The following is a 60,948-nucleotide window of genomic DNA, read 5'->3' on the forward strand; positions in this document are numbered from 1 at the left end:
TTATTTATGTTTGTTTGAAGTTAAATTTTTGTATTGGGCTGTCTAAAGTAACACAATTTATTCTTTGCTTCAAATGCTCCAGTGAAATATGTGGCAATCGCTACCAAGCAGGGTATTTACTTGACATCTACTTTGCAGGGCCTTGCCAATTATGTTCTCTTTGATATTAGATCTACGAAGTTTTGCTAACGATGTAAGTTGAAACTGAAATACTGTAGTGTGGTTAGACCAAATTCAGTTGCTACTCACTAAAACCTTAACAGCCTGTTTCATCCTCATTAGGATCATCAGAAGGTAACGACCGTAACTTGTTACATAAATGATCTTCAGTTTGCTTTAATTGATGAGTAACATTTTATAGTTAACTTCTTGTATTTTCTCCAGTACATTTCACTAAGGAGACATGCAACAGCACTGGAATAGATAAAACATTAAAGCAATTTATGTCTTTCTGGGTTTACTATTGTTATTATAAACATATTTACGTATATATTTACGTAAATATACATACATATTTACGTAAATATACATATTTACGTATATATTTACGAATATACTAATTTCAAAAATAAATTGTAGCAAATGCAAACAAAGTGCTCAATGCAGGTAGCAGAGCTAATATAATTATAGAAATTCTAAACAGGCGAAGTCATGCGCTACCTAAAATTTCATCGTAGGTGAACTAGCAATCATCAGCCGCAACTATTTCTATTTGAATAAGTATTGCGTCTGATGGTTAGGCCACCCAGCATGAAACCTTAGGTAGCCCATGACTAAGCCAGTTTAGATTTTTTATGTATATAATTACAAACATATACACTATCACAGTGCCTATGTTTGTAAATGAATGAAACAAATAACGTTAAACAACGACATTTTTTTAACATGAATTAGTGTTCTCCATTTAAAGTTGATTTTGAATTCAGGTTGATAAGGAAATTCTCAAGGATGGAAAAGGAAAAAAAGGAGATATGCTGGAGAAAGCTGCAGATACTATCATGAGCTGCTTCAGAGTATGTGGGAGTGATGGGTAGGTTAGTAGTTTCTTAGGGTGGAGTAAAAGCGCCCTGGTGCATGTATGGTTGCACTGACCACCAGTGACCAACTGCAGTTTTCTATAGTCTTCACTTAAATATCAATGTAAAAATTTGCGTCTGTTACACTGTTGTACAATATTTCAGCTGTGTTTAAATCAGTATTAAATAAAGTTGATTTATAAACGGCATTTGATACGGTAAACTACCTATCAAAGGTAATAGTTGCTGTCTTGTCTGTGTGTTGTGCGTTGTATAAAAACATTCCCGAACCACTTTATACTGTCCGCTGTTGTCAAGTGGTGTATCTATATCACGATCGTAAAGACGCTGGTTGGATGATGGATGCCAGATCATACTTTAGATTAATTGAGTTATTGTCTTGATTCCTTGGAAGAATGCAAAGGATATCTTATGCATACATCTGAAAAAAATTAAGAAGTTTCACAACAAGTTGAACAAGATTTATTCTCTTGAACTCAATGAAGAAAAGTCCAATGGCAATTGCTTGCGCCCAAGACTGTGGACGAAAAAAAAAAACTTGAACGACAAAAGAAAACGAATAAAAGTACTGAAATACCTGAATATCTGTGCAGATTTTTGTGCAAACAAATGGAAAAGTCATTCTACGTTTTAGGTTGGCACTTCTGTTTGCATCGGGTGCCTGGACTTAAAAACGCTGCATCGGGTGCAGCAGCTTTGCAACAGACGAAGATCTTCAATTTTTAGAATGTGGTCTTTAAAGAAAACACTATTTTTATTATTCAACTAAATAAAAAATTCTACCCAAACAAAGGCAAGATGATGTTGCAACCCAATGTATAATGATTTTGAGGGATAGCAGAAATCTTTAAGGACAACGAAACGCTTTTCAAGGATCAGAACCAATTTAATAGCAACTTTAGAGACGTCTGGCAGCTCTAGACTCGTCACCTATCGAGAGTATGCGGTTGTGTCTTTTTGGCAAGACACTTGACGGCACACTTGAAGGTGAACGCAAAGATTGGCTTCATTTCCTTCCCGTGCAATCTTCCACCACCGATGATTAGCCCAGACACGATCTCAATTGCAAAACTGTCTTTTGAAACTTTCTTATTTTTTCACAGTCGCTCATCAATTGAAGTGTCTAAGAAATGGGGGATGTTGTTTCTTGTCAATCAGTTGTTCAAAATATACTTCAGGTAATTTTTCTAAAAAATCGTTGTGTGATCATTCTATCCATGGACTTCTAAATAGTAGCACCTGGACTGGACACGCAGTGACCAACATGTGGCCAAACAGTTGGTACAACAGTTGGCCAACAGTGGGCCAACAGGGTTAGTTACTTGGCTGTTGGCCAACTGTTGTACCAACTGTTTGGCCACATGTTGGTCACTGCGTGTCCAGTCCAGGTGCTACTATTTAGAAGTCCATGATTCTATCCATAATGATTGCTTACCTTACATACAATTAATTATTTAAGATTGACAACCGCAATAGCTATGCAACCGTTTTGAACGTTCCATGTCAACTAAAGTATTTTATACTCCAGAAAAATGATGCAGCAGTTGCAACTAATTGCTAAAGTATATCTGAAAAGTAAGGGACGTGCATGAAGTAATATTATATTCCGTTATGACATGCTGCACCAAACCTCACCGCACTTGAGCAGAATTTAAATCAGAGACGAACTGCACTTTGTGCGCTACCCGCATCGACCTAAGCAGTCTTTGGGTGTTAATCATGTAGCTTTCCATAGGAAGCCATGACTTGATTTCAGGTTTGCATTTACTAACTGAGTTGTCATGTTATCAGAATAGGGAAGCTCCATCTGTGCAAGCCGCTCATCAGAGCCATCGAAAGTAGCTCCATCAAGGACAAGTTCACCCTTGCACAAAGAGTCACCTACAAGTATGTGGCGTTGTTTGTCGTATTGTGTTATAATGGCTATGTCTGTTTGACATTTCTTTGTGTTATGAGTGAACATACGACGCTTTCATGTGAAGCATATCATGTCTTGGATAACGATTGGATAAATGTTAAAGAGGTTTTCTTTTAGGTTTTATGTTGGAAGAAAGGCGATGTTCGACAGTAACTTCGGAATGGGTGAGTAGCCACTAGCCAGTCATCATCATCCATTCGGGCGTACCCGGACGGCGGACGCCATTGACGTAGTTTTTCCAAACAGCTCATGCGTATGCACTCGAATGTCTTATTCTAACTGATGAATAAAGTTTTTTGCCTGTCGACCCATTTTCTACTGTAATGCCATAGTTTGGTTCTTAAAGAAGAATATTGCCAATTTCCTATTGACTTCCCAGGCAGTGACCACTGACCTGCCAGCTGGTAATCTCCGTCTTCTAATTGTCTCCGTAACAGGTGGCAGGTCACTGTAGAAGTTTTTAGTAATGTTTAGTAGGTGAAGTAGCTTCCAGCTAATGTTGAGTGGCCAGTAATGGATTTGCTATTTGTGAATGTAACTGGCATGACCTTGTGGTATGAATGTCTGTCTGGTGATCGAAACGTTCGAGATTCGACACCCACCGGCCAGTCCGGCAGCGTATAAGTTTTTTTGGCAAGGTATAAAACTGTCCTTCCATTTGACTTAATACAAAATATTCAGTAAAACGTGAATACAACACAAAACCTCAACTCTACTGCATTGCAAACTGTAACTCTTCATACTAACCTTGGTTTATAATGGATATTGGTTTCAGCTGAGGAGTACCTTTCATTCGCATTCAAGCACTGCCATTCCAGGTGCAAAAAGAACTTACGATTAATTCTAATTTACTTAATTCCTGTTAAAATGCTGCTGGGCCACATGCCTCCGATGGATGCCTTGCAAAGACACCGTCTCAGTCAATTTGCTGACATCGTCAAAGCTGTTACGTGAGTGCCATCAGATGTCATTTTGGTGGAAGTAAATTTTATTAGTTTATGAAACATTTATTTTAAATGAAATATTGTGGATTTAAAAAAAATGCACTTTACGTTTTGGAAGCAGCAAAGGACCAAAGTATTCCCTTTACTTTGTTCAGTATTCCATGACACTTAGCAGCTTACTGACTAGTACAGTGAGACCTTAACCGAGACGTTTCACTAAACATTGGGGTAGCTTTCATTCGAGACGTTTCACTAAACATTAGTACAGTGAGACCTTAACCGAGACGTTTCACTAAACATTGGGGTAGCTTTCATTCGAGACGTTTCACTAAACATTAGTACAGTGAGACCTTAACCGAGACGTTTCACTAAACATTGGGGACGTTTCACTAAACATTAGTACAGTGAGACCTTAACCGAGACGTTTCACTAAACATTGGGGACGTTTCATTCGAGACGTTTCACTAAACATTAGTACAGTGAGACCTTAACCGAGACGTTTCACTAAACATTGGGGACGTTTCATTCGAGACGTTTCACTAAACATTAGTACAGTGAGACCTTAACCGAGACGTTTCACTAAACCAGTTGCGAAATCTTCCATAACGTTGAACTCGATACTCAGTAGGCTATCAGATGCAGAAATTGTTTTTTCCGTATCGTAAAAAGATTTTATTTGCAGGACTGGCCAGGTGCAGCTCCTGAACGACGCGCTGCTCAAACACGAAGGCTTCTTCATCCGCACTGGCGTCTACTTGATTCTAGAAAAACTGCGTGCCATCACTTACCGAACGTTATTCAAGCGTGTCAGTCACGTGATGAAAACTCATCAAATTCCTCTTAAATCATTTCAATTAGCTTTGCAAGCGCAAGGGGTAAGTTCAACACATCGCGCAACGAATTGATTTGCTTCGTTCACTGAGTCAGGCGGTAAACCAACTGAGCTATCGGGGTAGTTCCTTGGAAGAAACCTTAATAACTTCCTAGAAGCTGTGGAAAAAAACTTGTGAGGAGGTTTTTCATTTTTGGCTGTGTCTCACGTTCGAATTTACAAAGTGAGTAAAAAGATGAATTCTTTCATACTCCTTTGCGTTGACAAGTGGTGTATTTGGACCCGGAATTATTTTAACAGTCTTAAGACTTCTTAGAATGGCTCTAGTTATATTGCAACCATTTGTTTAAAGAGCTTTAGCCAAAGTCGCAACATATGCAGACTAATCAAGTACGATATACAGTATGTTAATTTTCGTGTTGCAGCCCACTTATTAATCCTTCTATTTTCCAGATTCAAGAGATAGATATGGACGAGACTGAGTGCATTGTGGCTGGGTTAATATACGCCGGAAATATCAGAGGTTACATTTCCCATCAACACAAAAAATTGGTTGTGAGCAAAGTCAACGCATTTCCACCAGTGGCTGCTGCAGCATCGTAGCAAGAGTTCCGTCCATGATGATGAGACACAGTTGTCGACTACCATTCGATTGGTCCGAAGTAGTTTCGAGCCCATGTGGCTTTGTTCGAAGAGGCGATATATTTCTTTCCGATTAGCTGCGCCGTGAGCTACTCTGTCATGTTGTTTACTTACTGCCAATAAAAAAGCACCGTGTTTCTACGTCTGTTTGAACTAACAGAATCGTTGAAGTGAGTTCTTACTTCCGCAGCTTACCGGAAAACTGTGAATTTCAACCTGTAGGATAGACCAGTGTTTTTCAACCTTTTTTGAGCCACGGAACACTTTATGCATTAAAAATAATCTGACGGAACACTAAACGAAATTTTATAATGATACAATTTTTCTGGCTTTTTTTTATTTAATAAAACATGCCTAAGGAGTTAAACAACAGCCAGATTTTCAAAATCTGGCTTCAAAAAAGCCAATCGCCAGCTGTCACTTTCATGCCTCACTAATTCTCTTGTCTCAACGTACAATGCAATTCGCTACCTACTATCATCTAGCACTAGTGTTATGTAAGAGTTTTACATAATTGCGCTATCAGTCACTACTGCAGCACGTACACTGGACAATGGTGGGCTTATATTATTTGCAGATAATAATTTGTTTTCAAAAATTTTTTTTAGACCATTTAAGTGAAATTGGATAATTTCCCACGGCACACTAGTGTGCCGCAGGACAGTGGTTGAAAAACACTGGGATAGACAACACCCAGTTTGAGTCTTTTATCCAGACTTTATATAAAAGACGTTGGTGAAGTCTGAAATGAGATGGCTTTGGCATGTTGAGCGCAGCACCAGCTGGATCTCAAGGTCAGATGCGTCAACAATGCAGAACAGCGGGGTCAAGGTAGACCAAAACTTTTTTGGGAAGTACTCGTGAAACGTTGACTAAATAACAGGCCATCTACAAGCAGCTAGTGCCCAGCTTAGTCACTTCTACATGTCAATATTTATGTCGCAGAAGATACCGTAGTGCAAGTTTATTCGGAATGCGTTTTTTTGTGTGCTACACTCCCAGATTGTGGAAAGTATCTTCTCATAAGCTCGCAAGGGGTTGTGTGGAAAGGACTTCAGGAGTGTGGAAATTTATGTTCTTCCTCTCTTTGGAGCATAAATTTCAGTTTTGTGGTAAGAATAAAGAAGTGCTAACGAAGACATATTATGCTCGATTGATAAAAGTGGTAGACTGACGTAATACGACTTTAGTGCCAAAAACTTCTATGCCTTTTCCAGCCTCCTGTTAAACTTATCACTGGCCTAACAATTATACTATAAATAATATTGTTGACATCCATGCTCGCAGAACTTACAATTCGTGCACGAAAACTCGTTTAGGCCTAAATGTATTTGTTTTGCTTTGGTGTACAAAAGAACATTTAGAACAATGAACACAAAGAGAGTAAAAGAAAGTTTATTACAACCAACCCAACAGCAAGAGTTTGATGGTTTTCCGTTAACAAAAATTGCATTCAATCAAATCTTTGTTAGTAAACTTTTATTACGGTGCCGTGCTCTTCTGTAGAAAAATGGCTGAAACAGCGTTACTTCCATAAAACAAACCATTGTAAAAAAATTGCGATCATTTAATGAAATAATAAAGCGTAAGTTAGAAACTCTGCAAACTTTTGAAGAGGCCTCCAGCTTAAATTTTTATACTCTGACTTCAAATACTACATGACGCCATTTCCTTCATTCATATTTTAACGCTAAATGTGACGCTTTCACCAACGCAATGGTTGTCACCGCTGAAAGTGCGCATATCAACAATCTTTCAGCAGCCCTTACAGTGCATGTGATGCAAGTCACAAGGTGAAACTATACAGAGTTTTTTTTTTACAAATCATAAAGGTTTTGCACATAGTAGATACCAATGAGAAAGTCCAATTTAAATTTAGACAATTTATCAAACAATCTGGTGTCTAATCCAAATGCACGGTAGGATTGATGCAACATGCCATCGGCTGTGAATTAAAGAAAATGGAAAAGAAAAACTGACATTTATGAACAAAACAGCTTAAATTTAAGCAGAAAAATGTATCAGCTAAACATACAATTTACAGTACGAAGAAATATATAAACAATGAGCGATAAATTGTCAATTTATTTTTTCCTGTTTCCTGCCATTATCATAGCAATCCGAATGAATATATTAACTGCATCCATATAAATACTCATGCTGGCATTGACAGGATCGTATGGTTTCATTGCATAAGCAGGGTGTGGGACAGCTTCAGCATTGTGCACAATGCGCTGAGTATCATGCAGCAAAAAGGCGCCAAACAAAATCAATCCACCATATATGGCAATGGAGTACAAACCCATCCCAAGACCAGTAGTTGGTGGGAAAAAAGCAGTGCCAATGCTGGAGACAAACACAACGCCCAGCCCAGCAGCTAGTGGCCCGGTCATGTTGAGAAACTTGTCGCTTGGGGCACAAACAGCCAATGTTGACAGTCCTCCTACAATACCAGCAGTGTACCAAGCAGCACGGACCATCAGTGGCCCACCAAGTATAGTTAACGGTGCAATCACAGCACCTACAACACCAGTATGAACAAGCCAAGCTATTTGTTTTGCTCCAAAACCAGGCTTATATTCAATTCCTCTGCAAACCATCGAGCTTCCAATCAAAGCTCCAATGGACAAAACCATCGCCATGATGCCATTTGTTGATACAATGCGCATCAAAGTGGGGTTCCGTGAAATAGCTACTGCACTTCCAGCTGTTGCAATAAGAGATCCTCCAAAGTACATGTACGTATCACGAATACGATCTTTCACATATTGCGGCCATAACACTGCTTTATCTACTGTGCCAGACTCTGTTGATAAGCCAAGACCATAATAACAAAGTCCTCCTAAAGCAAAAGCTGATGCACCAGCAACTGAAGCTCTTCCAATGCCAATCGATGTGATGCCGGTCCCAACCTGAGTGCTTGTTTCAGCTTCACTTACCCTGGGTCTAGCTCGGCCAGCCCGGGCTGAGTTTTGAACCGATGTTGATAACTTGCTGTGAGAAATTTTTCCAGTAAATTGATTGGTTTGTGAGTTTTTAAAAATAAATTTTAGATTGTTTGATGGAACTTTAGCTGCCCATCCTTTCATGCAAAGTTGTGTGGTTGGCAACAATCTAGCCAACATCTTGACAAGTAATTTACAGATTAAGTTTAAACCTGAAAAAACAAAGATCACATAAAAACTACAACACTAAACTTGAAAGACAAAAATTTGTATTAAAATGCCAACCACAACATGGTTACAGTAGGTATACTGAAAGATGTCATGAGACTTTGATAGCAAACTCATACAGATTGCATTTTTAGCTTAGAGCATTGGCGAATGGCGAAATCCTTTATTAATGTGTTCGACAATTGATTTCATAGATTGGGTAAATCGTTGAACTGTTTTTAACTGACAAGTGGTGATTCAATAAACTGGAAGTTACATAACTTATAATTAGGGTGGTTTTTTTGCAACCTAAAAAATTCAAAAAAGTAACTTTAGTTTTGCAAAGAAGTAACCAAAAAGTAACTTTATTTAACGAAAACAAGAAAGCGAAAGAAAAAGCAGCAATTCAATATGAAAAAACATTTAAATTAGCTTCAATTTGTGCTCAAGATATATAATCGCCTAATAAATATTTGATGTTGTAAGTACCAAGGTGCTTTTTCATCATTCTGATATACATAACGCATTTGCTGTTAATTAGGTTAACAGCTAGTTTCATAACTAATAACTCTAACCATCAATAACATCTGATAACATATATAAACTTTTAGAAGACATATTAGTGGGAGCAGAAAATGAAAAAATACGGTCATATATATATACATGAAAAATACGTACACAATAGTCACTTAATACATAACACCATAAGATGATTTCAAGGTAAATTTCAATGGATCACTGCTCCAGTGGTTGTCAATCCTTGCCTTGAATGCATTCAAGCTTAATTGAATGCATTCAAATATAGTTGCACATTCAAATCGCACATATTATGTAAACCTAATGTTTTACAATCTCTGGCAGAAAGTTGTTGTCAATCAAACACTTTAGCTGTTGCAGGGAAAACAAGTGGTTAAATACTTTAATACAATTTGTTTCATCGAAAAAAATTACTTTACGAGTTTTCGAGAATACATGGGATACGAACAAGCATGGGCTCATGCAAACCTAAAATAGTAAAAGATATATTAAAAGTCCTACATAGAATGCAAATTCATTTCTACAGTAGCAACGAAAGATACATCAATAAGGGAATTAGGCAAAAAAGTATGCAAAATAAAGTGACTTAACAAATGAAAAGTAACCTAAAAACACAAAAAGTGACTTTTGGTAACTTTATAACTTCTTAAATGTTGACCTCACAACTATGAAATTTTGGTTCTACATTTCTTTTGTTAATTGGTACAACTAAAAAAAGTATATAACTTTAGTAACAAAAAATCGCCCTACTTATAATTAAAAACACAGCTGCAAAGCTTGGGTCTGGGCCATCGGTTAGAACCTGAAACATCCAAAGCTACTAGAGACTAGAGTCACACTCTTTGCCAGTGATCATACAACCTACAGCAAGTGATCTACTTGGTAGGGTCCACACATAAAGCAAACATAATCCAAAATACTGGGGTGAAAAGCTTGCTTCTTTACAACATCAATCAACACGATTGTAAAACTGAGCTACGAGAACTGAATGAGTAACAATCGCTAACAAGCAACAATTCTTAGCATTCACGAATTACGAAACTTCTGGAAATGTTGATTTTTGCTGAAGTAAATAATCCGCGTTGCCAACTAGTATTTTAAAAATAGGTTGACGATGTTTGGGTATCAGTCGATTAATTATCTTATTCTGCGGGGATCATTTGGGTATGATTATCTCAAACAAATTTTGCATGCATAATATTGCATTGACATTTTAAAAACATTCCGGCTTGATTTCAAAGTTTTTTTGCCAACGTGTATTCAAACAGTAACATTCGAAAACACCAAGATTTTCGTTGTAGGGTTGTGCGATTGTTGCTGAACTAAACTGCAGCTCTTCTTCGGATCTGGAAGTCAACGTATTTTAAGGGGCAAAGGTGACCATATATTGAAGAAAAAAAGCAAAAGAAACACAAGCTGTAAAGTAAAAAAAGAGTGTGGTTATTTTCCTTTATGCTTATTCTTCTTTTCCCAAAATGTTAGTTTCTTACTTCATTCTCTCGTTTATGTTAACCACATTCTTTTAAAGTGCTTCTGACAGGAAAATAAATTTGCTAAATTTACCTAAGATACCAAAGAGATGACACTAACAAACTTCTCTGACCAGCAAATCGTAAAAAATATCAACAGGCTACTAAGTTACACGCTTGCAAACTTTCGTTCACTTTCGGCAAATCTGGCACTCATTCAATTGCGAAAATAAAAACGGCAACCTCGCTGTGACGTCACCATGGGTGGGAAGAATACAATCTTTCTCTGTGGTGAGTTGGTAAGGTATGGTACGACTGCTCCAAAACGTCAATGTGTGGGGCTCTATTGGTCTAAAGCATGTGCAAAATGAGAATTACCGAAATGAAAAAGTCAACTTATTATTACTATCAGGTTTAGATCAAATAGATTGAGTCATGGCCTACTAGAACACGGCCAAATATGTTGCTATTTGAGGAAATTTCTAAGAGTCTGAATTGTTACAATCATAGCTATGACAAACCTATCATCTTCCCATTTCCAAAAGTAAGTAAAATGAGCAATATTTGCATCTAGACATATTTTTGGCTTGTTTTTCCGGAGATTAGATATGTATGTTAAGCACAACTTATGCAATAATAACGTAAAATATGTAAAAATTTTCCAGCTACATTCTGGAGGTAGTCTCATCATACAGTCGTTAGGTTTTTTGTCTTGCAGGATTTTTTGCCAATAGCCACATTTTACTTGCAAAATTAAACTTGGTGGAAAACAAAACGAACTAAAATGTAAATTAGCACATCAAATGAAGCGCTTACAACATAGAATTCACAAAAAATCCTTGATATTTTAAATGGAACAAGCAATTTCACCATAAGCGACACACCAAACGATGCTACCTCCAGGTTGCAGTTGGAAAATCTTACATATTTTACATTGTTATTGCATAAGTTGTGCTTAACATACATACCTAATCTCCGGTTAAATAAGCCAAACATATGTCTAGGTACAAATATTGCTTATTTTACTTACTTCTGGAAATGGTAAGATGACAGGTTTGTCATAGCTATAATTGTAACAATTCAGACTCTTAGAAATTTCCTCAAATAGCAACATATTTGGCCGTGTTCTAGTAGGCCGTGATTGAGTTTATTTTTATCAAACAGCATCTCAATTCAATTGAAATTGCAGTTTTTCTAAACTCTTGTAGGGCTACAATTTGGATAATTTTTTATTTGTCCTAATCTGGCTATAGCCATTTGCAGTGTAACAGCAGTATCTCACAGACAGTAGCCTACCCTTAATTTATGGTTGAGGTAGTCTAATGCCTGGAAAAAAAATTGCTGTTTATGTGACAGAGTCAGTGACAAAGACGTGTCCTTTCTTTTCATGCTTTCAAACAAAACAAGGTGCTGAGAAAAAAATAGTCAAAGTTTTCTTCAAGTCTTCGAAAGTGGGATGGACCATACAAAACTAGTCGTAGGCTATATGTTCTCTTCACTTCAATGGAGATGATTTTGTTAACACCACCAACCCGATTTGGATCTTCTCAGCACTGAGTGGCGTGCTGGGAACTGTAGGTGGTGCGTTTGCCACAAGTGCGAGTCTATGTCCCAGCCCAATGAATGTGTATGTTGCCATGAAGTGCCACAGACGAAAGCACTTTTGAAGAAAGACGCATCTAGCTGTGTTATCAATTTGACCGATTTTGAGGCACACTTACATCCTGCAGTTCTGAGGACTTTTTTTATGAGGAGCAGGAAGAACTCGAGAAATATCAATAAACCGAAAGGAGAAAATGGAGACCTATTGAAAGAGTAAGGATGCTACATTAGGCTAAAAATAGGCCTACCTTAAACGCTAAAGAATGCACACTAAACAAATTGATTTTATTTCCTTGCAGGCAGCATCGGTAATTAGTCGCTTACAGGCATGTATTGGAGTGGATACTACAAGGTGGTGCTCTCGGAAGCAACAATCGGATTGTGCTGCCATCATGCATTGTTTGGTATCGGTAATTAGTCGCTTACAGGCATGTATTGGAGTGGATACTACAAGGTGGTGCTCTCGGAAGCAACAATCGGATTGTGCTGCTATCATGCATTGTTTGGCGAATCCGAAACAATTTTCAAGTCCAGATGGCCGTTACACCGGATTTCAATGGCCAACTGAAGGCACATTATGAGAGAGAGAGAGAGAACTTTTATTTATTGATGAATAGTGATGAATGATGAAGAATTAAATATGAATGATGATTCGTACGATTTCTTCATTTTTCACTTCAAGTATATTTTAGGTTTTGTAGGAACGTATCCAGTACAGTTTTATTAAACTGCAAAAAACAATAAATCTTCGAAAAAAGCAACCGCTTGTACCAACTCCGACCAAATTCTGATCCACTAATTACATCTAGAAAGCGTTTGTTTTATTCGTCGCTAACGACGCCCACCCAGGATGACGTAACACCACCAAAGTCGTCGCAGAGCAGTGAAATATGGAGTTTCGCCTGTGGTGGCGCTGCGGAACTGTCGTTTTGTATAAATTTCGCCCTAACCGGTCGAGCTTCGAGGTTAAGATTAAAAAGTTCGCTAAGCATAATTCTGCGCTAGGAAATGCTTAGAAAAGTTACTATACTTGGGTCCAACCTGTCAGGGGCACTTTAAGCCTCACAATTTCAAGATCAAGCGGAGCTGGTTCGACTCCCGGAGTGTTCTTTTGAGCAACGTAGCCTATTTAAAATTTTTAAAGCAAAGATTAAAGCTGGTGAATGAATAGCCTGGCCCACAAATCAGAAAGATCTTATTGCAGTGCAAAGAATTTTTCACAAAATTACGAAAAAAGGATACGGTACCGAAAACTTAATTTGAAGCAACTTTGGTGCTGCAATTGGTCAGTTTTAGAAAAAACAGCTTACTGGTAACTTTTCAACTGTCTTGCCATAAAAGTAAGCTTATTCTTTAAGTATGCTCTACGTAGTCTTGCTAAGTGTTTTCTGTTGCTGACTGTAGCGTAGCCTACCAGCTGCACTACAAAGCTTTCTGCAATTTCAAAAAGAACTGCATGTTTAACGCGCTACAAACTACCGCCCTAGTAGTGTCTTGAGAATAAGATAATTACTACAAGCCTTCGTAGCCATTCTTTAGATATCCCAGATATGAAGGCTTAGCCTACTCTAAGGAACAGGACAAACCATTCCACAGAGATATAGGCTATAGGATTTTGAACATCGTTACTAAGAAAAGTCAAAAGTGTGATGTGCTCATGATATGTGCTCAATAGGCCTACGAAGGGCTAATCCATAAAAGTAGCATAGCCTACAGCAGGGGTGTGCAACCTTTATTACAGGAGGGCCAGATATAAATAACTGAGTGAAACCGCGGGCCGCACGTTTATTTAACATATGATTTCTAGTATTTGCAGGCACAAAAACGTAGTTTTTTTGTTATTCATGTTATTCTTATGGCATTATTAGGGGTTATCTCCTTGCAGAAATAATAAGCTAAGACGCATAAATTTCCGAAGAAAACAGCTATTCAAATTTATGTCACACCGTCTTTAAACGAGTTCAGTACGTAAGAAGTTTGCAGTTGGCTTCTTTTCCCGACGGCTTTTTCCAAATTTACTTTAATGAAAGTGCTCGCAACTCGAAGTCCATTTTCCAAGTGTTCGTCTGTCTGAACCGATCGATAGGGAGATTTCATGACGCCCATTTTAGAAAATTGTTAAAAATTTATAAAAATTATTAATCATTAAAAAATTGTTCGCACATCAGTTATACGTTGAGCCAAAAAGTGCCATTTTTGAAGCAATGGATTTTTTTCAAATGTGGTAAGTCATCTTGGTTGAGATGTTTTAGGTGAAAATCGCCAAGATTCATTTCTAAATACTTTGCTTTCACATCCGTTTTCTCTTGAAGATCAGTCAGTTCAAGTTGGGTATCAGCTGGTGCTTTGTCAATGTCTGTGTCGAATGGCGAAGAGAATATACCAAACAAATATTCATGAGATTTGAAGACCTTAAACCGAGCCAAAAATTCATACAACAATTTTTCAAATTTAATTTTCTTCTCAGGATACATTTCATAGTCTCTCAAAGCTGGAAAGTAGAAAACATTTCTTATCTGTATGTGAGCTTTCCAAAGTCGTAATTTGTTCATAAAGCCTTTTATGTGACCATACATTTTTACGTTCCAAATGATTAAACACAATGGATTAGCGGTTGCCGCTGGGAGATTTCTAAAATGGTTAACAGAAGGTGCGAAATCTATAATAATCCACTCCACAATGAATTGTTCACACGTACCAGACTAAACTAAATTATAAACACGTTTTGCGGGCCGCACACAATTCAAAATGGGCACATCTTTGCGGGCCACACAATTTTTCTTCGCGGGCCGCATTTGGCCCGCGGGCCGCACGTTGCACACCCCTGGCCTACAGTATTTTCGAAAATCTAGAAAATCACATATTTTTAATTGATTTAAATACTTTTGCTTAGTGTAACCTATAATAGCGCTGTTTTAAATTGTTAACTCCATTCACAAGTTGAAACTTGGTCCTAAATTGTCTTTAAAGGAACAAAAATTAGCAAAAAAATTAGGTAGAACATCATAAGAGCATCGATAGAACAGAAGGAACATAACAGAACATCACATAAAGGAACAAAAAATGGGAAAAAATAAGGTAGAACAATAAATTTGAATTGTCAGATCACGCATTTTCACACTAAATCTGAATTTTGAAAAATTCATTCTCGCTTTCACAAAAGCAAAGTTTAAAAAAATCATGCTAGTTTTTATCCATTTCTAGACGTAATCAATCAGGAAATGACACTTAGATGCCAGAAGCAAATTTGTGGTATTTAATGTAGGCTTACCGTTTGTGGTGACTCAAATTTGATAAATACTTCTACAGGAAGCACGTTCTTTGCGCTCTAGTTTGGTTACTTTTTATTTTGAACCTGATAAAATCTGTGGTGGTAGCATCGTCTGAAAACGTTGACTCAATGTAGAAGGAACCATGTTTGCTAGCTGTGAAGTTAACCCGTCAGATGTTTATCAAACATAAGCGAAACAATAAACCATAAATCGTATATATTTTAGATTGATTTAAAGTACTGTATGTTTAAGTTTTAAACCTTTGCTAACGATGCATCGACGTAAAAGCAACAGATTGTGTTGGCATGTCACTTAGCCTATTGTTTGTTGTGAAAAGTCAATTTTTTTCTCACGAAGAATACTCCGGTTTTCCGGTGCTGTAGGAGAAAGCTAACTTCAATATTCAGACACAAAACGCAAAGTTGTTGAGAACTTTGCTACAAGTCTACAAGTCGAAGGTCTGGGCTTGAAACCATAGTGCTAGCCAGGTCTCAAGCAGAAAAAAGTAGGCATCAACTTGTTTCCAATTTTTGGCTATCAGTGGCGGAGAAAGTTGAAGCAACAGCAAATATGAACTCCATGTAGGCTAAATAAGATTGTCTAATGGAGTCCGCCATGGAAAGGTGTTAAGTCCACATCTCTTTACTATTTACACGAACAAATTGTCTCAAAATGTAAACAAGGTGCAGGCTGAATGTTAAGCTGGCAATGTTTGTGTAAATAGCATAAGGTTTGCAGATGACTTATGTTTTTTGCTATAATTTAGATTTTAGAATATAATTTTTGAGTTGTTATTTTCAATCTTACATTTTAAACTTTTTCGGGACTCACACTTCTTGCTTAAATGTGAGAAAAGTTTCTTTGTTGAGTCGTTCAATGGGCTACAGTACTAATTCTTTATCTGAAAACAGGACATTTTTAAACTGTAGCCTATCAGCGCGCCATAGTTCAGATGATTTTTTTCTGCATGACTTTGTATTAGCATGATGCTACCATTGCATTAAATAAAAAATAAAAGTTAAACATTCACTTTTAAGAATAAATTATAAACTTATAGCCCATCAAGCCAACCAACACAATGATTCAAGTAGGCTACCGATAATCAATTTAAGTAGGGTACCAATATAAGTACCGGATTTAAGTTTCATCAACCATGTTTTACAGCGGCAGCCACTTAGCCTACTTTTATCATAATTTTACAGCCGGCGAAATTATCCATAGTAGCAAAATAATATACAAACATGACAAAACATGCAAAAAACCAGGCAGGGTAAACAAAAGTATCAAGATTAAGAGTAATCAAAGGGATCAAGATAAAAAGTATTTTGATAATGCTTAAAATATTCAGATCTGTAAAACCAATCAGAATTCACCATTTGGCCTCTTCCTCGAACGATTCTATAATCTCTAAGCCACCAAATGGAGCGGAACGTCTGAGGGTCGAATGCACCAACAGTGATTAAACTGTATTTAACTTAATCTTGAATTAAACTATAATTAAGTGAGACTTTCGTATGCACCATGATAAATAGCCAGTTTAATCATGGCTATTTCAACCATGATTAAACTGTGATTAACTAGGCAAGTTAAGTAGTCAAGTAATACAAGTAAAGTAATACAGCTCCAGAGTAGGTTTAAAGCTTGATTAACTTACCAGCAAAGGTTTCTAGTACTGGTATTATATTAGTTCTTGGTAATTGCTACATCAGGCTGCACCTTTTGAACTATGGAATAGGGTGGCTCGTTTTTGAACTGTTTTTTTTTAATTCTCTCGGGGTAGTGGGGAAATGGTGCCAATGAGTGAGAAAACGCTCATGACAAAATTTGAGATTCGTAAAAAATTGTCTTCAGCCTCCTCATGGGGCCCAAAAATCAAAAAATGGGGTCAAAAACGCATTTTTTTTAAAATTATTTTTAGTTTGGGTAGATACAATATTGTTTAGATATATCTAATTGGCCTAAGAAAAAAATTGGAGTCATTTGAACTATTCCTTCAGCTTCCTCACAGCTTCTGAAAAATTTCATTTTGCTGAAAATTTCGCATTTTTGTTTGTGGTTACGTAACTACAAACTTCGTCAGTGACGTAAATGCAAATAAAAGACGTCACTTTTTTCACCAAATTAACCCAATTTCATTAACAAATGACGCAACAGCTCAGAACAGGTCTATAAAAAGAAATACAATGACATTTTATAGCTGGAAAAATGTCTAACGTAATTATGTATCACTGTTGGTGCATTCGACCCTGAGTGTCCTGGATGATAAAACTAAAGACTGGCAAATCTCTAGCAGCCTTACAGTGTAGCCCGGGAACATCCTAGGCCTAAATATGGGCTGGTAAAAAGATAGACCCTCGACCCCAGTGCCGAATTAAGGGGGGGCGGACTGGGCTGAAGCCCAGGGCCCCCACTTTTGGGGGCCCCACCTCAAAGAAAAAAATCTACTAATTTTTTTAGTTGCACAGCTGGAGATTACTGCTTTAATTCGTATCTCAAACAAGCAAGGGCGGCTCACCCATATGTGCTGCGGTGCTGCAGCACCCCTGCCCAGCCCCAGTTATTCAATTTTTCTTCGTTTTTTTAACAAAAAACATATTTATTTGATACTTTTATATCCGAAAATGGTACGGATTACGGGTCAAAGTTATGATAACGCTGCCAATATGAGTGGCAAGTATAACGGTCTTCAAGCTCTTCTGCGCGAGAAATGTAGTGTAGCTCATTATGTCCCTTGCACAGCACATTCACTTAATTTAATCGGTAGCCTAAATGTCCTATAGAAACATGCCGTTCTGCGCTGAGCTTTTTGAATTGCTGCAAAGCCTTTATTCATGGCTCGTCTACTCATCGTTGGCAAGTCCATCGAAAATTCCTAGATGGTTTGCCTGTTTTGAAGACATTATCTGATACAAAATGGTCAGTTAGATATGATGCAGTTCTTCTTCTTCTATCGAGTTTTCTAAAGTTCGTTGATACACCACAGATTGACACATTTTTCCGCAACGGAGTTATACACTGACAGGTCCCACGTACTGCACCGGGTGGCAAGCCGAGGGCAAACAAGAAGGTGATCCGCTGCATAGGCGTAGCCAGGGGGGGGGAAAGGGGCCAAGCCCCTCCCCAAATTTTCCAAGTTTGGATTCCGAAGTTGAGCCCTTTGTTGAAAATATAATAAAGTTTGTAGGAATTGTTTTGTTTTAGACAAGGACTTGTTTTAGACACACAGAAAGACACCAATAAATTTTGCAAATCGTAAATCGCGCAAAATTTACGCGATTTACGTTTCTTTGAACTAATTTGTGGAAGCAATTTCAGAATGGCTTACTCTGTTGGGTTTTTGTGTAGTTATTGAGTTTTTGTGTGGCTGAGTTTTTAGTGTTCTCTAATTTTAGCCGCAGTTTTTGCCCGTTTGTGTGTAGCCTACCAATGTAAAGCGTCTGTGTCATACGCACTGATGCAATGAATTTCCATGACATTGATCAGTGTCATACGCAATGGCGGGTGAAAACACCATGACACAAATGAGTGTCATACACGCTTAATTAGTTAATAAGTTAATAGCTGTTTATCTGCTAATAAATTTCATACAAATATTACCCTAAAAGTGTTTTCAGAAAGCGCTATAATCCATTATTTGAGTGTAATTTTTCAAAAAATTTCCGGGGGAGCATGCCCCCGGACCCCCTAGAATACGCGTGCCTTCGGCACGCTCTAACCCCCCTACCACTTTTATTGCTTCAACCCACCAGGATGCGCCACTGTAGGCCTACATCAAGTGGCCATAGCTTTAAATCAAATACTTTGTTGTTCTCTTCAATTCATCAAATATTTGGCCCCCAAATTTATTTTTCTGGCTACGCCACTGGTCCGCTATTTGGGGCTCGATGCCACAGATACATGCAACTGGACCCCGTGTCGTAGCCTCATTCCACCATTAATTTTCAGTGAAAAATGTCACTTGATAAGGGATCAAAATTCCAGCTAACTATTTCAAATGTGATAATTTTTTTCTGTTCAACCTTATATTTACTTAGCCTACCCTACAAATTTCCAGCATCAAATCACTAAATTTTGTTTGACGTTCAATGTGTTTGCTTGAACTTAAAATGTATCACTCTCAAAATCAAGAAGGTAACACAATCACTACAGAAAAAGAAGGTGAGGCTGAGGGCGGATTGCCAACTAACAGTCGTACCGGTAAGTCGTTGGACGCCTTGAACATTGTCCACCATTTTTATTTCAGACAGTGGCGTTGCTAGAGGGGCGGACCGCCCAGGGCGGGCAGCACTTTTAGACTACGACGTCTGGGGGGGGCACTTTTAGACTACGATTTCTGATTTTGATTATAATCTGATAAAAAACGCATGTCATTTTCACATGCTTTTACTTAAAGGGGCGGCAAAATCTGAATCCGCCCCGGGCGGCACATTCCCTAGCTACGCCACTGGTTTCAGAGCTTCAATGCTGTTTTTCTTATTTCAAATATAATGTGCATCCTAACATATGTTGCAACATTTTACTTAAACCAGAGTGGGCTATGTAGTGCGAACTTGCAACTACGCCATAACCTAACGTTATTACTTGTCATTAATGTTATGTAGCCTAAGGACACACTAATTGATTGCAAGGCTGCAGAGTCAGACGAAAAATATATGTCTCCCACTTTTTATCGGTTTAAAAAGGACTCCGGCTTTAGTGTTGCTAGATTTTTGAAGGTTGTCAGATTTTTTTACTTTTTGTCCTTTTCATTTTCTTTTAACCTACACTTTCAGCGCAGCCCAGGGCCCCATAAACCCTTAATCCGGCCCTGCTCGGCCTCAGAAGCTCATACGACGAACAAGACTTCAGACTTAACCGTCACGACTCACGATCCTGATTACAATGGAGTCGTGAAATTTCATAAGGTTTCAGTCACAGATTTTCCAACTTTTGTGACATCTTCTACAATAGTAGCAACACGATGTTCGCCAGTCCAAGATATTTTACACATTACATAAAATTTAAAAATACTTGCACTAACTTTTTTAGCCTATTCAATAAATCTAAAGACACCAATGGCAAGTCATTACCTACACATTAACTGTTACTGCTTTGCTACAGTAGGCTAACTATTTCAAATGTGATAATTTTTTTCTGTTCAACCTTATATTTACTTAGCCTACCCTACAAATTTCCAGCATCAAATCACTAAATTTTGTTTGACGTTCAATGTGTTTGCTTGAACTTAAAATGTATCACTCTCAAAATCAAGAAGGTAACACAATCACTACAGAAAAAGAAGGTGAGGCTGAGGGCGGATTGCCAACTAACAGTCGTACCGGTAAGTCGTTGGACGCCTTGAACATTGTCCACCATTTTTATTTCAGACAGTGGCGTTGCTAGAGGGGCGGACCGCCCAGGGCGGGCAGCACTTTTAGACTACGACGTCTGGGGGGGGCACTTTTAGACTACGATTTCTGATTTTGATTATAATCTGATAAAAAACGCATGTCATTTTCACATGCTTTTACTTAAAGGGGCGGCAAAATCTGAATCCGCCCCGGGCGGCACATTCCCTAGCTACGCCACTGGTTTCAGAGCTTCAATGCTGTTTTTCTTATTTCAAATATAATGTGCATCCTAACATATGTTGCAACATTTTACTTAAACCAGAGTGGGCTATGTAGTGCGAACTTGCAACTACGCCATAACCTAACGTTATTACTTGTCATTAATGTTATGTAGCCTAAGGACACACTAATTGATTGCAAGGCTGCAGAGTCAGACGAAAAATATATGTCTCCCACTTTTTATCGGTTTAAAAAGGACTCCGGCTTTAGTGTTGCTAGATTTTTGAAGGTTGTCAGATTTTTTTACTTTTTGTCCTTTTTATTTTCTTTTAATTTAATTTCACTTACGTTGTGATGGAAATTGGAACAGTGTCTTTCACAAAAACTGACAAGATTAAACACTTCTCATTTCTGGTAAAGTTTTAGAGTGCAATATGAAGAAAGAAAAAATATTTTGAAATAAGATTATTGTTTTTATAAGATTATTAAAAACAACAATTCTATCGTTCATCATTTTGGATCAAGCCGACTCTAGACAAGCCAAAATCCCACCAACTCCACAGCCCTAATTAACTGGCAAGTTATTGTTTGCTTTATTTTTTGTTTTCTTACAGATCAAACTCAGGTTAATATTTTCAACGTCCATCACCATCATCAGCATATTAGTCAACATCTGGTGCAACAAGACAACCGGCAATATTCAACAGATACCGCCGGTGGCTCAACACAAAGTGATAGGCCTGCTGCATCTCAATATAAAGGTTGTATCTTTTTCTCTAAATTCGCTAATTGATAAAAAATCACCGGCCTCGATACAGTAAAACTTTTTAGCATAAAGAAAAAATGTTTTCAAGTTTGTGTAAAGATTTGACCAATGGCTGCTGCGTAAATTTTTTGAAGAGACTTTTTTATTTATATTTTTAACAAAATATTAATAATAAAAGTTTAAGTTAATAGTTAGTTAGTTTAATAAGTTATAAGTTGGTTAAGTTAAGTTTAGTTTTTAGTTTAAGTTTAGTTTAGTTTAAGTTAAGTTAAGTTAAGTTAAGTTAAGTTAAGTTAAGTTAAGTTAAGTTAAGTTTAGTTAAGTTAAGTTAAGTTAAGTTTAGTTAAGTTAAGTTTAGTTTAAGTTTAGTTTAGTTTAGTTTAGTTTAAGTTTAGTTAAGTTAAGTTTAGTTAAGTTAAGTTTAGTTAAGTTAAGTTAAGTTAATAAGTTAGTTTAAGTTAATATCTAAGATTCCAACTATATAGGCCTATAACTTGGGTATTCAAACAATCACTTGTCCGCCCCGATAGCTCAGTTGGTTAGCGCGTGACTTCGTGAACAAAGAAGCTTCAAGATCAAGCGGAGCTGGTTCGACTCTCGGAGTGCGCACTTGAGCAACGCATTATAAGGACGGCTCTCCATTTAACCGCACCAAATGGATCAGATAGACGATGACTGGCGTCTAACTAACAATATTAACCTCAGAAACTTAAGACATTTCAAACATATAGCACGAAGCAACTCGTTGGAAAATTTAATGTTGACTGGGATGGTGCAAGGCAAACGAACAAAGGAACGATAAACAATGAAATGACAATATCAAGCAAATTACCGGAATAAAAAGTATGCCAGAAGCATTGGCAAAAACAAAAACAGAGCAAAATAGAGAGAGTTCATATGGGAGGCCACAGCTGATCAAATATGATTTATCTGTTGAAGAAGAAGATTCATTATTATACAGTATTCTGAAATCTCATGGCGCATATAAATTTGTCGTACGGTATTTTATTATTCAGTCGTTTTGCTACAATCCAAGCCTTTTTTGGTAACATGCTGCTGATAAGTCAATTTGGTCTATGACTCAACTTTTGCTCATAAAACTTATTAGATATTATCCAAAGAAAAAGAGAGAAATCCAAAGCATAGCTAATTGCTTATTGTTGAATGTTTCATATTGGCGTACTGAAACATAAAATAATGTTACAGTAAGTTACTGAATAGCCTACTGGTACTGTAGCGTTGAGTACACATAAGTTTCACTTTCATTACTTTTGTAATTTTTTTTGCAAATTGTATATAATCGTTTCCTGAAATAGTCCACGAATGAATTTTTTTAAATCCACCTCATCCATTGTGACAATTAAAGTTACTTATAGGCTAAGGCTACAAAGTTCTAATAAAGTCTTCTTTGCATTTAGATTTGAAAAAAGACATGGAAAAAAGCGCGAATGTCAACTCGAAAACTTTATCACTCCAAATACGATGTTGATCTGTCAAAATTTGACATTTCTTCAGATGGATTTCCAGAAATTTACTGTGAAATGTTTCGAGTTGATTTATATCAAAGAAAGTTCATTCCCAACGATAACAGCTACAATCCAGAATTGAAGGAAATTAACTTAAAAATTACATCTGGCCAAGCCGTAACAATCGATCAATTAGTTTCTGATATTGAACAGAACAGGTTTGTGTCGGTTGTCGGATATCCTGGGACAGGAAAAACAACTTTATCAAAACGCCTGGCAAGACGACTTTCTGCAAACAAAGAGTCTCTTGTCTTGAGAAAGCTCTTTATGAACATGAATGGTAGCGATAATAATGAACAATTGACATTAAAAAAGTTTCTATTGGGAAATTGCAACTTCAACTTAAATGAAAAAGAAGAAAATTCCGTTTTTGAATGGGTTAAAACAAACCCGGAAAATTGTTTCATAAGTTTAGATGGATTTGATCAGGTGAGCTGGAATCTAGAAGAAAATTTGAAAGAATCTAACTACGATACTCCACTCAACCATTGGGAGCTTGTTTCAAATTTATGTCTAGGAAAGTTTCTCCAAAATTGTCACTTGATATTCACTTCTCGACCATATGCCATGCTTAAGATTCCGCAAAAATGTCGACCTAAACGCACTTACTTCATTCATGATCTGACTCCCGAAAACATGAAAAGATTATTCGATGCACTAATAAACAACCAAAAGCGGTGTGTACGACCTAACAGTAAAAACTCCTCATCTAGAGTCAATGTGTCGTAACCCTTTGATGCTACAACTCTATTTGGGGGCATCTCTTGGCCCATCTCACAAAACTGCTGTGACTATTTCCACGATGACCAGAGTATTCTACAGTGTATTGTTGAATCTTAAGGAATCCGAACACGTAAGCTCTTTATCTGATGAGATATCTCATGAAATTGTATGTAAATTGTCAAGAATTGCATATGAAGCTACAAAAAGAGGAACGGTTTTAATCACAACTGAAGACCTTACCTTGCAAAGGAAAATTTATCAAGTGAAAATTTCCAAGACGTTGTTGTCAGTTTATTAGGAACAAACAAAGAACATGGAATTTTAGGAGGGAAGCAAAGTTTCTATTTCAGTCACCAAACCTTCCAAGAGTACTTCAGTGCTTTATATATCTGCCGTGAAATGTCGTTTCGAGATTTTAAATCATTTGTTCGAAATAATTTTTTGAGCGATCATTGGTCAGTCGTTGTGCAATTTTTGTCCGGTCTGCTTGTGGATCCTTACGTGACTGAAGGTAACTTCATGTTTATCAATGAAAAAACTTTATTTTATTTTGCTGGTTGTCTGAGCATAATATGAAGTTATTGTGTATAGAAATTGTAATGTTTTTTTTTCGTTTACTAATTTTGACAGTACGGTAGCAAATCTAAAAAGATATTTGTGGTTCTTATTACGGTTGGTTTCCCAATAATCATTGTAAGAAAAATTAACAAGCAGAAATTCCATCTAAAAATGGTGAAGTTTTACCTTAAGAGTCTGAGGAGTTAAACATGTTAGATCAAGAGGATGCGAAACTACATCCGCTTTTGGCTTATCGGCAACACTATTAGAAGGGTTACGTTGTTTGCACATATCCGTGTTATACAAAATATTGTAGTTTTTATATAGAAGTACCGGTAGTGAAGTTAGTTCTGGAATTTAAGTTTTTTTTGTTGTTATGCCGCGTCACCCATATATGGGTGACGCTATATGCAAAACGCAATGCATTATTTGTTTCTGGCCTGTGGCGCTATTTTTGGAAAATAGGCTTGGCAGTCAATGTGTTTAAAGCAACCTTGCAGCAAGGCGTAAAAAGTGGTTAAATTGAAAATTTAGTATGACAGAAAAAATGGAACATCTCTACTGACGAGTGTATCCACTATCCACCTTTCGGTCTGCTACTGCTCGCCAATAGTCTATACACATTTGTTTGTTAATAAAATTTTCATGACATAAAACGTCATTGGATCATATTTTTACAGACAGCTCAACCCCCAAAGTTATCCAGCAAGTTTCAAAAGCATCTACCTCAACCCCAACGTCATCATCTTCTCGTCGTTTAAGCCTTTCGAGTATTATGACTTAATAATATATTAATTCTTTTACAAAAAAATTTTTTTTTTTCACACGAGTTAGTTCAATCGTAAACAGCTAAAAATCAATTTCGATGATCTAGCTACTAGCTGATTGAAATCGAATTTTTGCTGTTTATGATTGAACTGACTCGTATGAAAATTAGTTTGTTTGTATTGACATGTAACAGAGTCGTTCACATCAAGCATTGTTTTGGGTGTGATACCTGTCAGAAGATATTTCATTTCCTTGATAAGTTAATTCCTTAAATTAATCATTATTAGTGATGTGATATTTAGGTTATACCTTCTCCGCTTTAGGATAATGTGGTCTAATATGGTCTCAGTCATAAAAAAACTAATTTATTAAATTAAAATCATGTTTGGCGTCCAATGCTTAAAGATAAGATTCTGCATTTTAAAACGGATGAAGTGAGAGTTTGCTGGTTTGTGAAAATAAAGAGTTTTTTTTTACACAAAACCACACGACTTTGCGATATACAATCAAGTAATACAATTGTTACAGCAATTTCATCTTCACAAAGCTCTTCAGTTTTCTTGCAACTCAAGTCGAAGTCTGTAACATTGAATGGCAGACTTCGATCTAGTTTGAAAAAACTATTTTCACGTAAACGCATCGGTAAGTAATAAATTATTCAATAAATATAGTGTCAAAATAAAATTGTTGTGCGTAATCCACGTGTATCCGACAATTCATTTTATTGTTTTTATGGTTAGACAGCAATAGAATTGATTTGATTTAAAACATTTCTGTGCTTTTTGAAACGTTTTCAAGACTTTTTTGTGGATGATAGCATAAAACATGTGATGTCTTTTAGGATTTATTTTAGTGCAACTATAGAGCACATGATCTCAATTACATTGTTACGTGATAATTTTGTCTATAAATACCAAAACAAATTTATTTTTGTAAGTAGTCCACGTTTATGCGGCGCTCACTTTAAAAGTTGTCGACCTACGCGTTTCTTATTGGACAATTGTGCTTCGAAGACATGAAAATACTATTTCGTTGGTCATGACTCTTAGGTTATTTTTGTGGAAGCTATTTGATGGGTCATTACTATACGTCGTTGCCTTGGAAATGGCATTGACGTAACAAAATCATACCATAAAAGCCTCTTCGTATGTTAGTACGGTATTTTATTACTAAAAGTGCATGGAGAATCAGCAGAGCTTTATAGTATGGCATATATATTTTATTAAAAAAAAATACCGTACTGAATTGATACTTCATGGAAAATCGCTGGCCTGCTACTTCGTAGTCAGGAGATCCCCTATCTATAATGGAATTCAATAATTGTATTTGTATGTTAACTTACTTGATGCTCTTGTAGACACTATAGATCAGGGTTTCCCAAACCTTTTTGGGCCACAGACCACTATTTGTAAAATTTTTGGACCACGGACCACTAATTTTTCGTAAACAACTTTTTAACTGCAACGAAGGTGCAACAAGTAAGATTTAATTACGATACTGGATATCAAAGGCTTTCGAAATCATATAAGTTGTAACAAACTGCGGCAACTACTGTATCTTTGACAGGGTATGTACTATGTAGGCCTACTGTTGGCCTACAACGTATATGTGTGACTTTTTAATTTCTTGTCATATCGCCACGGACTACCTGTGCAATGCAGTCGTCGTGGACCACTAATAGTCCGCGGACCACAGTTTGGGAAACCCTGCCATAGACAGTGTATCAGAACAGCTGTATCTGAATAGTTTGAATTTCTTATATTTTGATGAGAACAACCGAAGTTTAGTATTAGGATATACAGTAGTTGTGTTTATAACTGTACGGAACAAAAACATTTCTTGGGGGCAAAGCAAAGACAATCCCAAATTCCCAATTTAAGTGCCAAAATATATTGAAACATATAGGCTATACAGCATATAGCCTAGTATTTTATGTTTATCAAAAACAGATAGGTCTATATGTAGATTAAGCTGAGGTTAAAAACATTATAGGCCGCTGTGAAACTGGCCACTATACCCTACTCAATAGAAACTTTAGAGTTTGACTGCTCTTGTGGGCTATGAGAGCAGTTCCAGCGATTGCCAGTGAGAATTTCTATGATTATGTTCTTTTTTTCAGATGAAACAAAGCAAAAGAAGGAAATATTTATCTCGGAAATGAATCGACAAATATCAGAGGCTGCTACAAGTAATTAAAAACTTGAAGTGAAATTATAATAAAAACTTGTTGATAGTAGAAATTCAAACTTATTTTGTATTAAAAAATAACTAAAACCATGAACATAATCTCAAAAACAACTATTTGAAGCTACAAGTCAAACTTAGGTTTCAAACTAACCCAAGCCAAAAATATCTTTGTGCAGAATTGGGAATTCGAATGAGCACCATACATAAGTAGTTTCATCACCAATAAAATATAACTACCTGAAATCAGTAGCCTAGTATAATCGTATCAATAGGCTACACCAGCATAACTATCATACATCAGAATACAAAGAAATCTATTTTCACATGAGCCAGTTCAATCATAAACAGCTAAAAATCGATTTCGATCAGCTAGATCTTCTTCACTTAAGCTTATTCAAATAGAATCTAAGCTTATTCAATTATTCAATTTCTATTTCGTATTGGCTCTGAACAGAACCGTTTGCAAATGTATTCAGTTGTTATACAGCAAATGTACAACAAAGAAGCTCAGACCGGCATCGAATTTTTAACGGCTTGCATACTTTTGATATGAGTATGCACACAGCCTGTATTTCTACTCTCCTTAGCTTTGCAGCTAATTGTTTACTGTGGAATTTAACACGGGTGTTCACTGTTCACCTAATTGAGTTATTCTACTCATGTTGGGAATAGTTTCGAAATGTAAACAGTTTCTAATCCTATAAGACTTGTCACTCAATGCAACAAACAGTGTACCAGGCTCATGTTTTTTTGTTTTTTTTTATCATAAATCGATTTTGCTATCACAGCATCTTCAATATGATCATGTCAAGAGCAAAAATAATAATAAAAAATTCTTTAAAGGTTTCAAGTTAAGGTACATTTTATACACCTTTGAAGAAATTTTACCCTTTAGTGCAGGTTGTTTGTTGCATTGAGTAACAAGGCTTATAGTGGTGATACGAGATATTCAACCTCTTCAAGTGGACAATTTGCTGGGTCGATTCACAAAAACAGAAAAGTTTTATGAGTCAGTTTCTAATCCTTTAGTTATAAATAACCTTGAGACATCTTAAGTTTGATTTATATTGTTCGCACATCATCAGGTCATAATGTCCGTCTCATCATCCTTATCAGCAAGATATTGATGGAATGTGGAGATGATGATGTAATTACAAGGACTGGAAGACATTTTGATGGCGGATGGATACAGATGAGGTTCTTTGACACGCATAACAACTTTCATGCGGTGATTTCCTTCATGAAGTTAATTCCCGTTCAAGTTGGAAAGCTTGACCTGTCCATGTGTGGAATGAGCTCTAGCAATTTTCTTCCTTGGATTGAAGCGATCAGATCTATGCCTGGATCGGTAAGACTTTAAAAACTAACATTTATACTTAGCCAACGATCGAGTAATTTTTTCTTTGTTGTATCTCTGTGCGTTTTCATTTTGATATTCATTTGATTGATTGTTGGAATCTTTACCTTCGGACTTCTTCGGACTACCTTCGGACTTCTTCGGACTACCTTCGGACTTCTTCGGACTACCTTCGGACTACCTTCGTTCGGACTACCTTCGGACTACCTTCGGACTTCGAAAACTTCATTGGAACCTCAAATCTGGCAGTTTCACATAAGTCTTAAAGAGACTTTGAACTAATGATGCAACCCTGGTCATCGAGTTGACAAAGCGAAGTTTCCAATTGTTGAAGTTATGTTGCTTGCAAATTATTCCATCTACTCTGCTCTGTTGAACGCAGAGCTGTTCTTTAAAGTCAGTTGCACAATGCACAATTAGTGCTCACGTACTGCCACCATATGATGTCACTGCGCAAGAAACTCTCATCGCTCGCTGCGCTGCTCAAGCGCTTGACAGACTCCAGCTGGAGAGCGAGGGCCGACACTTTGGGCATAACAGCCCACGCCTTTGTCTATTTTTCAGCAGAGTACTGTGCTCCTGTTTGGTGCCCCAGTGCTCACTGACACAACATCGACACTGCTATCAACAGAGCTCTGTGTACAGTGACCGGGTGCCTGCGTCCCATACCATTAGACAATCTCCCCATTCTTGATGGCATCCAGTCCGCTGAGCTTCTTCGTGAATTCTGTCTTTCGGTCGACCGGTGTTGGAGGCCAAGTATCTACTCCTTTTCAAAATCTCTGCTCTCCCAAGAGAGCACCTCCGTCGATTGAAATCAAGACATCCATTCGTGCCAGCCGCTCAACTTCTGGTCAACAAAGCTAACAGACAAAACACCTCGGCGACTAATTGGGCGGACCATGAATGGAATTATCAATGGAAGTGAAGCACAACCAGACTCTATTTGTTCATCCCCGATGCTAACACCCGTCTCACTGGCATGACACTACAAAAACAGGTGTGGGTGAGCCTCAACCGTCTCCGTAAAGGCGTCGGCTTTTCTGCTCAACCATGCACCAATGGGGAATGGATTTTTCCGTTACATGTGAATGTGGAGCGGAAGAACTGACCGCAGACCATATCATCAACAATAGCACCACCTTCAACCCACCTAATGAAGTGATAAAACCAAAGACTGACTGCTTTCTAGTAGCCTTCCAGCTTAGTCCGGGAAGATTGTGAATCCGGGGTGATAAAAGGATAGACTTCGACCCCAGAGGCTCACACTACGACGATGACGACAAGCGCGCACACCGAGATTTGAACTGTCGTTCCTTGATTTGCCATTTAGTTGTCCACAATCGGTCGCTTAGCTGATTGAGTACTGGGTGGAGTAATTTTTTACTATGAAAAGTCTTGTTAAAATCTTACAACTATAGTAATTAAAAAAAAACAGTGGCAATCATTATTAAATGATGATCATGATTAATTTGTTAGATTGCTGATCTGGATATTCAAGGTAATTTTTTATCAAGCGTTGATGATGTCATAAAAGCGTTGTATAAAGTTGAAGAGAGAGCACAGATGTGATGGTGCCTTGATGATGGAGATGGGAACTGGAGGGATTCAAATTTGGAGGAACGTGCCAAGTTGCAAGAAGCTCTTAATGGTACAAGAAATAAAGTGAGCTATAATGTTATCTGACTGAGCATTTATCAACCTTTAAAACAATTGACATTCCTTGCAGTTTTCAGTTTTATATACCGAAAGAAGCGCACAGCCCTGAAGAACTGCCGGAGTTTGGCTGAAAATTGTTAATTATGGAGACTTTTTGTTGACGCTATTTTGCTACAATACTCGATCTTCTTCCATCGAGTCTTATAAATTTGGTTGATACACCATAAATTGACACATTACTTTGCGATGGATTTGTATATTGAAAGGCAAACCAGAATGAGTTCAATGGTTTATTTTATTTTCTTTTTATTTTCTTTTATTTTATTTATTTTATTTGTCTTTTACAGAAATTGCATATCTATGTTGATCACACCGAAGTTCCCATCATACACAAAGATGCTGAAGAGGCATCAGAATCCTCCGGTTCGGATGAAGACGAATAGTCACTTATGAATAGATGTAATGTCAGAACATCAATGTTTGATCACAATCAAGATTTGTCGGTCACAAGTCATCCCTTTATGATATTAAATTATCATATGACAAATAGCAGTCATTAGTCCTATTCTTCATAATTATCTTTCTTACATCATGGCCTAGTTTTTATAGGCCTAGATGAAGACGCTTTTACTAGACTACGACCTATTCAAATGAATTGCAAGCTTTTCATTCCTCTAAAGGTAGGCTACGACTTCCTAAAGTGTTAGTGTGGTATATTCTTCAGTATGGTTGTGAAACATGGATCTTCACCACAGAAACTATGCGTAACATTGAAGCATCTGAAATATGATTTTATAGAAGAATGCTGCAGATTTTATAAACTGATCATATCCCAAATGCTGAAGTTCAAACCAGGTACATCAAAATAAGGAGCTGTGGTATCATCAGTACATCAAGATAAGGAGCTGTGATATCTTCAGTACATCAAGATAAGGAGCTGTGATATCTTCAGTACATCAAGATAAGGAGCTGTGGTATCTTCAAGTTTCCGGTCTCTTGGAAAGATTAAGACCAGCCCTTAACAGGTCCGGATTTAGCTGACGGGGGCCCCGGAGCACTTTTGCATTGGGGAGGGCTCCCGTGAAAAAATTTTTTTCGCGCCTTTGCCCTGAAAAACTACTTCTATACGTGTACAGTAGCATTAATCCTGCACTGCACAGCATTTTGTAGAAAAAAAAATCACATTTTTTTCACGTCGGGGGGCCCCCTTCTAAAGGGGGGCCCGGGGCACCTGCACCCTCTGCCCCCCCCCTAAATCCGGGCCTGGCTCCTAAAATACTCCCGGGCCCAAGACCAAAAGTAGCTTATCATCTGATCCTCGCCCAGTCAACGCTATTGCATGAACATCAGATTAAGAAAGTATGCTCTGTTATGTTTGTCGTGCTCACTGTTATTGGTCATCAATTTGTTTGTATGTTTTCTCTCAATGTTTTATTGTATTTTGTTGAAAGTGCTGCTAACTATTTAATTTTATTCCGTGTAGTTTTGCTTTCTGATGATTTTAATATTCGTAATGTTAGCCTACTATCCCATTTGCTAGACTTTACCAATCTAAACTGTTTAGTAATTTGAAGTTTGTAAACAAATGACCTAAGTAATCATCACTTTGCATTGCAAAGAGCATTTTAACAAAGGTTCAAATTTTTGATCAATATCAATTTGTAGACGTTGTATAAACGTAGAATCAATATAGTCGACACTGCATGTCGTTTTCCAGTTTTAAAAATGTACTTGCCTTTGTTATTCGTTCTGAATTTTTATTCTCTGCGCCATTGAGTAACCTACCGTACACAAAATTGGGTTCGGGTCTAAAAGTACCCCTTGTACCCCCTATCAACACAACTGCCTATAGACAACTGTCACGTAACGCAAATATACACCATAATAGGCTATTTTATAAAGAAATTTCTAAAAAGTGACCAAAACAAGTTTATATTTCTCAAAATTTTCCGGTGGCAAGCTGCCCTGCCCCCTACCCAATTTCCCGTTTTTGGACACGACGTTTTGCTTTTTTACTCATCTTATAAATTTTCTTTGGTAAAACTAGAAATGATAGAAATAGTATTTCACTGTCCCTAGGTAAAACTCTAGTCCTTCTCCAACGTTTTTCCGGATCAGCTAATGTATTCTTCTCTCGTTTTGTCGCTATATGTCAGGTACAGGCAGCAAGATCGAAGTGTGGGATCTTAAGCTTCTCCGGGGTCAAGCAATGGGTTTCCTGGATGATGATCACCGCTGCATCGTTGTTGTGGGCAAGCTGTGTGATGATGTCTAGTTTAGCGTTGGTTCTGTCACGGTTCTGTTAATTGCAACTAAATGTTGATGCCTTCAACATACGCCCTGACAAAGGCAACTGACAAAGGCACTGACAAAGGCACTGTGCTTGGTCTGGGGGTGCCATTTTGATGATTGTTCTTCCGCATGATAACTTTATAGCGACAGTTGTAGCAAGTTTAGTTTCCCAGAGTCGGTACTTGCGGGGACGACCACGTGGAGGTACTTGCTTTCGTCCTTAGCTAATGCATTGTCAGCATAATATTTAGTCTACTTTTTTCTAAAATCTTAGAATTGGTTTACTCTTTAGTGATAAATCTGAATTATTTTTCTACATTGAAAAAATTTGCGGTCATAATCTAATGCTTCCTTGTTCTACTTATTAAAGCCATCACTAAATGTATGGCCCTCTCGTAGATTCGCAGGAGGCCCAAATAGTTGCTCGCACGGCCCTGGCTGAGCTCAAAACAGCAACAAAAATGGTTTTAATTTTTATGAGATTACCGTAGGACCTGAGAAGATGTAAGCCACACCCTCGGACTCAGAATAAATTTTTTGAAATGGAGAGCTAAGGTGACTTAAATTTTAAACCTTCTACCCAAATCCAATTTTAATTTGATGAATTTGGTTACATATGGCTTGCAAAGTGATCTTTGGTTTCAGCTATGATTAATTGATTAACTTATGCAAAGCCTGCATCTTAAAAGAACATAATTGCACCAAAAATTTCTAAAAAGTGATCAAAATAAGTTATATTTGTTAAAATTTTCCAGCGGGCAACCTGCCCCACCCCCTACCCAATTTTAAGTTTTTGGACATTAAATTTTGTATTTTTATTCATCTTCTTCTTCTTGTAAATTAGCATCGATAAAACTCAGGTCCTTCTCCAACTTTTTACCGGATCCGCTACTACATTGTTGGCATACTTCGCCTTCTATTTTTTTTTCTAAAAGATCTTAGAATTGTTTACTCTTTGCTGAAATGGTGAATCTGAATTTTTTCTTACATTGAAAAAGTTTACGATCATAGCCTAACGCTTTTTGTCTTATTTATAAGAGCCGTCAATAAGCATATGGGGCCTATTTGTGAATTTTGGAGGAAGGCCCAAGATGTTGCTTGCACGGCTCTGGCTGAGCTCCAAAAAAAAAAAAAATGATTTTAATTTTTATGAGATTACCGTAGGACATGAGAGGATGTTTAATAAGCCACACCTTCGGACTCAAAGGTCTCGGACTCAGATGGGAAGTTCCTCAAGCCACAAATGATCAATTACAGCAATTTTTTCTTCATCTTTCTAAACTTTAATTTTTTATCTAAAAAATTGCGGTTCAGGTCGGTGTAAACAATTGTCAATTTCTGAAGCGTTACTGGCAGCCATTTATGCTTTCTAGATACGATTTCTTTCTGGTGTAACATCATGGATTACCAAGTGTTTTTTTGCTACTCCTATCTAATCATAATGAATTTTTTAACACTGAGCGCAGGCTATGTTTGTCAATTGTATGTTATTGTGATGTAAGTTTATTGTGCAGGCTACTATCAGTGGCGGATCCAAGGGGACTGGGCGATTAGGGTGTATATTGTAGTGTATGAAAACGGAACTTTGCAGTAGGTATCACTGCGAAATGTCACAATAGCTGAAGTCACTATGGGCGAATTCTCCAGTAGAAAGAAGAAGCACAATAGAAAGAGCTCAACAAGGTGCTTTCTAGGTGTAGACGCTTGAGAAACACATTATAAGGACTGCTCTCCATAGCCGTACGAGCCAGGGGGGCAGGGGGGGCAGCCGCCCCCCCTGTTGTTTCAAAACGTCGCGAATCCGGGCAAAATCTTAAAATTATTAGGGCAAAAATTGCTATATAAAAAGCTACAAAATTGCATGAATTAAGAAAAACTATAAATTAATATATTTTACCTATCAAACTAAGTACAGCCTCTTATTTGCACAAGAAATGTGCCGCGAAATTTTCATTTGGCACACCCGTACTGATGTATTGTATTGCATGGTGATCAAACTATAGTATGAAATGTATTTAACCAACTGCATCATGCCAATTTGGGCAGCCACCAAAATATGTCTCTAATACTTTTGTGAAACTGCCCAAATCAAAACACAAAATTTTCTATATAGCTAATTTTATTAATTTTCACAAATGCATCGTGTTGATTTGGGCAGCTAAAAACATGAAATTATTTGATGAAACTGATTAGTCTGTTTATGCAACTACCCAAATTAGCGTGAGGCAGTTTCCCCAAAATGAACAAATTCATTAATTTTTCCCATTTGCATAACTGTATCGTTTAGATTTAGGCAACAAAAAATATGAAATTATCTGATTATAGTCTATTTATAAAACTGCCCAAATTGGCATGATGCAGTTGCCTCGCATCAAAATTTACAAAGTCTTTAATTTTTTTCATAATATCCATAAATGCATCATCTTGATTTGGGCAACTACAAAATATGAATTTATATAAATCTGGTGAATGGCCTACCGGTACTTTTACAAAAACAATTCGGGTGGGGAGGTCACAGTACTTTTTCAACCATAAATGGACATAGCTAAGCAACACCACCACAACATTTAACAAAAACATGTTATACCTGTTAAAAGTACTGTAATGTTAAGGTGTTGCTTAGCTTTGTTTGGTTACTTTTATAAAAAGGTTCTGCTACTATTCGGCGAGTTCCCTATTCGGCCAGAGCCTTTTTCGGCGAGTTTCCTATTCGGCGATTTTTTGAAAATCCAACGACGCCTTCTGCAAATCCGATGATTGAATATTATTCAATATTCAGACATTGAATCAATGTAAATACGTACCGTTAGGCTAATTGGGTTCTTTGAATCCTACGTCACCGTTTGTATGCAAACTTAGAATATATTAAACTTAGTTATTTTTGTCATCAAATTACCTAGCTTAACTATATTTTTAGAAGTAGTGCTGCCAGACCTTTTTATTTTTGTACTAAAATTCGTATCATCAAAACTACTTTAATTGATTGAACAAAATTTATTTGAACAGAAGTAGTATATATGTCTGTGTTTTATTACATTTAATTATAATTTCTCTATTGTTATGTATTTTTTTCTGAATCCGCATGGTCACCCTGAGCCGGTTTCCTGCAATGTTTATTTTTCTGAGTCTTTTATGACATCACAACTGAATATTTAAGTGGCCTTGTTTATTATTTGTGGTGTGTAAAACAGTATATATTTGTTACTCCTAGTCCTACATACAGTACCATGCTCTTCAAAAATGAATTCATTTGTTTTATCTTGAATACTTTGGTAAGAAGTTCTAGCTAGCTAGTGATCAGTGGCGTAGCCAAGGGGGGGGGGGGAGGGTATTGCAAAGAGCGAGTTTTTCCATTACCAAGCATTCAAATATCTCAACCAGGAATTAGCAACAAGAAAACATAGAGAATTGTAGCTTTATTTCTGAAAAATACCGAAGAAAACATGATCTTATCCTTTTGCTATGCCACCGGACAGCACCATTTTACAGGAATATTCATAACCACATTTTTGTTAAAAATGCTCTCAGAATGCACCAAATTCAAAGTAATTTTTCAAAATTTTTTGGGGGAGGCCCCCCAGACCCCCCACTGCTGGGTGTCGTCATAAGCAAAATACGCCCTCAAACCCCGCCCTTTCAAAATTACTGGCTACGCCACTGCTGGTGATCTTGTTATGTTACTTTTTCACTGTTATCATGCACCGCATACATTATATTTGGGCAATTTCTGTAAAGCGTGCACATTTGGGCAAATTTACTTTCTGCCCCCCCAAAATGGTTTGGTCTCGTACGGCTATGCTGCTCTCTATTAAGTGGCACCTTATGGATGGAATAATTCCCCGGCAACAACACTTCAACAATCGGAAACTTCACTTTGTCAATCTCGGTAACCGGATTGTGTCAGCCGTCAATGGTTCAAAGCCAGGGTGACTCAACTAATCTTAACAAAGGTCCAGTTTGACAAGTTAAATATTTTTAGCGGTCCGGTGAATAAGTTATTTCACACGCAACCACAAAAGTTAAACTAACTGTAGGCTACCAAACCACTTTTTTAGGTAAATTGTAACTCGAATTGGATTTCTGAGAAAGTGTTGGGGAGTCGAAGTCCCCTAGCAACTAGAATAATCACAGTAAAAATTGCTTCCTCCCAGTAGAAATTTGTTTAAAGAAGCCCTGAAACGTGGCAATGAGGTTATTCTTCCAAAATCTCAAGGTCCACCCAGGGATATCTAAAGAAGGGGATACGAAGGCTCAGAGCGATTGCTGATTTTCATGACACTAAAAGGGCGGTAGTTGATACCGCGTTAAACATGCGGTTCTTTTTAAAATTTCAAAAAGTTTTGTAGTGCAGCTGGTACTCTCAGCTACACCAGACAGTTTGCAAGTGTTATGTAGAACATATTTAAAGAATACTTGTTTGAAAAGACAGTTGAAAGGTTACCAGTTAGCTGGTTTTTTGACAAAACCTTTGCAGTTGGCTAAGTGTAAAACAAGTGTACGGGTAGTTGAATCAACAAGTGATTATGAGCATTCATTGAATATCCATACCTGGTTGTAATAATGCAAAACAGATTGTCATAACAAAGTTCATTAAATTACTATATGTATCAATTGTCATTTTGCCATAAACAGAAATTATTTAAGATAAATAGAAGCCCTTTTATTGTCAGACGTAATAAAAGCCTTCGTATCCCCTTCTCTAGATATCTCTGGGTCCACCAACAGCAGTCAGCACCCAGAAGGTCCGGAGTCGGACCGCGGTCAGCCATTTGAGTAGCCCTGCTCTACAAGACAAATGAAAAACTGCCAGGATTAAGCTCTCAAAGAAGCTTTCCCAGTCCGAGAATATAGATTCAATCAATCAATCTTATTATTATGATGACTTGACTGCTCATCAACATCATTGGGACTGGCGAATTTAATCCACAACACTTTTCATTCAATTTCCTTCCCATGTTATTATCAGGCCTACAAAAATTTGGTGATTCTCTTTGTGTTTATTTTTTATGCCTTCCATAAATAAAACACAGGTTTTTCTAAAAATTATCCAAAAGTGCTAATCAGATTTCAAAAACCCCAACCCGATCTTTTGTATTTGTTCTGTAAACGCGATTTCAAAGTAGCTCAATCAGGCAGGAAAAGTTATAGCTTTGGCAGCGCTGGTTGTAGGCAGTCACGGTTGAAAACATTCACCAATCAGGAAGCGCAATTAATGTTATTACAATTAACGTAACTTTAACGTAATATACTAGTCAGATAGTGTGCATTGAGATTTCACCAGCTGAGGACTCAGATGCGAGTATTAACACCAACAAATTTCTCTAGGAATTGCACAAACGATTACGTAATATTTTTGTGTGTTGATTATGCAACAAGATGTCCAAGCCTTTGAAGTAAGCTGAAAGTGAATGCAGCTTACATAATTGCACAACTGTGTTACATAACACGACAACAGGTAGGCTATATGTTGGCTTCTTGATGTCTGCATTACTGGTGGGTCAGTCATTCAGACTGATATTCGTCCAATTGTGAAAATTTATAGTGTCAGGACAATACAAGATGTAAAAAAATTAGCATACCCTATCTTTAGTTTTTTTTTTGTACAAGGCTAGTGATTTTTGCAAGCTCTGATGGAATGATCTGGTATTATTCTACAGGAGTGGTGTTTCATGCAATAAGCTTTCCTGGCATTTATAAAGTAAGCAAAGCGTTAATATAAGCTAAGTATAATTTTAATCACTAATTTTATACGGGATAAGCTAATGCAAACCTAAAGTGATATCACTCCAAAAGTCACTCTTTTATGTAACTTGTGTCATTGCAGACTATCATTGTGCAATGCTGGCTTGGTAACTTTGCTGAGAGGGTGCCTGTTTTTGTGTCAGTAGATATCAATTCAAGCCTTAAAGCAGCCGGCGGCCATCGCGGACATGGCCGCTAAGTAGTGCTTGAATGACCGCCGGAGCTATATCCTCCGTCGGCCAAGTTTGGCCGCCGGTTTCTTCTAGCCAATTATTAAATTTCGCAATAGAATGATCGAGGATTAAATGTCGAAAATATGTACTATCAAAGAGTGGCGCAGAATTAAGTCAGCGCATCATAGTCACTACTGTTGCATTGAATATATCCAGCTGCGATCACCAGCGCTGTAAGTCTTGTTTGCAATTCCCGATCTTTATTTTAACGAAGTGTTAATCCGAAGTGCTAATTTACATCGGCTGGCAATATTGTCGTTTTTATATCGATTCAATGTTGTCGGATATTGAATCGTTGTTAAAAAGGAGAACTAAGTTAGTTGACATCCGTGGGTAAAACACGTGTCTTCATAGTTGAGAACGCTGTAGGTTAGTGACTTCACACCCTCAATGGTGACATCATAACGGAATAAATGGTCAGGTTTTATGAAAGGCGGTATGCAGTTGAAACAATTTACTGAGCTGCGAGCAGTTAAAACAATTTAGGGTCGTTAGATGGTCCGCAATACCGGATTACAATCCCGATAAAGCATTTAATGCGTGGTACAACAATTCTATTGCAGGACGTCGCCCAGACTTCAACAACGCTAAGTGATCATTTTAACATTGTTGCAAGTTTAATGCTATTTACTTGTGCTATCATTATTGTATTTTGGCCTCCAAGCACGTAGATTTGGCCGCCGAGAAGGAGCTCTCGGTAGGCCACGATGGCTGCCGGAAAAAAACACGAGTTTTAAGGCCTGCAATTCAACACTGTCCTACAAAGAAAATTTCTAAAAATAGCACCAAGCATTGTTCCTGCTTCATATTTTGGCATTTTGATGAAATTGATCTATATATATATATATATATATTTATAGAGAAATAAAACATAGTAACTTTAGCGGGTTTAGCATACTTTATTTCACACAAAATATATTATAACATAATTAAATAAAATAAACTCAAACGTTTTCGACACGTACCGGTACGTGTGTCCTCATCAGGAATTAAATCTGCAATACATAAAATGAAAAATCGTAAGATAAATTTGACTATGCACTGTAACTGTAACGACACTGGACTGAAAGCACAAACGGAACAAATGATTGCGAGTAAATTATGCAGTGGGAAACAGATCACATGAGGTGTAAACTACAGGCGTTGGACAAAAAAAATTAGAACACACACAAAAGGAACGATGAGCCACAGGCGAATAACTGCCGGTTGAGAGATGGATTTTTACGTTTGATTCTTAAGGCTTCCATGATCTTAGTCTGAAAATCAGATCTGCCTCGAGAGATGATTTTAAATTGGTCGATGGAGACATTGTCAGTGCGCGCTTCACAAGAGGCGATGTGCTCTTTAATTGCACTTTTAGTTGTTAGGTTTGGGTTTAAAAAGTGCTCCCCGGCCCTTGTCAACAGATGTCTGGTTGACATACAGCGATATGTTCAAATACCAATATATCTAAAAGTGAAGAACTGTTAGTCTTATGAAGCACTGAGTGCAATGCATATGTGTAATGGATAATACACAATATGCAAACACAGGTTATTATTTCCACAATACCTGATATGGTGCATTGCATTTATTCTAAGTACCATACTGTACCTACTTGCTTAGAGATTGCAGACTTTTCAAATGCATAGAAGGTTTGCACTGATGTGTGGATTAATAGATCATTTAGTTTGTGGCATTGCTGCAGATTTGTGTACAATAATGTATTGCTAACAACCTTGTCCACTCAGTAGTGAGCCATCTGTGTGATCTTAAAAGCACGTCAGTTCGACACCTCTCTAGCTAGAGCATGCAACTGTGTCTCAGCAAGCAACATAATGGGGCTGTCAAAAGAGTGGAAGCAGATTATTTAATGGCTTCATATCCTTTTGCTGCTTTGCATTTATGCACTGTGCGTTATTGCAGCAAGCTAAAAATAAAACATTAGTACTGTCATTGTCTTATTCATCTTTTCTTGTTTTATCGGATTATCGCCATTTTATTTCCATTTTGCAACCTAAATTTGTGTGTAGTAGAAATTTGCTGTACCGTATCTTATGATTCAGATTGTCTTCCAAGAAAATATTTGTTGATCACACTGTTACTATTAACAGAAATACTGGGCTAAGTTAGTAAAAAGTTAACTTGGTTATTTACTCAGAGCTTTAACGTTGATCTGATGTTTTAAAGTTAAGTAACTTATTTCATAAAACTAACTGCTCCAGTGCATTGAATAATGGCTGGCTCTTCTGTCATCAGAAATGCTGTAATTCAAGCTTATAAAGGTGAGTGAAGAAGTACCGTATTTCAATTAAAAGTGTTTAATTTAATTAGTTGGTTATGAACTTTATCCTCGGACTGACAAAGCTTTTGATAGGTTATTGGTGGTAGTTTCACATACTTGCAGAGACTTTTGATGCAGGGCTGGCTGCCGAGCTTGACAGAATTATGTTTTCATTTGTTGGAATATTGTTGCCTGGATTAATTCCATCAACTAGGTGCTGCTAAATGGAGAGCAATTCTAAAATACATTACTCAAGAGCACAGCCGAACCAGCGTCACATGATCTTGAGTCGAGTGCTTAATCATTGACCTAATGGACATTTCTAACCATCTAGCATAACTTTCAAAGCAATGTTACAGGTAGGCCTAGTCATTAATTTGGCATAAAGTTTTATCTGCCGGACATACACTTTTATCTGTTGAAATATATTGAATTACACATGGTAAAAAACTTGTTGCACTTGTGACTTTTGGCAATCCCAAATTAGGAATACAAGATTAATTTTCATGTTAACGTAAAATATGATTCCACTTATACAAGAAGGAAGTATATATATATCATGCACTTTGCTAAAGCAAGCGGTCTATAAGGATTGACACTTTTTGAAGTGAGAAGCCTGTATTAAAAGTTGACAAACTTATTGCAAGATAGCAGTAGGCTAATATATATAGATATTTTATCATCATGCAAAGGCTACGACAGATCCCTGCTCATAAAACCATATATTATAATATAATTTTCTGTTCACTCACCACAAAGATAAGTTCAATAGCATGATATAATCTTTTGGTGTAAACTTAGCTAAACTATCACAAAGTGTTTCAATTTAATCAGTTACAACTGACTTCCTCAGTGGGCTACCTCAGGAAAAGACTACGGTACTTAACTATGACAGAAACCATTGTGGCAGAAACCAGAATCATCTTGAAACATTTCGTGAGAGTTTAATTTAATTTGTAACACCAGAAAAGCGTCTCATGTTATTGAACAAGATTGGTGAATGGTGAACAGGCTTATTTATAGCCATAGTTATAGCACTGAAGATCAAGACAATATAGTTTTCAAAACGTTTGCTGAATATGAGTTTAGTGGTATCTATATTTTGGGTATTTTAGGCTCTTTGTTTTTTGATTTAGCTTAACCAGGCATTCCAGCCATTTTATTTTTAAGCCTCATTCAATTTTTTACGAAGATAAGTTGCTTGTTATATTGCAAGAAATAAGACTTTTTTATGTTATGCTTCACCATAGTTACTGTTTACAATTTTTTGTTTGATCTTCTTCTTGTGAGGACCTGGATCTGAGCTAAAATTCACTTACACTAATTTTGAACTTAAATTGTTCACTTTTAATGTTGCATTGTTTCACACAATCATATTTCTATGATGACTTCTGGCTAAATCTGTGTCACTATCATGTCATAATTGCAGGGATGTTCATTGGCGATGCAGCTGCAATGCCGGTGCATTGGTATTATGACGTGGCTAGAATAAAGGAAGATTTTAAAGGCTGGATAAATAAATACGAGAAGCCGAAAGATAGTCATCCAACAAGCATCTTGAAAGAGTCAAACACTGGTACGCAGCTTTCACAATGTTATGTCACTATCAGCTTTGGAATATGACAAAGTTTATTAGCCTATACTGCAGGTGGTTTTAGAAACACAATTAATTATATGAAACCTCGCTCATAACTTCATAAGACATCATCTCGTTAATGTTAGCTTTGTTTGTTTCGAATGCAACATTGATTTGATAATAATATTCACAAATAGATCGATTGCTATTATTATGCAACACTACAACAGCTTGCTGGTGTTATTCACACTGAACAATATTCACAACCATGAAACTTGTTTGTCTTGTGTGATTTTCTTGATTAATCTTTTATATTTGTACCAGTATCTAAAAAGTCATGTTTAAAAGTACTGAAGTAAATTGTCTGAGTCAGCTTTAAACCAGATGTTCATAAGTTAAACATATTTTTAAAGTTAGTGCAAATATTAAAAACTTTAACTTAAATTGCATTTTTTTGGGTCTTGAAAAATTTTCTCGTCGACTGAATAAGTAAAATTTCAAATAGACAATAGACATCTCTGGCTCTTTATCTTTCTTTTGCTTTTAGGGGGAAGTGGTCGCCGCGATAAGAAAGCTGCTCCAGCTGTGATTGGACATGTCATTCTGCATGATAAATTGGCGGCTTGGAGTGATGGTGCTCAAAAGACTCATTATCACCAAGGTAAATTATTTGTCTTAAACTTTCTTGGATATGTTTGTGTTCGATCACAAATTTCGATCCAACTTCACAATCACAATAAACAGAAAGAAACTATGGAAGTGTTTGCAAATTCCATAATTTTTAATTGCAATTGTTAATGTTACAGAAAGTGCTGCTTTTGTTTAACAATAGCTAATCATAACATCGCAACTATGTCTGGGCTTATTTATTTTTGGACGAGCCGCGTTGACCTTTCGACTTTCAAGATATTGAAAGCGAACGTGTCTAGTGCAAAATTTTGGTTAAGAATGTTAAAAAAAGACGCAGGTTTTTTGGTTTTATAAGTTTTTTTCTACTTCCACAGGGATGCTGGCTGGAGACAACACACTTAACTGCCATTGTGCTCTGCAAGTGATGAAGACTCTGCGAGGGTGTGACTCTTTCATGAGTGATGATGATACGATAAAACGTGTCTTTTCTGACTACATCAAATTCATGACTACGCCTGGCACGCACAATGACACATACGCGGAATCATGGCACAGGTAGAAGAATCGTTAAGTAAAATTTTTTCTTCTTTAACAGATTGATCGTGTTTGATCAACCGTTACCTCCTTATAGTTTTCTTCCATTTTGTTTTGTCTTTTGTTTTTATTAATAATTCCGTTGTTATTTTTTTTGTTTTTCTTTCGTTCGTTTGCCTTGCGCCATCCCAGTCAACATTTTATTTTCCAAAGAAATTCCTCTTGTAAAATACGTAGTTTTCTGAGGTTGATGTTGCTTATAAGTATTAACGAACGCTTTTTCCGACTTAAAACTTTGCATTTTTAATGCATGCGTTATTTTGAGTTAATTGCAATGATCTATCATGCTTGTATCACAAACGTGACACGAAGGAAAGTATTTTGACCTGTGTATGTAACACTGTGTATGTCATGTATAAAGTTGTAGCGTTGTTTCTGCAATGTATACGAGACATTAACATCGGGCGGTGTAGGGCTTTCTTCTCTGACTGGGTTGTCGCTGATCGACCGACAGAGCAAGAATCGCTCCATCGCTTCATGACGTCACGATCGGAGCGACTATATGCAAAGGTGCGTGTCATGCGTGAAGCCTCACCACTGGATTGTTGCCTTCACAACCGCATGCATTGTGTGGGTGCGGTGTCTTTCGATCGTCACCGTATAAGGTTCAACAATATGCCGCATATGCATGCTTCAGTGGTTTGTTAAGTGTTTATTTAGTGTGCAATGGATTATTCCGCTGGGGCTGTTAGTGTAATTTGCATTTATTAGATGCCTTTGAATGGTTGTTGCTTGACATTCATAATAATCATTATTGTTACTTTCCTGATCTAGGATTTGTACATACACTACAAAAATTCATTAATAAATCATTTTGTTTGAATCGGCATTGTGTAAAGTTTTGCACTTGTTTGCACACGAAGCGATGCTGTTTGTATTTTGATAAAGCCTGCGACCATATATGATACGATCTTTCCTGGGTAAACTGCTTGGAATACAAAATTGAAAACGATGCAATACACTTATTCCAATTGTGACAATTTCATTTTGAAATTGGTCTGATAATGGACATCACTGCATTGTTTATATGACATCCTCCATTATTACATCACCATGTTTATTATCCAGCCACCCGACAAGCAGCTCGGAGTGATCGGTTCGTTCGTCGTTCCCACACCAATCATCCTCCACAACATCCACAGACCTGTGGAAGAAGTTAAGAAAATCGCGGAAATGTTCTACAGGTTTGCAATGATGTCATAACGTTAACAATGATGTCATAACGTTAACAATGATGTCATAACGTTAACAATGATGTCATAGCGTTAACAGATTGTTACCTGGCTGCCAAAATTTGACTTGTTTGCATAAATTCAACGTCTATAAACGTAACTTCATACAAAAAAGACCAGTTCTGCCACCTATATAACTGCTTGTCTGTACTCACTTGTACTGTCGCTTGTGGTTAGCATTTGGCTTGCGAACCCGTTCACGTTTACAATATCTTTTTCTTCAAAACCAAGCTAAAGCGTTACTTTTCTACTTCATTCTTTATTTTTTTTGCTGACAGTTCTAACTCGAGTAACGAATGTTAAGAGAACTGTTGAAACTGATGAAGAATTAATCTTTGTAGTTTCACCCATCCAGTAGAGGAGATCATTGACCCAATGAACAGCTACATAGAAGTCTTGCACTCGGTGGTCAGAGGAGGCTCTTTGCGGGAAGAGGCAGAAAAAGCGTTGACGAAGCATCTCGGCGCGCCTGGAAAAGCGATGCTGAAGAAGTTTGATAAAATTATCAATGAGTAAGTGAATGGTAAAAGCCAAAATCTTCATCAAGCTTTCAGTTGGTGTTTTGTATTATTGTGGTTTGATTCTTGCTTCATCGGTTGCTCTGAATAGTTTAGTTTATTAGTTTTCGTTGGCGAGAAAAAGGCTGTACTGTACAGATACGATAAATTGCAAATAGCATAATAAGGATGGCAGGTTCTCATGTTAGATACATCAACTTTGACACTTACGGCTCCCCACTGCTTTTCCCAGTTTATATCCGGGCATTGTATTCACAACTGTACATTCACATGAGACTTTAAGTGCTATTCTATACCGTTTTTGTTTGACTGTAATGTTATATAACCTTAAAAGGGGGTACAGTCGTTTCAAGCTCAATCTTGGACACATTAGGTTACAGAGAAGTTTTGAACAATTGACATTTGCCTTGGTGACTGAGGTTGACAGTTTAAAGTTTGCTCTTGAAACAAAATTTTGACCTTCTTAAGTTTTTTGAAAGGTAATTATTTTCACGCACTGGTCATCTGTGCGCCTTTCGAGATTTAAATTACCATGGCGTTGTTTTGTATTATCTGGCACCACACAACCGAATATGAACTTTAGACTTAAGTAATGGCTTCAGGGCTTTAACTTAACATGTTGCTTATCACGTTACGTTTATTTGAGTTTACGTATCAATGTGTGTGTGTTCGGCTGTTAGTTCGATACCAGTAGAACTTTTGATACGCGGTTCTAGTGGGAATTCACATTTTAATTCCCATTTGTGCGCCATAAATTTAGTTTCTGTGGCACAGGAACATACGTGCCTGCAAGGTGCCAAAAATCTTTCGCAAGCAGCTTGAAAAAAATTACGAACTTCGATTTCTAGCACGGATCTCTACTTTTGCGTTTGACCACATTGTATAAGGGCTTTTGCATCACTTGTTCAAACCATGCCCATAGAAATTTTCTGACAGAAACGCGAAAAAATATTGATACATCGTTGGGCAAAAGAAAGAGCTTCAACCTGATTTTATTGTCCAGTTCCGCAGACAAGCTGTCCGGGTTTCAACGCGTTTGCAATCAGCTGGGCATCGCGTGTTACATCCACGGCTCGTACGCTGTGCTGCTGTTCATCGCGCGATACTATCATGACGATTTCGAGAATGGAATCCTTACAAATGTCAACGTTGGAGGTGAGAGTTGTAACTTTTCGTAAAATTTCGTAACCAGTGCTTCAACTTTGTTTTTTTTTTAACTAAATCAAAACCTGAATAATCAGCATCACGTTTTCTTTTGCGCCCATTGCGACAACATAGAGTAGGCTACACTGCGATCACAGATACGATACAACAGGAAGTAGCGAAGGGACATTATAGTCTGAGTCAGCTGCTCCCCTTATTTTGGCTTGCCATTAAGTGTCTTTGCCCAGACACAACATCGTGCTCTAGAGCGGTGTCGATCCCACGTCCTTTCGATCGAACGCGGACAGACCTTCTCACCACGACGCGCCGGATAGACCTGTACCAAAGCTGGCGTGAGACGATGCCAAGTGGATCAAATAAACCTGAACATACTTTTACGCCTCAATTGGTTCTGTATAACTTAAATAAGTCACCACGTATAGCCAGTATATGTTATGTAATGCACGTTATGTTAGTAAGAAGTATATGTGTTTGCCACCATTTTTGGAGGTTTATAAATAGTGAGTGAAAAAAGGTTGTGAATCAATAATGTGAACTACATCGTACTCACATGAATCAGTTGCATGCATGATTGCATATGATACAAATATACCTGCTGCCAGTGGCGTACGCAGGATTTTGTCAAGGGGGGGGGGGGGCCATTGACAGTAGCGTAGCCATAAATTTGTAAAGGGAGGGGTTTGACAACGACGGGCGAAGCCCGACAGCGTTTTTGCCTGAGAGGACACCCAGCGGCGGGGGGTCTGGGAGGCCTCCCCCAAAAAATTTTGAAAATTACTTTGAATTTAGTGCATTCTGAGAGCATTTTCAACAAAAATGTGGGTATGAATATTCCTGTAAAATGGTGCTGTCAGGTGGCATAGCAAAAGGATAAGATAATGTTTTCTTCGGCATTTTTCGGAAATAAAGCTAAGTCTCTATGTTTTCTTGTTGCTAATTCCTTGCTGAGATGTTTCAATGTTTGGTATTGGCAAAACTCGCTCTTTTAATGCAGTTTTGTTTAAAATTAGGCAAGTTAAACTGAAAGCATCATTCCCAAGCATAAAGAGACTGAAGGCATGATTTTCAATGTCGTGATGTCACACGCGTGCCAAAGGGGGGGTTGTAACCCCCAAACCTCCCCTGGCTACGCCACTGGCCATTGATATCCCAGACGTCTTCATGATATCCCAGTATGGTTTTAGTTTAGACTTTATCCATTTTTTTCTCACTATAATAGGCTTACAGAACACTGTGCTACATTGGCATACCTGGGGTGGGGTTGGTGGATTGGGCCATGTATTTCGTATTAGCTTAGTCTATAGAACAACATTGTTAATTGCTCTGACAGTGCAATCCAAAACATATTAAATGCCTTAATCTACGTCGTTAACTACTAAAACATTTTTAAGGGGGGGGGGGGCATGGCCCAATGGCCCCCCCCTGCGTACGATAGTGCCTGCTGCCTTCTGTTATGTAAGTAGAAGGGCTATGTTTCTTATACTTATCTCCTTGAATGTTATTTTCAAGGTGAAAACTGCCATCGAGGATCCGCATTAGGTGCACTCCTTGGCGCCTCACGTGGTGCAACCGGCAAAGATATTCCCGCCGCATGGACGAAAGGATTGAGACTTAATTCTGCGATCGATGAAGTTCTTAGCCAATGAATGCTTCAAGTGCATCAAACGTGTTTCAATGACTTTAATAGTTTCTTGAGCTGAAGCGCGTCCCGGCGACCTTGGAAAGGTGATGACGTCATGAAGTTTTAGTTTATGCTTAGCTAATTATTTTTCATGCCGCGTGGTACATTTGGGTTGGTTTTCATGCTTTGCCGAGTGGTGAGAGCTACTGCTCAACACTCGAAAGAACGTTGACATCCATCGAGAGCATGCGACTGTGTCTTCCATAAAATATTTAATGAAGGTGGACACGAAGGTTGAATTCCCCCAGTCAGCGAATCAGTCGCTTTTTCAACTTCTGTTGACGTCAAACCAATGTAAAAACCGACTAATTTGCTGGCCTGGCTTGCCTTCAAATCTTCAACCACCGAGCGTTAGTCTTTTTCCATGTAATCGATTGCACTTTGCCATGAGACACCAGACACTTACGAAAGTGTTTCAATTCATAGATTCGCTTCTGCTTCCATGCTTGCGGTACAAAAGAGTTGACTTTCAAGTGGCGTTTATAAACTTTATTCGCGTTTGCTGTGCTGTAACTCAGCAAGAAAACAATTTATTTTTACATTGATTCAACGTCTGCAGACGCTAAATCAATGTAAAGAAAGTTGATTTGCTGGCTGCAAATTTGTCACCATTTCAATTCCATGTTAAGGGACGTCAAAACTTTGCTTGTATATTGATCCAACGTACCCCACCCTGCAAATTAGTGCGTTTTTAAATTGATTTAATGTTTGCAGACGTTAAATCAATGTAAAAAAGCACTGATTTGTTGGCTGGGACGCCATCTAAGCAACTAGGGCCAGCGGCTATAGTTTGCTACATTGTCCTATCCTTATCCTGTCTTTGAATGTTGTTCATGCTCAGATGTCTTGTATTGCACGCTCCCACGTCTCCATTTATGTAGGAACGTTGTCTTTTCTGTTGTTAGATTTTTACGGGTGCACTTATAAGAACAACACAGTATTTAAGTTGTTAGATTGTTAATATGACACGTAGTTCGTGTTTCTGAATAGACTACTATTATGTGTTTGCTCACGGTTGCATAATCAATTAATCATATAGTATGAACACGACAAGTGGGTTTCATTTAATTTCAACCAGTATTGCCTATTCGTCACCTCATTAATTTTATGGGATCAAAACAATTCTATGCAGCTGATCATTTCTTGTGTGTATATATCCCGTGTCAATGACCGCAGTAGTTGCTTATTTATCTGGTTAGGAATGCTTTTAATGTTTTTTTTATTGAGGTTGAATTACATGGCCACTATCTTTGCTAGAGGTACGTTCGACCTATGCTGGGATAGTTATAATGGCCGAGAATTTTACTTGTAATTCCTGCATTCTTGATGTAATGACCTGCTTTTCGTAAGTGTCTTGTTAGAGAGAGGTCTTTGCCTGTAGTTCCCACCGGTTCCTAAGCACTCGTTCAACGGTCTTGTGATTGGCGCAATTGCTTTAGATTTAAATGTTTCCGTGTCATCGCAAAACGTGTGATAACTTTCGCGTTCCATGCTGGAAGTTCTCTTTACCACATCTAGTTACCGTACCCATCACAGTCCGGTTGTGAACGGCCTGTAGGCCTACAGTGTAGAAATATATTGTATAACTTTTAACTACATGCACTTTTCTTCTTCATTCTTCTTTCTATCAATCAATCAATTCTTGGGTTCATTGCAGCAGCCACGATTATGTGAACTAGAATCCCTGTTTGCTGGTATTGAAGCAGTTAGCCCCTTTAACATGATAGAATTCGCCTATTGTGACACCTGAAGAGACCTTCAAAAGTGTCACTTTACCGGAATTTTATTATAGCCGAGTTCTACTGTGGGCTATTGTTCATCAAAGCCGTAAAATACAAGTTGAAGCTTGATCAGTGACGTTCGGTGGCTTAAACCGTTGGGAAAGCAACTTGTAAATATGCTGCAGCAAGGTAGTAGGCCTAGGCACGAAGGGCGTAACCTTCGGGGGGTCTGGGGGGCCTCCCCCAGAAATTTTTGAAAAACACTTCCAATTTGGTGCGCTCTGAGAGCATTTTCAAAACAAATCAAACATAAAAATCTGTCAAATTGTGCTTCGCCTATGTCGTGATCATACATCCATTTAATGTTTAGAAGTCATGAACAATCTTAATTTTAACGTTGCAGGACCAAAATCCAGTGTTAAACATGGAATAATAGTTGTCTAAATATTTAATTCGTCATGAATGTTCATTCATTCTCAGATATTCAGTTAGGCCTACACTACAAAAACCAACACTTAGGTCTAAACATTACAACCGCAAGCAATTTGTACAAAAAGCTGGATAAGTTTGCCTCCTGCGTATAGAAGCTTAACAAACTAAATATTGCAGCCGCGCCTGAACGTTTATTGGCGAAGTAACGTTACATCAACGCTGTAAAAAGGGCAAAGGCATAACTATGAAAGCTAGTAGGCTAAAGTACAGTACATGGCGAGGAGACATCAAAAAACAGCAACAATTATTTCGGCATTATGATGCTTGTGCTGTGTACCGTGACGAGCACCATTCTGACGAGTTAGTCTAGCCGCTCTAGCGAATGTATGCATTGACGTCACTGGGAAAGCAAGACTCACCATAACACATCTGATTGGCTAAGCAGCTGGTGACGTTTTGCAAAACGAGTGATGATTGGATAAAACGAAGGCGTTTTTTGACATTTTTGAATCTGGGTAAGCAACTTTGATAGTTGCTTACCTAGAGCCTCAGTGATTGTTTCTGACAGAAGCGTTTGCGTTAATTGGCATTTATAGGCAAGACATGCGGTTTGGTGAGGATTTAGACTACTCACAAGCGTTACGAGTAATTCTAGTCACGAATAGCCTACAGTAATTTTCAAGTTAAAATAGACATGATAAAAATAATAAGAAGTTAAACCTAGAATTCAGTCATTATAGCCTACTTTGCATAGTTTTCGCTCAGGTAAGCACTGCTTTCCTTGCTTTCCCTCACCGATCGTCACTGAGCTTGATTGATTGAATTTTTATCCTCGGACTGGGAAAGGTTCTTGCAGAGCTTAATCCTGGCAGTTTCGCATACTTGCAGAGGCTTTGAATCACTGACACAGGGCCGGTTACCGAGATTGACAGAGTGAAGTTTCTGAATGTTGAAGTCTTGTTGCTGGGGAATTATTCCATCCATTAGATGCCGCTGAATGGAGAACAGTCCTAACGTGCGTTGTTCAAGCGCACGCCCCGAGAGTCGAACTAGCGCCGCTTGATCTTGAAGCTTCTTCGTTCCAGAAGTCACGCGCTAACCAACTGAGCTATCGGGGCGGCGGAGCTCATACTTACTCCGGTTTGTTTCGACTTTTTATCCAAAACACAATAGTTTCATCTACGGAGCTGCTGACATCAGCGGTATGATGCTAAGCAGAGATCAATCCAAACGTTTGTTGCTTGCTGTAGTCAGAAAGCTACTTGCTATTCACTGTGGGATTTCATAACTCCGAATCCAGAAAGCTTATTTTGTGAGATGCATATGCCGTACTTTTGACGTGTGGACTGGAGTTTATCGAACCCTAGCGGAGTTGGGAAAGCACCTGCACGACGGTCGATAGGGCACCGGTTCGATACTGGTGAAGTGTTGCGAAGAAGTTTTTTTGGGGAATAGGCTATTCTTCGTGATAAAAACACTGCTCAGAAGCCGTTTCAACTCATAAAGACGATTAATAACTCACTTCGCAACTTCACACAGGAAAGAGCACAGTCGGCTTTATCCTGAAAGTAGTGGTATGACTTCATATGGAATTGAACCTGGACCCACCAGAAGTAGGCTGTTGGTTTGCCAACTAATTGGCCAATTAACTACGGAAGGTCCATGGCGTACTAAGTATTCGTAATTTGCATGTTGCTAGAGTGTTTTGACTGGGAGATGTTTTAAATATAGGACAATTTTTTTTCTCAACTGACTGCAGTCATTGTCACCCTTCTCAGCAAGATTGTTGATTCTTGCTTTGAATTTTTTTTGGTAGCCTACTTGCAGAAAAAAGAGTAATAGCAGGTGTTGGAACCGAAGCCAGACCGTCGAAATGACTATTCCTTAACCTTCTAGGTCACGCTGGAGACGATGAAAGGTTCAATTTATTTACTTTCTAATGTGCATGAGTCGCATGACTGCAATTAGCAAATTTAAATCTTTCCTTCTGATTGGTTAATAAACCTGATTTGCTGCAGCGACCTGCAGATTACAAATACCGAATACGTCTACAGTAGCTAGTAAAGCCTGCCAAGTATTTCGACTGCTGGTCTCAACAATGCTATGAGATGTCGGTTATATAAGCGATATACCCCAATACTGGTATGCAATATGTAAAAGCTTACACTACGGTAATTGAATTAGTGGTTAGGTCCGAAGGTAAGTGTGTAAGCCTAATTTGCCCGGCGTAGATAGTTAATTATAGGCTAAGCCTAATCGAACAACAAATAGCACGACACCAGACAGACAACAGAACCGTTGTGCTGTGTTGTACATAAATGCCGAGACGTCATATCAAAGCAACCAACTTGCTGTTTTGTGGTTTCGAGACGAATATTTTTAGAAAAACTGATCTCCTCGTGGGCTTAATAAAAGATTGATTGTTTGACAGCAGAACTATCAATCAGTCTTGCCACTGCCAACAGATGGCCTTCACGTGTGCTTTCACACCATTCTATCTTTCGCGTTTTTCATCCAATTGACAGCAATCTTTTCTTCAACGTCATCTGTGCTGTGATATCATCTTTTCAGTCCCTCTCGAGTTGTTTTTACATTTTGCGGTGTCCACTTAACAGTAGCCTATGTTATAGCCTACTTTAATTTTGCTTATTGATACTCTAATTTTGCTTATTGATACTCTCCATATTTATTTGCTGCTGATGATATTTTTGCACCATATAACGTCACGTCCTCACGTCAGACAGGTCCTGAAAAGAGGGCTAGAAGGATAGGTTTATTTTGCGTCACCCCCGTAGGCTTAACCAACTGATCCTTGTTGTGGTAGAGAAAGCCTTCTTAAAAATCCTTTTCAAATGTCAATACCAATGCTATCCCAGTAGGAAAGGTTCGTTATGATAAACAATGCTGGTAGAGTTAAAAATCTATTTTCACGATGACGCAATGCAAAAGTATAAACAGCGCTTTTTTACTCGTGCCATAGATACAAAGAAAGAAGGTAATTTGTGCATGACTTGTGGGTTGGCCCATGAACACAAAGATGGGCGACCCAGATGATTATCTACAAGCGTACAGTGAAACTCAATAGCCTACTGTAGTTTAAATCCATAAAATTGCAATACACGTTTTGGTATCATAGGGCAGCAGAAAGAATTAAACCTCGTCAACTCTTTGTTTTTCTGCAGACGTCAAGAGATTTTAATTTTTTTCTAAATCAAGGATCTAGGCTACGCAATGCTAGCGGGATGTAAAAGAAGTTCTGCTGAATTTGCTAAAGACGTCCATTAAGATTTTAAACTTTTATCAAGTCTTCCTGATCAAAGTCGATGCGACCAACAAAATTTGTTGGTCGCATTGGTCGGTTGGTCGCAAAAAATATAGGCATTGGATAGATCGGTTTCTTTGTTGGTTTTGTCTGACTTGGGGTATCAGGATCTCTACGCTCAATTTCCTCCCCGCTTCCATTTACTTCGATCTCTTCCTCTGGTTCTCGTCGCTTGAAAGAAAATACACAGTTTCAGTGACTGACTCATTTACACAATTTATTTTTACCACAACAATATAGTTTAGTCATTATGGTTAACCTTATATTTTGTCGTATCCAGGCTAACGCCTGTGATTGGCGATTCAAAGTTAAGTAAACAAGAAAGCAAAAAAGCCAATTTTCGTTGCTACATACTACATTGCCATTGTAACTGAATATACAAGTGTTTTTGTACTTAACTTAGCCTTGACCATATCACGTAGGCTATTTTACGTCCAATAACCTACATTGTCAACCCTAATCCCTAAGATTATTGCAGTGTTTCTCAAACAAACAAACAAACATCGAGATTTTGTATGAGTGAGTTAAAGTCTTTGGCAGCCAATGGTTGGAGAACCACTGAGCTACAGATTACAAGTGGGCAGAATAGCGTCATCGTCATCCATTCCACCAATGCTATGCAGGAACCATACTTAAAGCAATTTTTATCAAATCTTTCCATGACTCAATGTGGAATTGAACCCACGTTTACCGAATCAAAAAGACAGGATTTTGTTAGACTCAAGTTGAAGTTGCATTCAATCAATTAATTTCAAAGACCAAATGACTTACTAAGACTGAAACTCCGTCACATTCAAATACAAGATCGGTCAAGTTCTTGGTCCCATACGGTATGACTCCTTTTCCAGTGCATTTCACTCCTGGGTTCTGCAGCATTGTTTTGTAACAATTACAAGCTTGAAATATAAGCACAACATTCTAAACATTGGGTTAAATTCTGTAGCAAATATTTTATACTACACTTCCGTACAGAGTAACTTGCTATCGGTAAAATGAATTGTTTCTGAAGCATTAAATTTGATATATTTTACTCACATTTGCAACAGCAAGGCACTCGCATTTACTTTCCGAAGTGCAACCGTCAGTGGGCGCTATTGAAAAGTCCATGCTCACTTCATGATGACTTGGCCGGCAACCATACCTGTTGCACTTTTTGCAGAACCTAACCTGAAATATTTGTTAATAAAAGTTGAAAAACTATTTAACCAAAAATTGATTTTGTTTGACCTGGGTTGGTAGTTGTAATGTGGTGTGGTGAATCCCATACTTGATCCAAGCATCGGGGGATGAGAAGATAAGGTTCTTATTAGACTAAACCTTCGGCACTAACAAGAGTAGGGTGCCCAGTTCCTTTTTCACGGCCGCCTTTCCTTCAGATATTTTTACACCCTGCGTAGAGGTGAGCGGTGTTTTTCAACAATCGACTGAAGCCGGGAGTCGAACCAGGATTGCATGATTGAAAAGCGAGCGCCTTATCCGCTGCGCCATCCCACTGTTGTTGTTGTAATTAAAAACAACGTAAAACACACAAAAAAGTGTGAAAATGACCCCCTATTCCTGCGAGTAGATCATTATCGCGTGACAACTTATAACTTAACCATACAAGGCTTTATGTTCGTTCTATAGCCCGTTCAAGACTCTACAGCAGCAGGTTTTTCAGAAATCAATACATTACATACACGTGATTGCTCGGCCAGACGAACGATAGAAAGCAATTACCACCCAAAAGTACAGTCTTACTAAGCCAAACCTGAGTCGCAAAAATATAGTAGTGTAGAACGCTACCTTTTTGATGTTTTTCTTAAGACATTAAATTACTTTCTGCCAAAAGTCATTTTTTTATTCTAATATTCCATGCCGGTCTATGGTTTACATTGATATTGTAAAACCTTAGAGTTTTAGTCAACGTAAAATTTGACCTCACTTGCCACCAAGTCAATTCCAATCACATGGTCCCTCAACTTTTTATGACAAAATGTGTTCTGCTAAGTTTGACTAAATAAATGAATTTCTTTCCCATCAACATGAGTACATTGGTATGACGTTCGAATGGGAGCGGGTTCGACACCGCTGAAAAGCATGTGGCATAGTGGCTGTGTCTTTGGATAGACACATACATGCATGCCTAAAAGTGAACGCGAATATTTTCCTTTCGGTCCACTTAATCTAAATCTTCAACTGCTTGGCGTGAGCCTGGACAAGAAAACAAACCAAACATCGCAAACATTAAATAAACAATTTTCTTACCGATCCAGCTATGACATCACTGACTGTATAAGGCTGGGCTTTATTGTAATACCCCAACAGCGTTGTCAATAATAATGTCATTTTTGGAGATCCAATTTTTTCCCATGGACACCGTTTTGCTCTTCTTCGTCTGATGGCTGTAGCAGTAGAAGACCTTCTTCGAGACCTAATTCCAGAATAACCAGATTTTTGTACCCTACAAAACAATGTCTCGGTTTATCCCAGCAAAGCATGTGCGCTAATAAAGGAAAGTTCAAAACATAACTAAACGTTTTGGCAAAACACAATAGCAAAGCGTCCAGGTCAAAATGGAACGTTCCGACTTTGGTTCTTCCAATTCGAAGTTTGAGGCAAGGGCTAGGATTGTTCCAGCAGCTTTTGAGCTTTTTAGTCAAAAGTATAGCGAGTCATCTCAGAGAGATAATATCGAATTTCAGCAACGTTCATTAGGTAATTTGCTTTCCTATTGAAAAACAAGTGTATTCAATTTTTATTGAAAGGTTTTCGTTTTACCTAAGGCATTTGTTGTTGAAGTTACTATAGACAAGGGTTTAAACTTAGTTCAGTGTGTACGTTTCAACTGTTAGTTTACTTAAATCTCTACATTTTACTACAAAGTGGTTATGGTTCAAAGCAAAACGATTGTGGTCTATACAGCATCAAAAGGAGCATAAGAAAACATCAGCCATAAACTCTAATTTTGAATTCTATTTGCAAGACTGCCAGGTACCCGCAAAGGCGGTAACTTAGATTCAAAACGACGAAAACTGGCTTATTCAATGTTTTTTTTTTGCTAGAAAACGTCGGAACAAGGAGTAAGGTAGTTTATTGCACAATGTTTGTTGGCTTCCCTGAGCAAAAGTTAACAAGCAAATAAAACTTGGCTGAAATGCTTGCGATCGGATTGATGGTATGGTTGTCGTCGGACTGACGTTACAAAGATGTGGTAGCCTAGACGCAGAAATGAAACGCTAGCTCCGCTTTAACAGATGTCAACTTCCTTGACTTCATTAAACTTTTTAGCGTTATTTGACGTTGAGTCGACGTGTGTTTACTGCAATTTTCTCAAAACTAAATCATGTTGAATTAAACTAATTATTTTATTTGTACAATCGACTATTTGAAGTGGCGTTGACAGGGGTGGTTCAGAAGGGACTTTTGGATCCGACCCGAGATAAATTTAAGGGCCCGTCAAGTTTTCAAGGCCCCTGGGAACTTGAAAAACTCAGCGCATATTTTTTGGAACATATTGCGTTTTTCTTGAACGTGTCTTGATTTTTGGCCCGAGAATCTCATCAGTACCGGTGTAACGGTCCAGGAGTTACTGCGGTCCAAAAATTACCGTGCTGCTGCAGCGTGGCGCTCTAGAAATGACGTCAGACCACAAATAACCAGAGCTACCCGGCGCTTTTGAAAGCCATACAAAAACAAAAAATTTACAACTAAGTTTAATTGAGTAGTTGCTCTCAAGCCAATGCATACCATTTCATTTAAGATTAATTAATGCCTAAAATTGTCAATGTAACTTTTTGAGCTGTAGAAATTTCAATTATGTTCATAAAAAACAATTATTTATATTTGGCAACTCTGGTAACTCTTGGACTGCAATCATTCCTGGACCGTTACACCGGAACCAAAGTATCCTTTCAACAACCCTGACTCTTACACGTCGTACAACATTTAAGTTTCCGGTAGGTTTCAGTATTGCAGTATTTAGTGTGGAAATCTTATTTGCATTTGTTTGTTAATTAGATAAGGAGTTTCTAATTACGTTGTCGTTTCTTAGTTTTTTTTATGAACTACACTTTATTTGTACTGGTATTCTTATCATCTTATTATTAGCATCTTCTCAGCTTCTTGTTACAGTATAAAGTTTCTGATTGTATTGTATTACGTTACGTGCCATTTTATAAAGTTACTATCAAAATAATAGATAGATAATTTTCTCTTAGTAACTATTGGCAGTTTTATAATGTAGGTCTACTACTCGAACATGTTAGGGATTTTACGTAATTTTTGTTTTGCTTTTTAGTTTTAGAATGTTGGATGTGGCTAGCTGAAGATTTTATTGCAGATAAAAAATTAACACTTTAAGTTGCGCAATGTGAGAGTAATGTTTTGCGGTAAAGCATTTTGCATCCAACGGAAAGTGCTGAAAAGTTGTTTTACTTTCAGCAAAAATAATGAATCCTTTTTCCGGAAAGTTATGGATGAAATCTCGTAATATATCCAAAGAGATGGAGCTTATCTCAGGACATAACTTAAGTTGGACTAAACTTGAACTCAATCCATTACTCCTGAATAAAAATGTTGTTAGTCTCTACATCTGCTACGCTAAGTGTTCTGATTGTTTCGTAACTTCTGGGTCAAGCACCAACTAAAACGTGGTTGAAATATATGGGATCAGGGCCGTTGAAAAGTTTATTTGGGTCTAGTGCCAATGTAAGGTCTAGGATTAGGTCCACAGGTAAGTTATTTTTAAAGAAAACAATAGGGTTCTAAACAATATGCAGTGTTTTATTTATTTTAAGGTTCCTGAGAAAATTCCTGGAACATAAATCTTTGGATTAAAATGTTATGAGTATCCCTTGATGGTCCTGGACTGATGAAGGTAAAGGTGAGTCCCATACTTGAATCCAAGCATCGGGGATGAAATGATAAGGTTCTCATTATGCTAAGCCTTCGGAACTAACGAGAGTAGGGTGGCCAGTTCCTTTCTCTCGGCCGCCTTTCCTTTAGTAATGACGCCCATCTAATTTATTACACCCTAGGACCTAGGGCCTAGGTAGAGGTGAGCGGTGTTTTTCAACAACCAGCTTAAGCCGGGAGTCGAACCAAGATTGTTTGATTGGAAAGCGAGCGCCTTATCCGCTGCACCATCCCACCACCTGAATGACGTTATGAAAGACATGGTTACTTACATTCATAAACAACACCGGCTCACCTGATGGGTTGATTTGCTAGAAGACGTTGGAATAAGGAGTAAGGTAGTTTATTGTACAAGTCGCGGATGGTCATTGATGATGAAATTCTTTTAGCCGGGAGATATTTTCTAGGCTTGGCGACATATCGAGGCACAATTCTCCGATCATGTTGATAATATCGCCTTGGTCTCTGTGCCATTCGTGGCTGCAAATATCGTCCACTCCATGTTCGTCTGCAAAGATAATAACGGTCAGCGTACATTATAGTAAACTTACAATATAATGATTTCACCAAAAGAAAACTTATAACGATTTATCTAAATAATAAAATTACTTACTGGTACGACTACGAACACAAAAGTATCATTCTGAATAGAACCGCTTAGGAAGTCTTCCAAAACGAATTATGAAGCGACAATAAGTTCAATGCTGACATCACTGCTATAAACATATTCAACCATCAACTGCAGTCAGGAATACAGAAGCAACAGTTCCACTTGTTGGCCTGCGACATCTTCTGCTCTTGAAATGTGACGACTCGATGTCTTATGGCCATCCACGTTTGGTCATCATCATGTAAGCTATAGCGTTGAGAAATACAATTCGCACTGTGGATGTGGCGATATATAAATGTCAATCAATTGTTGAACATCCCTAAGAACTGGTATCCCTGACACCCTTAAGACTGGCTGCTCTCTAGCAGCCTTCCAGTGTGACCCGGGAACATCGTGAATCTGGGGTGGTAAAAGAATAGACCCTTGGCCCCAGATGCTCACACGACGACGACCCCTAACAATTTGTGTTTTGAACTGTTGCATCTCAGAGGTGCATCATAATGACAATGACACTTTGTATTGCTACATCCGCTGCGCAAACTACGCTCCTCAGCGCTGCACGTAATGATGATCGAAGATAAATGACCGAAAGACTAAATTTCACTGACCTTGGACCAATGTAGATGGCCGGCGTATCCCGTGAGTCTACGACTTGTGCAAAGGTGGCGACTAAAGTCAAAGCTGTTAGTGCAATCATTAGCTTCATTGTTTCTTTATGCTACACTAACCTATGCAATGGTCACGGTTCGCCTGAAAAAGCAATAATTTATTCCAGGAAGCTTTATAGGCCAGCTACCGTTTAACAACAACAACTGGCAAATTGCTTACACAGCGTATAATTGACTTACTTTGTTTTTACAAAATACAGGATTGAATATTTTTGCCTTGAACGGGAAAATTATTCTTTTGTTAGCATCAAAGGTCAAGTAATTTTAATGTTTTTTATTCGTAAGTTTTAAGCAGCTTTTGAAAGTTGCAAATTGCTATTTATTGGAGGTTTTATGGAAGCTATTTTACAATCGTCACGAAATTATTTAAACGATTTACCAGCACAGAGGAGTGGTCATTCAACTTTCTTTAAATCACGAATGCAACATGAAAGCTAGATTACAGCTGCTTTAGTTATTTAATTCAAAAATATACAGGCTGCCAGAAAAAAAATTACAGTCAGCAAAATTCGTTCTTTTTGCATTGATTCAACGTCTGTGAACAACATATTTTACCAACTAAGTTCAAAAACGAATCTCAAGGCACAATAATTGCATGTTCCAGCTCGCTTTCAAATTAACATGCTCTTGAGCTTGCAAGAGTTGCCATTTAGATATCGGTTCAATGCAGACAAAATGTTGCTTGCAAACCACTGTGGCTTGGCTGTGCCTAAAATAACTTTGATGGTAAAAGAAGGCCGACTCTCTCCCAATGCTCTGTAATTCTCAAGTAATTGAAACAATTACAATTTCTGGTTTTTGAGTTTTTTTTTTGTTTCTTTCACTTCTGTTTAAATGATTTGCCTCAGATGGGAAATGGTAAAAATAGAAAGGATG

General features: G+C 37.8%; 4 protein-coding genes across 4 annotated transcripts in view; 2 read left to right on the plus strand and 2 right to left on the minus strand.

The window, feature by feature from the left end:
* The window catches only part of LOC145787550 (PCI domain-containing protein 2-like), a 10,784-nt gene extending 5,270 nt beyond the window's left edge, over positions 1 to 5,514 (plus strand). The window contains exons 4-11 of the mRNA XM_082599317.1: positions 139 to 193; positions 927 to 1,030; positions 2,141 to 2,215; positions 2,829 to 2,924; positions 3,073 to 3,119; positions 3,731 to 3,905; positions 4,582 to 4,774; positions 5,185 to 5,514. Of these exons, the coding sequence (XP_082455443.1) occupies positions 139 to 193; positions 927 to 1,030; positions 2,141 to 2,215; positions 2,829 to 2,924; positions 3,073 to 3,119; positions 3,731 to 3,905; positions 4,582 to 4,774; positions 5,185 to 5,334 (895 nt within the window). The 3' untranslated portion in view covers positions 5,335 to 5,514. The remainder of the gene's footprint in view (positions 1 to 138; positions 194 to 926; positions 1,031 to 2,140; positions 2,216 to 2,828; positions 2,925 to 3,072; positions 3,120 to 3,730; positions 3,906 to 4,581; positions 4,775 to 5,184) is intronic.
* Positions 5,515 to 6,752: 1,238 nt separating this feature from the next.
* Positions 6,753 to 8,526, minus strand: LOC145764934 (growth hormone-inducible transmembrane protein-like). Its single transcript, XM_082576637.1, has one exon. The coding sequence runs from the start codon at positions 8,496 to 8,498 to the stop codon at positions 7,458 to 7,460; it is 1,041 nt and encodes a 346-aa protein (XP_082432763.1). The 5' UTR covers positions 8,499 to 8,526; the 3' UTR covers positions 6,753 to 7,457.
* Positions 8,527 to 40,869: 32,343 nt separating this feature from the next.
* On the plus strand, positions 40,870 to 49,562 carry LOC145765297 (uncharacterized). The gene is made up of 9 exons (XM_082577099.1): positions 40,870 to 41,029; positions 42,458 to 42,604; positions 43,152 to 43,265; positions 43,609 to 43,789; positions 44,242 to 44,338; positions 44,897 to 45,012; positions 45,402 to 45,572; positions 46,582 to 46,733; positions 48,252 to 49,562. The coding sequence occupies exons 1-9, from the start codon at positions 40,981 to 40,983 to the stop codon at positions 48,386 to 48,388; spliced, it is 1,164 nt and encodes a 387-aa protein (XP_082433225.1). The 5' UTR covers positions 40,870 to 40,980; the 3' UTR covers positions 48,389 to 49,562.
* Positions 49,563 to 53,478: 3,916 nt separating this feature from the next.
* Positions 53,479 to 60,150, minus strand: LOC145765298 (uncharacterized). Its single transcript, XM_082577100.1, has 6 exons — positions 60,013 to 60,150; positions 59,090 to 59,302; positions 56,146 to 56,341; positions 54,934 to 55,065; positions 54,670 to 54,765; positions 53,479 to 54,069 (listed from the first exon to the last, which is right to left on the minus strand). Exons 1-6 carry the CDS (start codon positions 60,108 to 60,110, stop codon positions 53,866 to 53,868), a joined length of 939 nt encoding a protein of 312 aa, XP_082433226.1. The 5' UTR covers positions 60,111 to 60,150; the 3' UTR covers positions 53,479 to 53,865.
* Positions 60,151 to 60,948: the final 798 nt, after the last annotated feature.

This window comes from Aplidium turbinatum, chromosome 2, assembly GCF_918807975.1.
Source record: "Aplidium turbinatum chromosome 2, kaAplTurb1.1, whole genome shotgun sequence".
NCBI classification, from domain to species: Eukaryota; Metazoa; Chordata; class Ascidiacea; order Aplousobranchia; family Polyclinidae; genus Aplidium; species Aplidium turbinatum.

Bases quoted from the DNA above. Each gene is read 5' to 3' on its own strand.
- LOC145765297 (XM_082577099.1), top strand. From the start codon at position 40,981: ATGGCTGGCTCTTCTGTCATCAGAAATGCTGTAATTCAAGCTTATAAA. The intron at 43,790-44,241 runs GTAGAAGAATCG...CGGGCGGTGTAG, and splicing joins TACGCGGAATCATGGCACAG to GGCTTTCTTCTCTGACTGGG. The intron at 46,734-48,251 runs GTGAGAGTTGTA...GTTATTTTCAAG, and splicing joins TACAAATGTCAACGTTGGAG to GTGAAAACTGCCATCGAGGA.
- LOC145764934 (XM_082576637.1), bottom strand. From the start codon at position 8,498: ATGTTGGCTAGATTGTTGCCAACCACACAACTTTGCATGAAAGGATGG.
- LOC145765298 (XM_082577100.1), bottom strand. From the start codon at position 60,110: ATGAAGCTAATGATTGCACTAACAGCTTTGACTTTAGTCGCCACCTTT. The intron at 55,066-56,145 runs GTAAGAAAATTG...CAAATATTTCAG, and splicing joins GTGATGTCATAGCTGGATCG to GTTAGGTTCTGCAAAAAGTG. The intron at 54,766-54,933 runs GTGAGTAAAATA...ACAATGCTGCAG, and splicing joins AGTGCCTTGCTGTTGCAAAT to AACCCAGGAGTGAAATGCAC.